Genomic DNA, 63,766 nt, shown 5'->3' with positions numbered 1-63,766 from the left:
GCGCAGCACTATCGGCACTCCCCGCGGACACGCACATAAAATACTCTGCTCGGGTGAGCGGCGCGCCCGAGCGATGATGGCCCGCTTGAGTGACGCAGCGTACTGTTTCATGGGCACACAAATGTGATGCATATATATGTATGTATATATAAATATACACGGCGCACTTTTACGGGAGTTTTTTCCCCTCTTTTTTTTTTTTTTTTTTTCTTCAGCCAAACGCATTGGAAGAATTGACTCCACGCAGACGTTCGCCATTTGCTCTCGCGCGCCATCGTATGCATGCTGATATGCACGTGAGTAACTCCTCATCCCATGCGCCTGCCTGAGCGGAGAAACCAAACGAATGCGCGATCGACTGGACTATTGCCGACCAGCGCGGCAGGGGACCACGAGCGATTTAGCGATTGAGCGACTGAGCGATTGGTTGAGTAGTTGGTTGATTAGTTGACGATTCACCAACGATTGACTGACTGGTTGACGATTGACTGACTGGTTGACGATTGACTGACTGACCACCGATTGACCGCCGACTGATTGCATTGTTCCCCCTTGTGCATCCCCCGCGTGCAGTTTTGCATTTGCATTTTCCTTTTTTTTTTTTTTTGTTTTTTTTTTTTTTTTTACACCTCGCGTGACGTTTACACTTTGCATGAGCAACTTAGCCAAAGGTTAGTGAAGCCCCCTTTGGCAAAGGTAGTAGCTTACCATCATCACTGGAGAGAGAGAGAGAACCGCTCGTGCCGCTGACCAGGTGAGGCTCGAAGCTGTATGGACGTGCCCGCCGATGACTAACCCCCCTTTGAGTTGCATGTGCAAAGGGGGGAAGAGGCATGTCCCATTCGCTTGTATCCCCTCTGTTTAACCTCCCCCCGTGGAGTAATAAACCGTTTGATGGTTACTGCTGACCAGTGGGGGAAGCGTACCCGTTGCATCTCCACTCATTGTGTTCCCCCCCCTTCCCCCTCTCTCCTACCCCTTTGCAGACAAGATGGGGCTGTTCGTTAGCAGACTGTTTAATCGGCTCTTCCAGAAAAAGGACGTTCGCATTTTGATGGTGGGGTTGGACGCAGCGGGCAAGACGACCATCCTCTACAAAGTGAAGCTGGGCGAGGTCGTCACGACCATTCCGACGATAGGTGGGTGAAGATAGCGGCTGGATTGGCGGCTGGATTGGCGGCTGGATTGGCGGCTGGATTGGCGGCTGGATTGGCGGCTGGATTGGCGGCTGAGTTAGCGGCTGAGTTAGCGGCTGAGTTAGCGGCTGAGTTAGCGGCTGAGTTAGCGGCTGAGTTAGCGGCTCATTCGCGGCTAGCTTCACCGCCATCTGCGTGCTTCGCACGTTATGTGACCACCTGCCCCTTCATCCATTCCCCCCATTTGAGCGCCACCCCTGTTCACCCATCTCCTCTTCCGCCTCTTCCACCCCACAGGCTTCAACGTCGAAACGGTGGAGTTCCGCAACATCTCCTTCACCGTGTGGGACGTCGGAGGACAAGACAAGGTAATTCTTTTTTGCTGCAAAAAAATTGGAGTTATATCCTCCCCTTTGTTTAGGGAAGTTCCCACGTTAGGACTGTGTGCGGTGGTGGGTTCACCACGTCAAATCGTTTCCCCTCATCCTTGGCGATTGTCTTTTTTCCCCCCTCTCTGTGCAGATAAGACCCTTGTGGAGGCACTACTACTCCAACACGGATGGGTTAATTTTCGTCGTCGACAGCAACGACCGGGAGAGAATTGACGATGGTAGGTTTTAGGCGGCCAAGTGGAGCGGCCAAGCGGCGAAGCTGCGCGGTGAAGCGGCGCGTGGGAGGGCACAGCCAATCACGTGCAGTCGTGTGTATCTCCCAGGTCGCATCACACCATTCGCCCCTTTTCGTGGAGCCGCCTCACCCCCCTTTTCACTCCCCCCTCACGCAGCGAGAGAAGAACTGCACAGGATGATCAACGAGGAAGAGCTGAAGGACGCCATCATCCTGGTGTTTGCGAACAAGCAGGATCTGCCGAATGCCATGTCTGCGGCGGAGGTGACGGAGAAGCTGCACCTGAACACGATCAGGGAGAGAAACTGGTGCGTGAGCAACGCTTGGCGCGTCGTGCGTGGCGGTTGGCGGGGGTGCCCTTGCAGCCGGCCTGGGCACCACCCAAGCGGACCCCACCGCTGATCTGCGCTTTGCTGAAGTACACTTGACTGATCTGCTCATTTGCTGGTGTACACTTGGCTGATCTCCGCTTTGATGACCGACTCACCGCCAACATGTGTGCCTTCCCCCCCGTGCAGGTTCATTCAATCAACGTGCGCAACCAGGGGAGACGGACTCTACGAGGGATTCGACTGGCTCACCACGCACCTAAACAATTCGAAGTGAAGAACAGTTGGAGTGCCCCAGCTTTGTAGTTTTTTTTTTTTTTTTTTTTTTTTTTTTTAAATGACCAAGGGGGAGAGACTCCTCCGGTTGTGCGTCCTCCGTGCGCATGAGCGAGGTGACTGCGCCGCCTTTGTGAGTGTCCACAGGGAGGACGTCGCGAAGGGACGCTTCGTGGGCGACCCTTCGTCTATTTTGAAGAGAATGCCAAAGAGGAAAAAAAGAAAAGAAAAAAAAAAAAAAAAAACATAAAAAAGCCAAGTGAAGAGGCGAACCGAGCAGAGCTGTGAGGCGACAGAATTGCGCGCACGTATGCACAACACACATTTTTAATTTTTTGAATGTTTAAAGCCAGTCGTTTGAGAAGGCTCCTTGTTGCAGTCGCCCTGCCGTGGTGTAGGCGCGAACGTGTGGGCGTTCGGCTGTCCTATTGTCCGACCGTCCGACCGCTCAACCGTCGGCACGTTACGCAACTACGCACATGTGTGTTGAACCATGAAGCTGCCCCCCGTCACGCCCCTTTTTTTTTTTTTTTTTTTTTCCCCCTGCACATGTTCATTCCTAGTTTCCCCCTTTTGTTGACTTACGCATACAAAACCCTCCCCGCGCAGCTGCGTGTCGAACTACCTGTGCGCGACTCACCCTTCTCCCCTTGCGTGCCTCGAACTTTACATGCCGCCACGTGATTACCAAAGAGATGTATGCAAGTGGGTCTGCATGCGTGCCTACTTACGTACCTGCGAGTGGTACACCTCTGTAGAGATCATCTGCACCTCTGTTTATATTTTCATCTACCTTCATACGTGCGTATATATCTTCTTTTTTTTTTTTTTTTTTTTTTTTTTTTTGTGTGTGTTATGCGTATCACAAAACAGAATTAAAAAAAAAAAAAAAGAAAAAGAAAAAGAGAAAACAAAAAAGGAAAAAAAAAAAAAAAAATTAAAAATGCTTTTATTATTTTCATTGCCGGAATGGAGCAGCAGTTTGCACGTAGTAACCGCCTGTGGAGTGGAGGATGTCATTCGGCAGGTTTGGACTCCCGTTGGGGTGTGGCCTTAACGGTGAGGGGTGTATCCTTTGCTTGGCTAACACCGTTTAGATGACACCCCTTGACGAATGCCCCTTCCACTTTACAAATGTTTCAAAATCAAGGGCGCATCACCCGTGTGGCACGTTGCCAAGTGTTCAAATTGGGGGTTGAAAAAAGGGAAAAACTGAAGGGGGGAAGGATCAGGTTACTCCCCCGAGGGCAAACATCGTGTAAGGGCAAAACTGCGCTTGCAAAGAGGTGTGACTGTGTGTGTGCGCGGCGGACTTGGGGAATCGCCCCTCCACTACAGAAAGACCTGCATGATGTCCCGCTCGACGAAGGCCGCCAAGTCGCTCATGAAGGCAGCCGCGTGCGAGCCGTAAATGTGGCGGTGGTCGCAGGTGAGCGTCATCATCATGCCCCGCTGGATCTTCAGGTCTTCCAAATTCTCGACGCGCGCAATGTTGGTGCCGACGGACAGGATGCACGACACGTTTGGGGGCAGCGTCGCGTCGAACTGGTAGGTGTTGAGCATGCCCAGGTTGGAGATGTAGAAGTTGCTGCCCGACATTTCGCCGGCCGTCAGCAGGCCCTGTTTGCCTTTCTCGACTAGCTTCTGCGGGAAAAAAAAAAAAAAAAAATTTAGCAGCTTTCGCCTGAACGGTAGAGCTATTTTGTGAAAATCGCCTGCACAGTAGCGCTACATTGCGAAAATCGCCTGCACAGTAGCGCTACATTGCGAAAATCGCCTGCACAGTAGCGCTACATTGCGAAAATCGCCTGCACAGTAGCGCTACATTGCGAAAATCGCCTGCACAGTAGCGCTACTTTGTGAATATCGCCTGCACAGTAGCTCTATTCTGTGAAAATCGCCTGACCAAGCAATGCATTTTTGTGAACGTCGCCTGGGCAGTAGCGCTACTTTGTGAAAATCGCCTGACCAGGCAATACACCTTTGCGAAGTTGGCGCGGCCCTGCGCAACTTCTCACGAACCTTCCACTCTCCGGCCAGGGTGTATATGTCCGCCTTGTTAACCCGCTTGAGCACGGGGGTCAGCAGGGAGTTCTTCAATCCCAGGGCATTCCCAATGTGAACGTCTTCATTAAATAATATTTTCCCCTCGCCCTCATCGATGAAGGTAGAGTAAATGATGGGATGCTTCAGCAACACCTTGGCCACGCATTTACACAGGAGGACTGTCATGTTAATTTTGTCCTTAACTTGTTCATACAGTTTTAGGAGAGCATTTGTTTTTATAAAATGAGTGATGCGGAACACGGGAATGGATAACGTGCGCATCATGTTGTTTTTGATTGCCTTTTGCACGTTGGTTAGTTCAATTATTTTTGCCTTCGCGGGGGTCTCTCCTTTGGTGCGCTCCAGGTGGGAAATCACATCTTCGTATGTTATACGTCCAGGTACCTTGGTTCCTCTGCGTGAATGGGGAAGAAACGTACATGTGGGTGACCATGCGGGTGTTCATGTGGGTGTCCATGTGGGTGACCATGTGGGTGACCAAATGTATATGCTTCTCTTATGCCCCTTGCTGAATCGGTGTGCGCTTCGCTCCTACTTAATGTCTGCCGGGGTTAGCTTGTTCTGCTCCATCACCTCGGCTGCGGAGGGCAGCACAATTGGGGCGTCTCTCCCTTCGGGGGGCGGCTGAGGGGGTGAAAGCAGTGGAAGCAATGAAACAGGTGGATGGACAGGATACACTGGGTTGAAGAGAATGGCGGCGAGTCGATGGCATGCCCATTGCTTCCCCACGTAACATCTGCGTTTTTTTTTATTTTCTCTCCCCTTCCTGTCCATACCGTGTCCCGCTTCTGACCCGTTGAGCCTTTCCCAGGTGTGCCATCGTCTCGCGAGCTGCACAGTTAAAAATAAGTTAATGAATAATGAGCACTGTGGGGAGCGCACTTGGGCGTCTACTGCTATTTCGTTCATTCTCACCTGAAGAAGTCCCTCGAAAGGGGGGTGTACTTGTCGTAGTTTAGAAGGAGCCGCTCTTCCATGGTTCGCTTGTCGGAGGCGCTTTGCGGGGGGTAGTCATGAGAGTGATAGCAGAAGTGGCAACCAAAGTGACTATTATCGTGGGAATGATGGTGTCACTTGGGAGGACGCACCGCGAGGGGGTCACCCCCAACTCAAAAGGGAGAGCAAGGCTACCTCATGTTTTGCAGGAGGAGTTCTCCTTCCCGGGTGCCGCTGAGGGCTTCCCTGTAGTGCCTCACGACGTTTTCTTCGTTTACGGGTTGGACGTCCCTGGGGGGAAGCGGTGAAGAGCGGTAAGGAGCGGTGAATGCACAGCGGATGAGCGGACATGTCACACGTCACACCGTTTCGTGTTAGTCTAACTCTGTTTGCTCTCCCTGCGGGGGGTCTTCTGCCTGGGGAAGCGAGGAGGAGGTGAAAATGAGCAGAAGGAAAGTGACGCCACGTGGTGAGAAACGTCACCATGGGGCATGTTCACTCGGGGGGGACCGCTCCACCCGCGCGGGACTGACCTTCCTGGGGGAGATGATGGCGACCGGTTTCTCAAAATCGGCGAACTGCCCTTCCTCGATGAAAATCTTTTTGACGACGCCTGGGGGGTTCCATTTTAGAGGAGAAGTGAAGGGAAGGGAAGAAACTTGAAGAGACGTGACGTGACGTGACGTGAACTGAACTGAACTGAACTGCAACGCGATGGACGAGCAAGAGCCTTTCGCTCGAGGAGACGCGCTGCCCCCTCGCCTGGACAAAAGGTAGTAACCGTTGCAGGGGCTCTCCACCTCGATGGTGCTTTTGTCGTCTTCAACATGAAAAAGGACTTCATCCTTCTCGATGCGGTCATTTTCTTTGCGCGTCCATTTGCTTATCCTCGCCCTGTTCCTCTTGGTGCTCACGAAAGGCAGAAATATTTTGCGCTCACCTGTTTGTTGTTGTGCGGGCTGTGGAGCCTGTGCGTGGGGGGAGTCTCCCTGGGGGGTGGTCTCTCCCTCTGGGGTGATATCTCCATGTGAGGTGATCCCTCCCTGTGGGGTGGTCCCTCCCGCTGGGAAGTCGTCACTAGGCGCTTCTATCTCTTCGTCTTCCTCCGTGGTTAGAATGCCGAGGGTGTCCCCGACCTTCGCTTCACTCCCGTCTCCCATGTGCTTCACGCGGAGGAAGCCTGCGCGGGGGGCATTTGACTACGTGTGTGTTGGGTTGCAAGGGGGGCATTGGACTACGTGTGTGTTGGGGTGCAAGAGGGGCGGGTGATATACACCTAGGTAGCTCCCCCTTGAGCATGCACATAGGGGTTCCTTTTTTTTTGGAGGCTTGGCCGATGTCCCCCTCGGGCGTACCCTCGTCGAAGGCCTCCACGTCCATGTCTGCTTTGTCACTTTCGACCGTCATGATGATGTCGCCGAGCTGAATGGGGGGGGGGGAAAGAAGTCAACCTGGGTGATTCCTCATGCGGGGAGAGTTTATCGGGGTGATTGCTCCCCAGGGGGGAAGACCCCTCCGCTCATCTGCACATACGTTAACATACTCCCCAACGTCTTTGTTCCATTTGACGATTTTGCCAGAAGTCATGGTGCTTGACAGGGCAGGCATTTTTATTTCAATTTGGGAAAAGATAACTCCTCTTCTGTTTTTCATTTTGTTGTGGGGGGACTTTGCCCAGGCATGGTTGAGGGTGGTTATGAAGCCATGCTTGTTGGGCAGAGAAATGCAAGTGGAGGTGCGCAGGAGGAGAAAGAAGGGCAGCCACAGCAGGAGCATTGTTATGTGGCAGCGGGGTGGCAGCGGGGTGGCAGCGGGGTGGCAGCGGGGTAGAAGCGAGGTAGCCGCGTCGCAGCAGCGTTGTAACCGCGTCGCAACCGCTTCACAACCGCGTCGCAACCGCGTCGTCCAAACAGGAGGATACTCCCTGCGCGGAGCGACCGAGGGGGTGGAACGATGGGAACTCCCTTTGATAAGCGCAAACAAATGGAGGAGATCTTTTGTGGAGAGTTGTTTGGTTGACAAATGCGGTCGGCGTGTAGAGGAACACTACACGGGGGTAAGCCGCGAGAAGGAATTAAAATGAAAGTCGTCAGATGGGCAGTGGGAGAATACGTGTACACATGATGGGAAGGGAGCAAGAACAAATCGTTGGAAAATAAAATGTAAAATAAAAAATATAATATAAAAAAAAAAAAAAAAAAAAAATTTTCTTTATGGCAGAGGGAGAAGCGGACGTGCGGCTAGCCCTCGTAACGTCAGCTGGGGACTACATCCTTGGGGGGATCAGCGTCGTCGTTTGTCTTGACCTTGATTTGCTTCCTTTTCACGGTTCCTGCGAGGGGTCGAATTGGGCATGCGGGTGTGAGTAGGTGTGGGTGTGGAAGAGGAGGGTTGCGGCTCACGTTGCGGTGCATGTTGCATCGCGCAGATCGGGCGCATAGAATAGTGCGGGGGCGCGGTGAGGCAGGGGGAGAAAAAAAAAAAAGCGGCAAAAGAAGCGGCAAAAAAGGGGCAACAAAAGGGCAAACAAAGCGGCAAAACGAACTGCTGGCACACTCGAGAGAAGCTTCCACCTCTCCGCGCAACGCGTGTAGGAACAGCGCGTGCGTGCAGAGCCATCCCGTAAAGGATGCAATATGTTTCGCCGCGTTGCTGCTTCACCGCTGGGCCACCTCACCTGATAGGCTAAACTCGCGCAGGAGGGCTCGCTTCTCCTTCTTGCTTTTCTTGGCCACCACTCGGGTGTTCCTGTGCAGCTCGTCGATGTACTCCCCCGAGGGGAGCTCGACCTGGCGCGCGCGCTTCTTCTGCTTGTGGAGCTTCTGGCTGAACTGCGCCTCCACTTTCTGTTCGATGTCCCTTTGCATGAGGTCCTGCGGGAGGGGAAGGCGAGAAAGGGGGGTGAAAAAGGGGGGGTAAAAAAGGGGGGGTGAAAAAGGGAAGTAAAACGAGTGGATGGTGCTTCCTCGAGAGGGGTGCACACGAACATGAGGCGATCACCGCAGATGGTGCAAGTGGCTGCTTATCACCGCTGAACACTGCTCATCGGTGCTCATCGGTGCTCATCGCCGCTCAACGCCGCTCATCCCCTCACCTTCAGAAAGGTGTAGACGCGGTGGAGGATCTTGCGCAGGAGGGCGGTGGTCTGGTTGACGTTAATGCTGATTTCGGCTGAGATTTCTTGGCAGCTTTTCTTCTGCAGGGAGACGGCGTAGAGCACGGTGTATTCCAGGAAGGTGAGTTGGATGGGGACCTTCCGGAAGAGAATTAAGTTGGCAACGGTCTGCATGAGGTACAGGACGTCGGCGAAGGGCTTGGCCTCCATGACGAACCGCTTCAGGCGGCAGAGGTCGTTGGGGTGGAAGAAGTAGAAGAGGTTTTCCTGGCTCAGCAGCTCGTCGTCGTAGAAGCAGGCGCAGTGGTCCGGGTCCTCCTCGTCTAGCGATTCCCCGTCTGCTACCGATTCCCCGTCTGCTACCGATTCCCCGTCTGCTACCGCTTCCCTGTCGGCTACCGCTTCTCCTTTTGCTACCACTTCCTTTTCTCCTTCATTTGCCGCTTTCCCCCTGGGGAGGAGGAGCTGCTCGCGCGTGGGCCGCGCCAGCGCGACTGGGTTGTTGTGCAGAAGGTTAAACACGACGAACGACTCGAGCCGCCTGAAGGCGTAGGGCAGCAGGCTGCAGAAGCTGCGCACGAAGTCTAGGTGGAAATTGGCGAAGACTTTCTTCAAATTTTTGCTTAAGTGCCTCACCATGAGGAGGCTAAACTCCCCGGTGATTTCGTTCCTCTGCTGCTTCAGGTAGACGGGGGTGAAGCCGTTCTTCTGCCAGAAGATCAGCAGCCCCTTGGTCAGGCCGAAGCACGTGCCCACGTAGTCCACGCGGCTCAGCTGCGGGTCGAGGAAGACGCGCCCGTTAGTTGCAGTTGTCCCGTCCGTTGCGGCTGCCTCGTCTGTCTGGCCACCCTCGCCGCGTCCGCCACTTCCGCCGCTGTCACCGCTGCCACCACTGCAGCGGTACAGAATGACGTTCTCCCGGTAGGGAGAGCCACCCCCCCGACCCCGTCCATTATACAAACTGTAGTAATCGATGAGTTTCCGCAGGAACTGCGAGCCGTAATTCAGATTCTGGATGGAGGGGTGGATGGAGATGCGCACCACCCGTATTCCTACGTAGTGGTAGAAGTGATAGTCAAAGTGTTCGGTGATTAGGTAGGGCATCAGGTTGCCCTCGAATTCGTTGGCCATCGGGTGATTAGCGGCGGGGGCTGCGTCTGCAGTGTGTTCTTTTGTGTGGCCCTCCGAGGGCTCCCCCGGTCGGCAGTCACCATGTTGGTTCTGGTCGGCGTGACTCTCCCCATTCGTCTGGCCATTCGTATGGCCATTCCTCTGACTGCTCTTCTGGTCGCTCCTCTGCCCATTTCTTTCTTCACTCCCCCCGTCGCGCTGCTTCCCCCCTTGCAGCAGGTCCTGCAGCTTGACGAGGCGCCGGCCCGGGGGGGGGCGCACGACGCCGTCGATGGCGCAGTGCAGCACGCCGTAGATGTCGAGCTCGTCCACGCCGCCACCATCCAGGCTGCCATCCAGACCGCCGCTCCCGCCGCTCCCACTCAGCAAGAGGAAGAGGTGGTGCTGCTGCGAGTCCAAAATCATAATCAAATCGTTGGGGGTGTTCTTGTAGTGGGAGGTGACGAAGAGGGTCATAATTTTTCTGAGCAAGCTTTCGCTCGTTTTGCTAAATCGCTTGAAGACATGTTTATCAACAAAATAGAGCTGCGTGTTGGCGGGGGCGCAGAGGGAGTTCTTCAGTTTGAAGGGCTCATTACAGTTGAGACAGAGGAAGTCATTCAGCCAGGCCTCCACCTGGTCGTTATAGCTGTACCTGATGGGGGTGTCCAGGGACACCTCGATGAAGGCCCTCTCGAAGTAGAGTCTCTTCATTTCTTTAAACTCGCCATACGTCAATTGGGTGACGAATTTTTTCTTTAGCTGTTTTAGCAATTTGAAGATGAACGTTTTGCCTGTCCCTTCGTACCCATTCAGGGTGGTCGACAGGATGGTGACCTCTCCTTTTATTTTTCCCTTCAAAACGTCGATGGGGATACAAGCCGCTTCATCTATTATCATTAGCTCTGAGTTTACCAAGTCTTCTTCTAAAATGTTAAAGTAGCGAACCCTCTGCTTCAGACGACTTTGATTGTGAGGGTCTTTAAAAATGATTATTTCTTTTAACTTTCCTAGGAGGTAGACCCTCTCATAGTGAATGAACTCCTTGTAGCCGAGGAGGCGAAGTCCCTCATCGATGAACTCGTAGATGGTCTGCATGCCGTCATCGTTCCCCGAGCAGAGAATGACATTGGTGTAATTGAAGTAGATGCTGAGGGCGATTAGCAGCCCCAGCGTGGCGGACTTGCCGCGCCCTCGGTTGGCGAGCAGGCTGATGAGCACCTCCTTCAGCTGCCTCTTCCTCTCCTCGTCGTTGCGCAGCAACTTGCACATGTTCAGCAGGGCCTCCAGCTGGTCGATGCTCAGGCAGATCCGCAGCAGGTTCATGACGGGGCTGCCCAGGAAGGCGTACGGGTCGGCGGTGGAAGCGGCGACAGCGGCGGGGGAAACGGCTTCTTTGCCGCTTTCTTTGCCAACTCGGCCGGCTTCGCCTTCTGCATCTCCACCGCAAACCCTCGCGGAGAGGAGGAAGCGGCGGCGCTCCTCCGCCCGCCTCTCGTTTTCCTCGCAAATGGCCTCCAACTCGGCCAGGCGCTTCCTCAGTTCCTCCTTGTCGGGGCAGAGGTGCCCGCCCAGCGTGGCCGCGCGGGGGCCACTTAAGGCAGCTCCCCCCTGCTTGGCGTCTTCTTCCCCTCCTCCCTTCACCACCACCTTCTTCACATGCAGGTGGTTCTCATTCAGAGGTAAAATGTTCATCTCATCATCGATGAACATGGCGTTTCTACACCGGTTGAGCGAGAGAAAAAACCTCGTGACGTAGTTATTATGCACCTCGGAAATGCCATTCTGCGTGTACTTCTTGTGGCAGTTTAGGGTTAACTTATAAATGTTTTTCACGTCATCTAGCTTATTCAAGAGGAAGAGGATGATGCCCCCGCCGATTACTGTCTCTATGCATCTGCATAAAACGTTTGGGGTTATATAGGAGAAGTCCTGAAGCACGCACATGGAGTAGGTCTTGCCCAACACTTTCTTCGTCTCATTATAAAAGCAAAACCTCACGTTGGCACTTTTTAAAAATGAGTCAAAATTACTATCAATGGTTGCGTCGAAGGTCCCCTTCTTTATCTTCTTCTTCATTTCTTTAAATCTCTTTTTTTTGCTCGTCGAGAAATCCAGCCTCTTCTTGTAGCACCACAGGATGCTGTGCGTCCTGCTGGCCAGCCGGTTCAACAGAAAGTAAAAATTCAGCACGACGTTCTTCCCCTGGTCCCCCACCACCAGGAACATGCTCCGCTGCCCCAGCGCCACGTTGTTCTCCACCAGCGTTTTTATGCGCCCGTCCACTTTCTTCTTCATCGCGGTGAAGCGGTTAAGCGGTGATGCGGCGACGCGGCGAGGTGACGGGGCAGCTATGCCACTGCGTAGCTGGGCGAGCTCGCTAGCAACTCGGCGGCGTCAGCGGTGTCAGCGGGGTCAGCGGCGTCAGCAGCGTCAGCGGCGAATTCCCCGCGGGAGAGAAGCGCCTCCTAGCGTCGGCCACTCAGTGTTGACCACTCGGTCGGGTGGGGCAAAGGCCAGCAGGGAAAACCATCCAAGTCGTCCGAAAAACAAACGACCGACGCGGTGAAGAAGTAATTAACACGTCAAGTGGGAAATCTTGTAGAAAAAAAAAAATCACCCAAAGGGGAAAACAGATGCGAGTCAAAGCGGCGAATGAAATGACATCCCATCGGTAGAGTACCAACTTGAAAAGAAAAAAAAAAAAAAAAAAAAAAAATACAAAATGTTGACAAGTTGGTCAAGCTGGTCATCACGCTGGTCGGTCGCGTTTGTTCCGCCCCAGTCGGCGCCGCGTACCCGCATGTAGGTATGCTTCGCCGTTACTATTGCTACTGCTGCTGCTATTGCTATTGTATTGCTATTTTTTTTTTTTTTTTTTTTTTTTTTTTTTTCCAACGGCTGGCGCCCAACAGGAGCTACCCCCTCCAAGCCGCTCTCATCCGCGGAGCAACTTCTCTTTTCTCATCGCTTGAGGATGGCCATTTTCCTGAAGAACCAACTTTGGCTAGCTCCCGCCGCGCGGAGGGGCGTGCACGGCGAATTGGGCTGGGTGGTGCCCTCCTCCACGGGGGGGAAGTCGGCACCCACATTAAGTAACCCACTTGGGGAGCTGCATCTAATGGTGCCACCCCGCTTCCGTGCCACCCTCACAGCGAGAACGGAGAGAAGAACCCAGTCGGGGGGAAGGTCCGGTCGAACAGGTGCACCAGCACCTTGTGGCTGCGGAAGAGAAATGGGATGTGAATGTCCCTTCGAGGATGGCGGTGGTACAGCGCATACAAATCCTCGTTGAGCAGGATGAGGTTATTCACGTGCACTACTCTGCGTCCATCGGGGTGACTGCATTGGGGGGCCGCTCCATCTGGTTCTTCTCTTCCCTTATGATGGACCTCCTTGTTTGTCTCTTCCCCTGCGTTAAGTAGTTTTTGCCTCTCCCTCTGAGCAGCCACGACGCAGTCGATCAGATGCAAGCTGCTGTGGCAGCCTTGTTCTGGGTCCCTCTCGAAAGCTCCACACAACCACAGTACTTTATCTGCCCCCCGAACTGCCCTAGCGATGCTGTTTAGTGTGCGGCTCCCGACGCTATGCGAGCAGATGTGGACTCGTGGGGGGGGTGAGGCGGCATGTTCTGTTGGTGGGGGTGAAGCGGCTTGTTCTGTTTGGGGGGGATCCACAGGCCTGGCTACCACGTCGTGGTCGTCCTCTACTTCGTCCGCCACTTCGTCCTTTTCGTCTTCTTCTCCTGCTTTTGCTCCCCCCCCGCTGGGCTTCTCTCCCCGGAGCGCTTCACCCGTCCAGCTGCCCAGCCTGGCCAGTCGGTGCCCATAGGTGCGAAGGAACCTCCTCTTACTGGCCTGTATCATCTGCTGGTAGTTTCTGTGGGGGAAACGGCAGTACACGGGGGAGGGGCTGCCCTGGAGGGTAAGTTCACTCGACTGGAGGAACATGTCGTGGGGGAAATGGATCTTCACTTGGTACCTCTCACACAGCTGCAGGATGTTAAGGACGTTCACTTTGAGCAGGAGGAGGAGGGGTTCTGGGAAGTCCCCCACGTTGATGAAGTTTAGTTGGAGGGGGTCGGTAGGATTGGCTCCATCTACGCGGAGGTAGGGCTGGTTAATACGCTTTCCACGCCGCTTTCCATGCCGCTTTCCATGCCGCTCTTCATGCCGCTCTCCATGCCGCTTCCCCCCCGCGTGGCACCACCGCCCAGGCAAAGAACCCGAATCGCAGAAAAAGAGGAGAAACAAAAGAAACAGCTGCCCACAGACGTACACATCTGACACCCTCATGCAAATGGCCAGGTTGAGGAGCTTCAGCCACTCTACCATGTCCGCCGCGTTCGAGGAATCCAGCACGTCGTTTTTTACATTCGGGGAAATGATGCATAGGTACTTGGGGGTTGTGCGATTGTCTCCCTCGATAAGTAGGCCTCCCCCCCGCATGGCAGTTGAGTGCTTCTCCCCCTCCTCGGATGGACCCGCTTCATATCCACACGGGAGAGGGATTTTCCCAAAGAAGTGGTCCTTCTCGGGGGGATCCCCCTGTGCGTCCACGTAGTGCACTATCTTTCGCATTGCCTCTAAGAGGCGATCTCGGTTCCTCAAGACCAAATAGTCGTACCAAAAATAACTGGCGTGTCTTTCCTCTCGGTGCAGTTCATCCAGCTGCTCCACAGATATGACGTTCAAAATGAAGGGAAGGATGTTAACCAGCTTGGTGGCCACCATCCCCACCTGCACATGCACCCCCTCCGGCACGTGCATGCGCTTTTGCCTGTCTGCTTCCGCGTGGTCATCCACAATGTATGTAGAGGTGCCTAAAATTTCGAAGAGCTTCTCCAGGTGGTGCCTCGTGCAGGGGAGTTGATTCCTCTCGGCTGGCTCCTCCGTCTGGTCATCAGCTTGGCCCATCGGTTTTTCCGCGGCGGGTCGTTCGCTAAGCGGTAAAGTTGTTCCTTCGCGTGTTGTGCCGCTAGCAGCGCTTGTACCGCTTTCCCCCTTGGCGTTTCTTCTCTTTTGCCTCTTCACCTTCCCCGTCGCCGTTTTTTTCTTCACCAGTGGGGTGGGTTCGCCATCGGGGGGGGCATCCGTGGTGACAACATCAGTTGGAACCACATCAGTGGAAGGGACCCCCGCGGAGGGATCGCCCGCCTGCCCCGCCTGCGCACTGGCCAAGCCACGCTCCACCCTCCCCACTAACCACCCGTAGTGCCACTCGTACGCTGCCCGGGCAAACGCCTCCCTGTCAAGAACGAAGACGACGTTCCCCTGTTCATCCCCCCCATGAAGCGGTTCCTCCGGTCCACTTTCGCCAAAAAAGCAATTCACGTAATCTTCATCAACTTGAAAGTTCTTGAAGAAGTCCTCCTCTGAGGGGGTCTCTCCATCTGCCTGCCCAACGTTGCAAGTGGCATTCTCACTACCGTCGCGATCGTCACTATCGCCCCCCTGCGCGCGAACCGCTTCGCATACCCGCGAGACGCCCTCCCCCCCGCGCACGAACTGCACAGCGTAGTGAGTCTTTCCCTGGGCAGAGAGAAACGCCCTCACGAAGGGGAAAATGAAGGAGTGGAACACCGCGCTGAGGAAGTCCTCACCCTCCACTCGGTGTGTTTCCCCCCCTGGGGAGGTATCCTCGCTCTTTTCGTGCACTTCCCCCATGCGGCCACCCACAAACAGAATGACATTCCTAACCCCCCGACGAATGCACAGGAAGGCAGAGGAGAGGAAGTAAAAAACGACCTCCTTAAGATGGTTCACTTGGTCATTCCGTTGGTTGGCTCGATACAGGCTATGAATAAACAAAATGATGTAACGCAGGAGGTGATCGTTCGTTTTAATAAACACTGTTTCTTCCTCTGGGGGGAGGTCATCCGGTGCCTTCTCCTCCCTCAGCATAACCATCCGCACAAACTGGATGACGTCCAAATAGCGGCGAAGGTAGAACGAGTGGGACTTAATCAGCATAGCTTGCTCGAGAGCCATCTGTAGGAGAGTAGCGAAATAACTCTGCCTCAACACATTGGGGAAGCTCCTCAACAGGTGGGTAGAAAAGATGCCCTTCGCGAATGCTACGTGGTGGTTATTTACACTTAGAGGGGACTCCACCCCCTTGACTGTTCTTGACGATTCCTTTCCTCTCTTAGACGCACACCTGGAGTAGTGCTCACTCGAATGTGCCAAAGTGGGAACCCGGTTCTGTGCACTTAATGGGATCCCCTGCCCTTCATTTGTGCCACTCCCACCAACGTAGGACTGCACCAAACTGATTACATACTGCTTAACCATTTCGTGAAATGATTCCCTGAGGTTCTTTTTGAACACGTCATCGGTGCTGGGTCCACTACGGGGGGAGGCGCCCCTGCCTGGGGAACTCCCCACGGGGCGGTCGTTTCGTTTCGGTCCTCCCATGGGGTGAGCAGCTTTCACGTGGTTGTCCTCCACATGGCTACCCTCCACATGGTCACCAAAACGACCTGCTGATGAGAGGACTCTCCCCTTGGTGTAAAGAAAAAACGTGCTCAGGCGCTTCTTCAGGGGGGCCTCTTCATGTCTGTCGTTCGTATGGGCAAGCTCCACAAGAAGGGAACGATCCCCCGGTGAGGCATCGCCCCCCCACAAGTGAGTCAAGTGAGTCATGTGAGTCGCGCCCCCACACAGATGGGCCGCGCCCCCCTCGAGAAACGAATCCACCTGCACCGAAACGTCTCTCCGGAAAAGCCGCTCCCCACAAAAGTACCTGATGGTGAGGGCCCCAAAGGCATTCACAAAGTAGTGGAAAAAGAAGGTCAAACTTATGGTTCTTTTCTCCCCCGGTTTTAGGTGGCCTACATCTGGGGAAACCACGAGAGAGTAGTTCCTGTGCTCATCGAAGAAGAGGTAACCCCTCTGTCTTAGCACTTCCTTTTGCAGAGTAATTTTTTTTTTATGAGAAATGGTGAAGAGGACTATGCTGGATGATGTGTTGTGGAGCTCGATCGACTTGGGGATGACTTTCCTCCCTCGGTTGTTAATTCGTATGACGTGTGTGCTCGTTCGCAGGGGTTGCTCGTTCGCGGGGGGGTGGGCCTCATCAGCAGTTCCCACGTTTGCAGCTTCCACGTCTGCGCCCCTCACCGCAGCCGATCCTTCATTAGCAGTTTCCACGTCTGCACCCCCCACCGCTGCTGACCCCACTCCTGCACCCCCCACCGCTGCTGACCCCACTCCTGCACCTCCCACTCCTGCCGATCCGACCCCCCTCCCCCGCACAAGGAAGCCGCTCTCCAGCGGAACGGCGAAGTTCTTCAAAACGAATTCCAAGTTGCTCTTAATTTTGTTAATTATCTGCCCCTGGTAGAGTTCCCTCTTCGCGTCTCTGTTCGTGACGTAGGGGTGGTACTCTTCCCCATCTGTGGGGTTCTCTCGTTGGTTTGTTTTTCCACAGACGGGACGATCCCTCTCCGTGTGGGCTCCATTTTGAATGGTCCCCCCTTCGAACACCCTCTCGAAAAGGTCCCTATTCCCTTTGCAAGTGCCCCCTTCTAGGGTTACCCTTTTGACTGCCTCCTTAAATCGGATGCTTTCACTTTCGGCCCGAAGGTTCTCCGTCCAATTTACTTTTTTTTTCTCCTCCTTATTGAGGTGCTCAATGAGGGTGTTCAACTGGGGGGTGGAAAAAAAGGGAAGTGACAGATGGGTGTGCCGCTTCTTTTTTGGGGGAGGTATCTCCATGGAGGGTCACTTCCACACATCGATCTACTCCCCTCCCCTGCGCGCTACCTCGTTCCTCTCCCGGTACTTCTCCCCCTGGTCGGCCAGGGTCTCCCTCTTCCTTGTCCGCTCCTTTATCAGCTGCCTCTGCCGGTCCCACTTGTTCTTCACCTCCTCGAACTTCCGCATCACCTGGCATTCGGGGGGAAGCAAAGGGATGGGGTGAGCAGCGATCCCAAGGGGGTCCTCTATTTGGTCGTTCCTTTGGCCAAACAGTTGGCCTAATGGTCGGCCCAGTCTCTCCGCCGCTTATCCGCCGCTTATCCGCCGCTTCTCCCCCGCTTCTCCCCCCTTTAGTTACCCGCTCCTCCCGCGTAGCCTTCATCTCCTCCGCGGCCACGATTTTTCTCGTCCGTCTTTTCTTCCCCTCCATGGTAGAGAGAGGTCCACGGGAGGGGGGATGCAAAAAGGTCGGTCCAAAAAAAAAAAAAAAAAAGGGTCTCACGCTGGTCAGTCAGGGTGTCCTCCCCCGCTCGATGCTCCACGGCGTGTTTCATTTCAGCAGCGTTGCTGTGCATCTCCGATGCGACGATTTGCCTTTTCTCCATAGGATCACTCTTAAGGGGGAGCTTTTGCCTGTGCATGAACATCCTCGCATTTTTCTTCTCCCCGTGTGTGCACATCGCGGGGGCTGCTATTTCGCGGACGCGGCATTAGAGCTTCTTCACCCCGGTTAGGCCTCCTCCCCGCGGGTGCACGAGGATGGCAGCAATTGGGGAGACACCTCCGGTTAAGCAGTTGAGAGGGGCGTTCCCCCCCACACCCCCTGTTTTGCCTCTTTTTTGCCTTTTCCCCCGACAAACCCTTTTTTTGGCTTTTTTTCCCCTTTCTTTTTTGCCTTTTTTCCCCCTTCCCACGCTCACGTGTCCGCCAGGAACCTCCGGTAAAGGTCATCATTCGGGTAGGCGTCCAGCGAGGAGTTGCTGCGGACGATGTAGGGGGGCGGGACGCCGGGCGTGTAGTCGAAGAAGGCGGGGAAGTTCCCACTGTCAAAGTGCTCATGGGGAAAGAGGAAGAGATTCTCCAAATCGTAGACATCTCGCAGCTCTTTCGTAACCACATGCACTTTGAGGGGACCACAGTGGGCTATGATCCAGTCGTCAAATTTATTACAGTAGCAGTAGGCTACCCTCGAAATGTAGGGGATCTCCAAATCTATAAAAATTTTGCTTATTAATTTCCCTACCCTTTTATTATGTTTGGGTGTTTCTCCTGTGCAGAGGATTAGGAACATGCCGATGTCTCTCCGTCCGCACTTGTCCAAATCAATTACTTTAATGTTTTTTACCTTTTCATGCTTTAGGATGAAGACGATCTGCTCGATGGTGGGCATGACTCCCTTCTCCAGCTCGACGCTGTCGTCCGTTTGGCTGTAGCCTTCGTCGCAGTCTTCCTCCCCTTCACCGTCTTCGTAGTCGAAGAGGTAGTTCTCCCTCTGCCTGACGATCGGGTCCGTCACCTGGGTGTGGTAATAGTCCTCTTCCGCTTCCTCCCCCTGGAATGTTGCCTTTCCCCCAAGGTGTGAGGGGGTACTCCCCCCATCCAGTTTCATCCTCCGTGCGTTATACTGCTTCATGCTCTCCGCTATCAGCTTCTCCTTGTTCTCTTCGTAAAATCTCTGTGCGGGGGTTAGCCCCTCGTAGTTTTTCTCCCCCGCGCGTTGCCCCCGTTTGGACTGCTCCCGTTTGGGTTTCTCCTCGGGGGGTCTACACGCTCGCTCTGCGTCGTATCGCCCTTCCTCGTCCTTCACTTGGTCGTCGCCCACTCGCTGCACTTCTGCTTCTCCGTCTCCCCCCGCTGCCCACGCATCCCCTCCGAGCTGCTCACGCGTGTAATAGTCAATCGTTTCCTGGAGGAAGCTCCTCACATCGACATTCTTAAAGTACCTCATGTTTTTGTAGAATTCATCTTCTCTCTGCAGATCGTCCAAATTTTCTTCCCCCCCGCAGGGGATGTTACCATCCCGAAGGATCCTCTCGTCAATGTTAATTATTTCCACTCGGTCGTCATCGCTGTCCTGCTTGCACACGCGTTCACTTGTTTCCCCGTTTAGGGGCCCCCCTCTTTCTTTGAGCTTGTCGAAAATTTTGTTATGGTCCCCAATGTACCTCCTCGCGAAGGAGAGCGGTGCACAGATTGGGAACCTCCGCACGAACATGCTCAGTGGGGGGCAGGCACAAAAAAGAGAGAAGCATACCGTTATGTGCGCAAAAGGGAAAGGTGAAGGCGCCGTCTGTTTGTTCTCTCGCCATGGTTTATACAGCCATTTTTTTTTTTTTTTTTTTTTTTTTTTTTTGTTCAGGTGAAAAAAGGGTTGTCGCCCCTTCAGTGGGTATAATTTTGCAAAAATTGCCTGACCTGTTCAGAAAGGAAAGCTTTTTTTTTTTTTTTTTTTTTTTTCACCCCTTTATGGTGGAAGTAGTTCATTCAGCGATTCGTTTAGCCGCCCGCTCAGCCGCCAGTCCTCCCACCTGCTCATTTGCTCGCCTGAGACCCCCGGGCACCCCCAACACAGCGGTGTTTCCCGGTTTCACAAAATGCGAGCGAGCCCACTGCTCCCCTCCAGCCGCGGGGCAGCCAGCCGAAGGGGCCGCAAACATGTCGTTCATCTATAGGAGGGCGGCGCAGATGCTGTCGAGGTGCGCGCAGGGCGGGGGCATCAAGGAGGTTCTGCATGAGAAGGAGGACCCGTCGATAAGGAAGGTGCGCAAACGGGAGGAGCGGTGAAGTGAAGCGGCGAAGCGGCAGAGCTGCAAAGCGGCTGCAAAGCGATGGGCCGCCCTCCGCTCATATAACCGCGCCGCATCGCGCCGCACATAACCACTCCACATCGCGCCGCATATAACCGCATCACCCCGTTTCGCCCCCCGCAGCTCTACTTCATCCTGCACAAGGCGCTGGAAGATCTTGACATCCTGAACCGCGTGTACGCCGAGCACCTGGCCAAGTGTTGCAAGAACAAGTTCCTGGGCATCGTGCTGCTGTGCGTGCTCGTGCAGAGGAGCAAAATCGACGGGGGGGGAAAGTTAAAAAGGGAAATACTGAAGAGGCAGAAGGAGATCCTCCTCCTCTACAACCGCCTGAAGGAGAAGAAGGAGAGTAGCAAACAAACTGTAAAAGGGAAGCAGCTAGCCAAATATTTTATCATTCACAACCAGGACAGGGACAGCGACGTTTTGAAGGAGCTAAAGGAAGTCCTCCCAGTGGAGGAGGACGAGGATGTGGAAGGTCTCTACAGAATTGAGAGCGACAAGTTAAGTACCCTCATTGCTACCCCCACGTATCAGCAGCAAAATGTGAGGATAATAGATAAGACCTCCTGCCTAGTTGTGCAGGCGGGACAAATCAAACAGGGAATGGTCATCGTGGACGTCTGTTCAGCGCCGGGAAGCAAAGCCATCTTCACCCTCACGCTGCTGAAGGAGAAGGGGTACCTTGTGTGCATCGAAAAGGACAAAAAAAGATGCCTCACCCTACTACAGGAGATAATGAAGCAGAATCAGGAGTACGAAGGCATCTACCTGGATGACCAATTCTCGGAGGAAAATAAAATAGCCCTAACGGAAAGGAGCTTCTTTGCAAATGGTAGCGGTACTAATGTTTACTACATAAAGCACCGAGGGGGCGAGATGGTCATCAAAATTTTTAATGAGGATTTTTTCCAGTTGAGTGCCGACCAGTTCGCGTCGCTCGGGAGGGTGGACGTGGTGTTCGTTGACCCCTCCTGTTCGTCCAGCGGCATGCCCGACTTCGCGCACAAGGAGAGCCTGCGCCGTGTGTTCCTCCGGGGGGGGGAGCGCGGCAAAGACCAGCCACACGGTGAAGAGGGAGCGGTAGATGGGCGGCACGGTGAAGAGGGAGCGGTAGATGGGCGGCACGGCGAGGAGGGAGCAGTAGATAGGGGGCACAGTGAAGAGGGAGCAGTAGATAGGGGGCACAGTGAAGAGGGAGCAGTAGATAGGGGGCACAGTGAAGAGGGAGCAGTAGATAGGGGGCACAGTGAGGAGGCCGCGACAGATGGACCGCCCCCCGCGCGCGACTTCCACGATGACGTGGCGGAGGGAAGAATCCCAAAGGTCCCTCCGCCGCTTCGGGACAAAGTGGACAGGCTGGCTGAGTTCCAAAAAAAAATTCTGAACCACGCACTGGCGACCTTGAAGACGGCAGACACGTTTGTGTATTCCACGTGTTCCTTCTTTGGGGAAGAAAATGAGGAAGTTGTAGAATCCGTGTTGCAGTCGAACCCGGGGTTTTGTCTGGAGAAGGCCGGCAAGGAGAAGTTCCTCTTTAACGGTGGGGGTGGGTGTGTCGTCTCGAGTCAGTGCGTGCGCACCTTCCCAGCGCTGCATGCGTGCCGGGGGATTTTCGTCTCCAAGTTGCGTCGGCGCGGTTCGTCGGAAGGGTCCCCGCCTGCCTCCATTGTGAGCGAAGCGCCTTAGTGATTGCCTGCAGTGGTGTCACAGGGAGAAGTGCACCACTGAACCGATGAGCCGCTTCACGCACCGCTGAACCGCTTAACCGCTTAACCGCTCATCGCGCATCTTCTCAACGCGGGCGGCGTACTTGGCGAGGTCCTCGGAGCGCGGCTGGTACACCTCGCTGCAGGCGCTCCAAAGAGTGAGGGCCCCGTCCGAGTCGGCCGCCAGCAACTTCCGCCCGTCACACGACCAGGCGATTTTATTTGTCGATTTCGCCTGAACGGTCATGTCAAAGTAGGAGCAGTCCAACTCGAAACACATGTTCCAAATTTTGATGTTCCCATTGCTACTGCAGGTGGCGAAAATGGCTGGGTGCACGGGGTTCCACTTCACATCCATGAGGTAGTCGTCGAAGCAATCAAAGGTGTAGAGTGGGTTCTGGGGGTCCTTCACACTTAGCAGCTTGCAGGACCAGTCAACAGAGCAGGTCAGCATTAGATCGTTGTGGTCATCCGGGACCCCATCAATGAGGGGGTGAAACTGGGCAGCTGTAAGCGGACCGTGATGGATGTTATAGAACTCTGTGATGCCCACTTTGGTGCCATGTATTTGCGCTTGGAATAGGGTGCCATCATCTGCGCCTCCGTAGAGGGTGTTTATCTCTCCCTCCTGGAAGGAGAAGCAGCAGCAGGACACTTCCTTGTTGGTTCGCTTCAAATCGATCGTGTCCGATGGGTAGGTTAGCATGTTCAATGACCAGTTGCATAGCCTCCCATCCGTGTCCGCCGTCACCAAGTTGTGAGCATTCAGCGTGCCAATCACTTCCGCACAGAATATGGGATGCAAATGACCTTGCCCAGTCAGGTACGTTTTCTGTACTGGTTTTTGGCTAGCTCGAATATCCCACAAGACAACGTTCCCTGTGTAGGTCCCTCCAATGATCAGGTGCGGATTGAATTTGTTAAAGACGGAGGTGCATACAGCTGCCTCGGAGGTTAATACATATTCCGGGCGTCCATTCATTGTGCTGTTCCAGACCAAGACGTAACCATCTGGCTCGGTGTAGTTACTCGTTGAGGACAACCCGTAGGAAGCTAGGAACAGCTCGCTATACAGGTTGGAGGTCCTCACATCTGTTATGGGTCTTCCATTAGTGTACTTTCTACAGAAATAGGTATTCACGAGCTTCATCCTTTCGGCACTCTCCTCATCTGCCGTTATATCCTTTGCTGCAAAATCGAAGGTGGCGTTGAGGACGTCTTGCTCCCCCAGGGACCGCTCCACAATTTTAGAGCTGCGTTCCAGGAAGGAGAGAAACCCTCTGCTGCGTAGGAGGAGGTCAACTTCGTTGGGGTCTTTCCCTTGTAGGGGGGCACCCTCTTCCGCTGCTACTGAGCCATTAGGGGAGGTCCCCCCCAGAGCTACCCCCCTTTTCAAAACGGCGTCCTTCTTGCCCATCTTGGTGGTGGAAAGCTTCCCCGATTTGGGGTCCCCCCCGTGGGGCTGGCCATTCGAGAGGAGCGAAGCGAACTTCTCCCGCCTCTTCCTTCCATTGCCCGAGTGGTGAAGCGGTGAATGGTGAAGCGGTGAATGGTGAAGCGGTGAATGGTGAAGCGGTGAATGGTGAAGCGGTGAATGGCGAAGCGGAGAGTGGCGACGCTGCGAGTGGCGACGCTGCGAGTGGCGACGCGGCGAAGTGACCTCACCCGCGAGGCTGTTCACCTGAATGGACTTGTCAAAGTGGCTGACGACCTTCCTCTCTATGTGTATGGCCTTCTCCTCGGTCGGCGCTTTGCCAATTTTGAAGTTGAAATTTTTTGCCGAGGCCTTTTTTAGGAAGAGGAAGTTGCTCTGCTCGGCGTATTCCTCCAGGGGGTTGGCACTGACATTGGCAGTGGCATTTGCGTTTGCGAAGACGCTCTCCTGCGCGAGGCTGCTGCTGACTAGGTGGTGGCTCTGGCTGTTCTCCGCGGGGGCCGCTCCTTCGTCGCCTCCGCCGCCTCCGTCCACCTGCTGAAATGTGTCCTGCTGAAAGGCGTCCATGCTTCGCTCCTCCCGTTCCTCCCTCTCCAACGACTCGAGGAATCTTCGCAGCATACTGTCAGGGTCGGGGTAGTCATCCCCCTGGCCGCGCCGCCCCTTTGCGGTGGTGAGGAGCCCATTTTCGCTCTCGCTGCGCAACTGCTCCAGGTACTTTTTGTTTTCCTCCAGCTTGAGTCTCTGCTCGTTCAGCTTGTTCTGCAGGTGCTCCCTCTCCTCCTCGTCCATCGGCTTGAGGAGGTCTGCCTCGTCCGTCTCCCGCATGTTGGCAGAGTGTCGTCGTTGATGCGTCAATTGGTTGCCTCTTCACTTGGTCGCCTCTTCAATTGGTCGCCTCGCTCATTAGCCACCCCGTCGAGGTTTCACCGCCACGCGCCTCTCACACTGATGGCCTATGCGGGGTGGCTATTCGGTGTGGGCGCGGCGAGTGGCGCCTTTGGGGGGGCACTCCCCTGTACGTACACACGCGCGCAAAAGGGGAAGAAGCGAGCAGGTACTCAGTGTGCGCAAGCGTATGCAAGCATATGCAAATGTGCGCACAATGACATGTGCACGAACATTCCCGCAGAGGCAGTCCCGCGAGCAACTGCGCAGAGGGGCGTGTCTACGGGGTACCTATTTGATGGAACAGCTTTTTTCTCTGTCCACTTCTCTGCAACAGTTGAAAAGGACGAAGTGGCCAAAAAAAAAAAAAAAAAAAAATTGCTCACATTTTACCTTGCATGGTCAGGCAAATTTTGTATGCAAAAATGGTTAGGAAAAAAAAAAAAAAATGTTCCCATTTGTGCTCAAAACTGCGCAACGATAAGAGTGGATAAACCGCGCAGTTAGAGCAGTTTTATGTGTCGGCATACGTGTAGGGGCAGAGTGGACATCCTTCCTCTTCTTCTACTTCCCCTACGTCTCTTCTTTTGTATTTTTTTTTAACTCGAAAGGGTAATATCGCCGCCATGCACTCTGCGCGAGTGGCCCTTTTTCCCAGCTGGTGAGCAGCCAAGGTAGGCTTTCCCGTGTGCAAAAAAAAATAAAAATAAAAAAGCATATGCTAACAAATTAACGGACGATTGAAAAGGAGGGGGGAAGAGAAGGGACACACCACAGTGGGGGTACCAACTAGTGACACACTGTACAACTGTCGGTGGAGTGAATTAAAAAAAAAAAAAACCTATGCATAGATCAGACCCAGAACAACGTATGTACACATTTGAGCGGTCACAAACTAAGGGTGGCACAAACCCGTTTAAGCATTATGTGCAGTTTAGAAAAAAGAAAGTATATTCCTCTTCCTTCCAATCAGCATGGTGCTCCGTAACGTTGTAAAGAAGCAATTGTGAAGAGAAGCCGCCTCACACCACAAATAGCGTATGTGAAAATGCTTTCCACTCTGATGGGGAAAGAAACGGGGTGCTGATGGGGAAAGAAGTGGGCTGCTGATGGGGAAAGAAGTAGGCTGCTGATGGGGAAAGAAGTGGGCTGCTGATGGGGAAAGAAGTAGGCTGCTGATGGGGAAAGAAGTAGGCTGCTGATGGGGAAAGAAGTAGGCTGCTGATGGTGCCTGGCTACCTCCAACAGAGGAGTGTTCCCGCTGTCTACATCTCCTCGGTTAGACACTCCTGACTAGGAGCAAAGTTCCCACGAATGGTTGCTACTCTGGGACATGTAAAGTCATCGTTTAGAACAATTGTCACGATATGTCTCACATACACACTTAAGTTCACCTCTTCGATGATGACTAGCCAAAAGTAAAAGTTCTTTCTTTTTAGCTGACCTGTTCAGAATTATTCTGCAACGGGGGGGTATCGCGGCAGAAAAAAAAAAAAAAGCTGACCTGTTCAGGCGTATTGCCTATGTGTGCAATTTCTGTCAAAATGGTGGAGGTGTGTGTGGACAAACTCAATGTGTTTTTTCCCTTTGGTGTGCGTCCCTTCCCCACTCACTGAATGGACATACCCTTTGCTGCTTTGCAGTCTACACGAACATTTCGCGGTAAACGCAGTGTGCCGGACGAGGGGTGTAGTAAAACCTCCCCGCACAGTTCAAATGGCATTTTGGCACATCCACGTGAAGGCTGCACACACAACACGTGTGACGCTTGCTGACTTCTTGCGAACATTTTTTCTCCCCGTTTGGTCGCGAAGTCGGTGGATACTCCTCCCGCGGGGGAAGCTCACCTGTACGTACACCTCTCGTCGGCGGGAAGAGCAAAATGGAGTGGAAGCAACATGGCATGGAAGCAACACGGTGGGAATAGCAACGTGGCGGGAAAAATTGGGGACCCCCTCTGATGTACCCATTTTTGCAGCGCTTCCAAACCGTTCGTTAATTTTTGGGTTGTCCTTTCGCCCTTCGGCAATTGTTAATATGTTCACTGAGTGTGAAGTTTGTCCCAATTTTTTTTTTTTTGTCTTCAATTCATCCAGAGTAAAACCTTAAGGTGTTCATTTTTATTTTATTTTTTTTTTTGTCACAATTGCTAACCTGTTTGTGTTCCCCACTTGTGTACCTTCCCTGTTTGCATTTTTTCTCCTAACCTGTGCGCAGTTCTGCAGAAGAAACAGTTCGTGACGATGTTGATCGGGGAGTGCTCACCCAATGTCAGAAGCGGGGAGAGGAGAAACGACGCGGAGGGGTCGGGCGAGTCCAGCCACAGGGGCACCACGGTGAAGAAGGAGTTCAACAGCAGGATGGACGCCCTCATAGAGTTCACGGATAGCTCTCGCAATAGGAGTGAGAATGGCTGTGTGGGGGGGAAAAAAAAAAGTGCATACATACGGGGATATGCATCTTTCCCTAATGTGTAGCGATACCATTACGGAGTGGTACGCCTGCCCCGTTTGGAAGGACAACCCGTTAGCAAACCACCTTTCCTTTTGCCCCCCTCTGCGAGGCAGTCTCCCTGATGGAATCCCAAAACAAGACGAAGAAGAGCGAGCTGGAGGACGAGTACCTCTTTTTAAAAAAAATAGGAGATGTGTGCAAACTCAGTTGCGATTACTACTTGGAGACAAACGTCAATTTCCACGAGGCGTGCGAGAATTTCAAAATATTGTTCAGGGCATTTGAGGAGTCGCTCGTAAACCTGAAGAGTAAGGTAGACGAGGCAGACTCAGTTGGGGAGAAGCTGAGCAAGGTAGAAGAGAAGGTGAATCTACAAATGAGAGAGAGCAAAGAGGCGTATGAAGCGTCGAAGGAGGAACTAAAGCTGCTCCAAACGGATGTCCATTACATGAAGAACGAATCTGGCAAAATTGTTAACAAAATAAAAGAAGTAGACTACCAAATCAATCAGCACACGGAGGCCTTCGAGTCGTTTCACATTTTGACTCACCTGAACACTGAGCGCATTTCGGTGCTACAGAATGACTGCGTGAAGATGGGGGAGGAGCGGGAGGAGGTGTTGAGGGGCATCCAGGAGGCCACGGCAGCCGCGGGCGCCGCGCGGGATGGCCTAGTCGTGCAGAGGGCGCAACTGGTAGGGTTGAGAAGTGGGCTACGAAGCGGTGGCTATACCCAGCGCGCTTCAAACGTTGCGCCGTTGACCGATGAAGCGGTGGCCACTAACGCCGTCAGCCGCACTAACGCCGTCAGCCCCACTAACGCTGCCTACCCCACTAACGCTGCCTACCCCACTAACGCTGCCTACCCCACTAACGCCGCGAACCACGCCAACACCGCTAACCCCCCAACGCAGGAGGAGGAGAGGGAAGCCCTGCTCGAGAACGAACGCGAACTGACCCACAGGAAGGAGAAGCTGGCCATCCGGAGGAGCGAAGCCAAATCTGACGACGACCGCCTCAAGTCTCAGATGCAGTTCATGCAGAACCAGCTGTCATCACAGGAGTATTTCCTGAGCGTCATTAAATGTGGCCTGGATGGTAGCATCCGGACGAGGAAAGAACTAAGTGCCGTTTTGGGAGGAATCAACAGGGAGATAGAGGACGTGAAGGAGCTGATGGAGGCTACGAAGATGGATGAGGTGGAGGAGAGGAAGAAGGGTCACGAGATGGAAGAACAAGTTAAGCAGCTAGCCACCGAGCTGGGAGGACGCGAAGGGCAGTTAGAGGAACTTGCGCAGGAGGAAAAGACGGTGCGAGCGAGGGTCGAAGGGGAAAGAAGCAACGCCAGCCAGAGCCTCCTGAACGAGCTGGTTAAGGGGAAGAAGTTGATAGATGGGGAGATCGGCAGCTACCAGGAGGAGGCGCGCAAGTTGGTTATGCGCGAGGGGGTGCTCGGCGGTTTGGTGAGCGGTCCTCTAGGGGGTCTCCTAAGTGGTCTCCTAAGTGCCCCTCCAGATGGTGCACTTCCTACACTTCCTGCACTCCCTGGAGTGCCCCTTCCAGCGAACGGGGAGGATGCGGCGGAGCGGGAGAACCCCCTTGACGCACACTCCCCCGCGAGCGAAGCACTCCTAAAGGGGTTGCAACATGCCATAGACAGGGTGAAGGAGCGAATCACCGAAGAGCAGAACGAAGTTTGGCGAAGGGAAAGAGAAGTGCAAAGAGTAGCGGCCCTCACTAGTGAGCTTCGAAGTCAAGTGCTGGTTGAAGCGGATAGAGGGACCAAGTTAGACGCTTTGTTGGAGGAACAGAGAGACCATTTCACAAAGCTCAGCGAAAGGGAGAGGGAAGTAGAGAAGGAGCTCTCTCACATGGAAGACCTGACCAAAAAGGAGAAGCTAAATTATGAAGAGAAACAGAAGGAAGCGAAGAGGGTGCAGGAGAGACTCGCAGAGCTAAATCGAATTGAGGAGGAGAAGCTGCGCCTACTTGAAAAGGAGTACCATAGTAAGAAGCAGAACCTGTTGTGCTCCTCTGGGGATGGGCTTGCGATGGTCAACTCTGTGGAGAAGAAACGACTGAGGGAGGATGTGGCTTCGTACGTGGCAAAGACAAAGGGGGAGTTTGCTTTGAAGAAGAGGGAATTTGAAAGGGGGGAGAGGGAGAGGTACGCAGAGGTGGGTAGTCAGTTGGACGGAGAGCTCAAGAGGAAGGGCGACTTGATTGCCTACTATGAGGAGCTGATTAGCCGGAAGGAGAAGCCGGGCGTCGCCGCCGCTATTAGCGGGGTCAGCGGCGGCAGCACCAAGCGGGCGGAGAGGAGGAGGTCCGCCCAGCGGGGCGTTAGCAGGAGCGCCAGCGGGATCAGCGCTGCAAACGGCGCGGCAAACGGCTCGGCAAACGGCTCGGCAAACGGCTCGGCAAACGGCTCGGCAAACGGCTCGGCAAACGGCTCGGCAAACGGCTCGGTTAGTACCGCTAACAACGCCAACGCCGCCAGCACCGCCAGCGCCGCTAACCCGCACAAGTTCGGCTACTTCGACGTGACCTCGCCCGGGGAGATTCGCAAGAGCATGCACATCCCCAGCCGGTCCGTGAAGTCGCCGCACATCGCCAGGCTGCTGGAGAAGATCAAACTGAGGAAGGAGTGCCAGACGCTCGTGGGCACTAAGAAGGTGCCCCTGAACCAGGTGAGCAGCAGCGACGGCAGGAGGAGCAGGACCATCGGGGGCGGCTCTTCCAACAGGCCCAGCGCGGGGAAAGGCGCCAAGGGCGCAGGCCGCTCCAAGCCCTTCCTCAACACGAAGGCCCCCAAGGGTAACGACTCCTTCGATCTGTTCCACCACCTGTGAGGGGGGCCAACTCGTAGAGCGCGTAAGTGTTCGCGGCGGCCTGGTCAGCCTCGCCATCGCAACCGCAGACTTGCCTGAAACATGGCGCGCTGCCCCTGCGTCTGTAAAGAAGCGGCGCCATAGCACAAACGCTGCTTCAGCAGAATCATTTTCGACGGCGATTTTTGTGAACTTCTTCGAGCCCCTCCGGACGGCGTCAATTTTCGCGTTCGCGGAGTTGCGGGGTGGGAAGTTGGTCAGGCGGGCCATGCGGGTGAGCCATGCTCGTCATGCTGGCCATGCGGTGCAAATGAAGTGTGTGCACTTGCGCCTCCTCCCCAAAGGGGCAGCCCGCGCGCCTTTGTTTCTGTGGCGGCTCGCCTTGTAGACGCTCCTCGCGTCTGCGGTAGGCAATCCGGCGCGGCGTTCGCATTAGCCAGGCAGTGTCACTTCGCAGCGTTACTTCACAGTGTCGCTTCGCATTTGCCACGCCCCGTTACTTGGCCGCTTCACCTCGCCGCGTTCCCCCCTCCGTTTTTTATTTTTTTTGTGCACACACGCGGCATCCCCCGCGAGGCGTTAAGAAGGGAAGCGGCCGGTTGGAATTATCTCCCCAAATGGAAAGCTACACTTGAGGGGCAATCTAAGCGTCAAACAGGAAACCGCAAACTGAAAAGCGCAAACCGAAAAACGAAAACATCAAAACGCAAATCTCAAATGTGCATGCTCGCCGCGTGCCCCACGCGTGTGTCCACTTTGAGTTACTTCCCTCATCGTCGAGTGCCCCTCCGTGAGTTAGCAAAGGTGTAGAAGAAGAGGAAGAAAAAAAAAAAAAAAAAAAAAAAATCCTCCTCGTAGCCTACGACATAGCAAAAATGGTAACGCAAAAAAGGAAGAAATAAATGAATAACCTTGCGGTGGGAGGAGACGGAATAGACAGACGGACGGATAATCCGTTCGACTGTGGACCTCCCGGAGCGGGTACCCCCCTCTGCGCCTCCCTGCATGCGAAGTGGCAGTTCGAGAGGAGTTGTTCGGATGGAAGCAACGACTGAGGGGGGGGCCTGCCCGTAGAGACCCACCTCCTTCGCTTATTAAGAGGCAGAGAATGCGCCGGAGCAGTAGGGTGCCCTGTGCTGATGGGCCTTTTGCTTTCACAGGGGGGTATGGCGGCGGGCATCGAGGGGGGCAGTACGTCCTCTTCGCCTGTCTACCTCACCCGTCTACCACTCCCCTCCATCGCTCCCTCCCCCTACTGCAGAGCGAGGCGGAGGAAATCCTAAACAGGATCAAGAACCACAAGGGGGTGGTAGGCATCCTGGTAGTCAACAGCGAAGGGCTAGTGATAAAGAGCACGTTCGACCAGCAGCAGTCGGATCTGCACGCGTCCCTCCTGACGCAGCTTTCGAATAAGGCCCGGGATGTCATTCGGGAGTTGGATCCCCAGGTGGGTGCGAAGCGGAGCGCATTTGGGCGCGCCCTGCGTAATGGCAGCCCCCTCTCAGTTTCCGTCCGTTACTTCCATTCCGTTGCTTCCCTTCCGTCTCTTCCATTCCTTCTGCCCCCCCTCCCTCAGAACGACATAAACTTCCTGCGCCTGCGATCGAAGAAGCACGAAATAATGATCGCCCCAGATAAGGACTACACGCTGGTGGTCGTTCAGGACCCGTACGCCGACCGGGAGAAGTAGGCGCTGCGTCATGGAGGGGGAGCGGCCAATGGGAAGAGCAGCGGGGGGAGGGGGGCTGTCCAAGTGGGTGGCCTCTCCCCACAGGAGTTGCGGTGCTTCTTCCCCCCGCTGCTTTTCTCCTAAATCTCCTGTGCTATGCCCTTCCACTTGCATACATCTGTGAAGTGTTTTTTTTTTTTTTTTTTTTACGTCGCGCTGAGAAGCGGAGAGAGGAACGGCACAGCGTCGCAGTCGAGTGAATTGGCAGCCCCGCAAATGGGCAGCCACATGGTTGCGGAGTTCACTCGGGTTGCCTTTTTTTTTTCCCCAAAAAAGAACATTAATTAATGCCCTCCTGTGGGGGAATAAAATAAAAGGCAAACCGAGTGAACTCCGTAACCAGTTAACTTTAAAAAAGAAAAAAAAATTTAGAAAACCTGTTGGCGGGTAGATTATCGGCTAACGATTCTCCTCGTGCAACATCCCTACTAGCGTGACCCGCATGATGGGAAAGCCACGTGCATTTGATTCGGCCACGTTTATCCTCCCGCTCCTCGCGTAAGCAGTTGAGGCGAGGAGGTTTGGGAAGGACCTTGCCGAGTGGGCGACACGCTTGTAAAAAGAAAAAAAAAAGGAAAGTAAAGCAAATTAAAGGATAGGATGACGAACGGTGGGGAGCAAAGCGGCCAGGTGGCAACCGATGACCACCCGGAAACGAACGCAGCTGACGAGACGGTAAAGGAGGATCACCCAGAAATGAAACCAACGGGTGAGGCGGTAAAGGGGGACCACCCAGAAACGAACGAAGCTGACGAGACGGTAAAGGAGGACCACCCCGAAATGATCCCAACGGGTGAGGCGGTACAGGCGGATCACCCAGAAACGAACGAAGCTGACGAGACGGTAAAGAAGGACCACCCGGAAACGAACCCAACCGTCGATGCAGTAAAGGAGGACCCCCCCCAGACGAACCCAACGGGGGAGGAGAACCATGCCTTGAAGAAACCCAACCAGAGAGACAAAAAGATAAGCAAGAAAAACAAAAAAAACAAAAAAAAAAAAAAGGGGAAAAAAAAGGAAAAGAACATTTTGGAGGAACACGAAGGAAATAACGCCTCGGGGGGCAGCGAAGAAGGGGGTGATTCTGGAAGCCCCTTGGAGATGAGCCAAGACGAGGGACAAACAGAAGGGCAGCAGATCTCTTCGGTCGTTTCATTTTTAAAGAGGAATGAGAGGCCTCCTCGGCCTAATGAGGAAGGTACGTGGGGGATGGAACAGCTCCAAAGTGGTAGAAATGGATGAGCGGACAGGCGCGGGGGGTGTTACGCATTTGTATCTCCTCCACAGTGGCGGAGAAGCGTCGAAGCGTCTTTCCCTTGAGACGTCTTTTGTGTAGCGGTGCTTATCTCCCCTTTTTTTTTTTTTTTTTTTTCCCCTAACGACTTCGCAGGTGCTAAGGCCAATGAGAAGCAGCCCACAACCAGGGAGAAGACCCAAAAGAAACCCCCACGTGGTGAGGAAGCCACGCAGGAAGGTAAGTCCACAAGGGTGGAAGAATGGGTTGGAGGAAGAGGCTCCTTTGCTATGCTAACAGTGTGGGTTCCCCACAGGAGGAGAAATAAAATAAAGCAAAACCGCTTACTTGTGGAGGTTAATTTAATTTTTTTTTTTTTTTTTCTTCTTCCTTCCACCCTACCTGTGCCAGACAAAGCTAAGCGATCCGTTTTCATTGGGAATCTGCCCCTCAAGGACATGCACAAGGCGAAGCTGCTAAAGCTGTTGGATTTGAAGAAGTCCGCCGTTGAATCGGTACATCCCCGGAGCGCACACGAATGGATGCGCCGATCGCGTCGCAGAGGGAACAGCGAAATGTATAGGACAGCTTCACATGGTTGTTCTGCAAATTTATCGCCTCCCCCCCCTGACCGTCAGGTTCGATTCCGGTCTCAACCCATGGAGGAGGCCTACGCCGCGAGGAAAAAGCTGGGCGTCATTTTGAAGAAGTTCACGGTAAGGTGTATGTGGCGGGGGGAGAGAAGCCCTCTGAGCGGCACGCAGCTGTGGGGTGGAACGTCTTCTTGACCGCACGAGAGGGCACACGATGTTAAGCGGTGTTACGTGAGTGCCCACGATCGTGCTTGCGAAATGGCAACCTCTTATCTTCCGCTTATCCGCCCCATGCCAGGACGCCAAGGACAACCAGAACGCCATCATCACGCTGAAGAAGGAGGAGAGCCTGCCCGACTTGCTTAAAAAGAACGTAACAGTTTGTGCTGGCAGGGGGTGGAGATTGGCCCCGTTTGCCAAACTTTCTCACTCCCACCATCGTTTGCTTTCTCCCACTATCATGTGCCCCCCCCCCACTCTTTCTCTCACCATCAGGGGCTGGTCCACGAGGGCTACGTGCTGCGAATCAACATGCTGGGGGAGAAGCCAACATTCAACCGCAAGAAATCCGTCTGCATAAAAAATTTGGACCGAAAGTTAAACGAGTCGGACCTGTACCGCTTGCTGAAGGACGTCGACGAGATAAGAGGTGTGTGGCTACATATTTATGTGTGTATATCCATCCGGTTGTCTCTTCGTTTGTCTTCCCATCTGTTTGTCTCTTCGTCCGTCTGCCCAACCCGCCACTTACGCGTGACCCCCCTTCCCCTGCAGGCATCCGCATCTTGAGGGATGAACGCACGAGCGTCTCCACGGTGAGAGCACACACGAGGTGACGGTGCCTCCCCCAAAGAGAACGCCATGCATATGTGTGTGTGTGTGTTGGGAGAGGCGCGCGGTTGCGTCCGCCATCCGTTCGCTCCCCACATGATCACCACTCACCTGCTCACTATTAAACTGCGTGCTCCCCACCTCATCACTACTAACCTGCTCACTACTCACCTGCTCACTACTCACCTGCGCACTTCCCCCCCGCAGGGAGTCTCCTTCGTCCTCTTCCAAAACAGGAGCTCCGTCAAGAAGGCCATCGAGATGTTCCACGGCCACTCAGTAAACGTAATCCAAGCGGAGGGGTCCTCCTCTCCCCCACTGGGATTAGCATAGCGATTAGCATAGCGGTCACCATAGTGATAGCCCCTTTCCGTTCTGCTGAGCGGGTGGCGTGGCTGGCCAGCTTCGCCCCCCTTGCCGCGTTACCGCGTTACCGCGTTGCCTGACCAACCCCTCGTTTCTGCTCCCCCCTCGCAGGGCCGTGAACTTGTCGTCGAGAAGATCCAACGAGCGGACGACCCACGGGATGCACCCAAAGGTGAGTGCAACACCACAGCACGGGGGCGTTCGAAAAAAAAGGAAAAAGAATCCACATCGACGTGGCGACTGTGCACGTGCTACACGTTTGCAGCTGGCGGTCTACATGTCCGCTGCTTCCCCTCTGTGCAGATGCGACGAAGCAAAGCAAGCAGGTGAAACGAACCATTGGGAAGAAGCCCCGGGAGGAGCAGAAGAAAGGCCACGGGAAGGGGCAGAATATAAGCCATGGGAAGGGGCAGAAGAATGGCCACCAACCGGCCAACAGAGCCAGACGAAAGAAGAAGTACGTGCGGCGGAAACGCAAGGGCGGCGCTGCTGCCGCGAGCGGGTAGTGTCCCCCACCTGCCCTTCTCGTTGCTTCACCGCTTGGTCGGCCAAAAGGATTTACCTACCCCCCTTCTGTCCTCTTCCAGCCCGTAAGTCTTTCTCCACAGGTGTCTATCAGCGGCTGTCAGCGGCTGTCAGCGGCTATCTGTGTCCATCTGTGTCTATCCCTGTGTGTGTGCACCCCCGCGTGCATGAGGAGCTGCACGTGTGCAGGTGGCACTGGGGCGGTAGGAGGATCCACCTCTTTAACCGCTCACGTGCCGCCACGCCGCAAACGCGCACGGGGTGAAGCGGCACGGAGAAAAGGAAAACATAACGGAGTAGCGACGCAGCAGCAGAGCGGCATGGCGACCTAGCGGAGAGACTCCCTCGTCTCGCTTGCATCCTTTGCGCTGTGCTGCCACATTACCCTTCCCACTTTTTTTTTTTTTTTTTTTTTTTTCGCGTGAAATGAAAAAGAGTTGGCCACCGCGATAGTTGCTTCCCCCATGAGAGGCGCTGCAACTGTTTTGCTTTATTTTTTTTTCCCCCCCATCGTTTGGGTTATCTTTCACCCCATCGCTTAGGTTATCTTTCACCGTATCGTTTACGTCATCTTTCACCCTATCGTTTACGTCATCTTTCACCTGATCGTTTACGTCATCTTTCACCTGATCGTTTACTTTCTTCTTTTTCGCCTTATGTTTTACGTCCCTTTTCCCACCTTTAACCATCGCGCGATATGCGTGGAGAGCGCGCACTGGAAAAAATAATTTTGGCGCAGGTTTTGCAACTTGCCGACGTCTGGGCCATGCGGGTGGCGGGCGAGAATCTTTCTGACTGTGCAGCACGTTTGGGGGGGATGCATGCTGCGAAGAGTGATCCCCAAATGGTGTGCGCACAGGTGTAGGTATAAACGTGTGAAAGTGAAATGGCCATGTTCTTCTGGCGTTGTGTTTTTCTCGCGTTATGTCCTCGCGCTATTTTCTGCTGGCGTTGTGTTCCCGTGCGCATGCTGACGTAGCGCGCGGGGGGGGCAGTGTATTTGCGCGGAACTGAGTGGGGACCCCGTCCTTCAGTCATCCGTCACCCCGACATTCCGCCGCGTAACCGCGTAGCCACTTAACCGCTTCGCCGATGCAATATTACTCTTTTTTTTTTTTTTTTTTTTTTTCCCATTTAACCTCGCGTCGAGCGAACGGAAGGAAGAAACAAAACTGCATCCAGCTTGAAAGCGCACGCATGTGCATCCGCGCAGAACAACATACGTCGCCGCGCGCACACGTTGGGGGAGATTTGCCTCCTGAAGAAGAGTCGCCTTCGAAGGCACAGCCAAGTGTATGTCCCGTTTAGAGGCCCTTTCTGGGAACACGCCGCGGTCGAATGGGCGTGCGCGGCTGAGTGGAAGGAACCACGGCAAGAGGCAACCACGGTAAGAGGCAACCACGGCAAGAGGCAACCACGGCGAAGGGCACCCGCACCGGAGCATACGCACGCAAACTGCACAACCGCCAGCATCACGCATGTGTACGTTAAGGACACACACCTGCAGGATTGGCCTCCCCTCCGCGCGGAAGTGGCTGCAGGTCGCTCTGACAAGGTGAAGGGGTAGGTAGCGGTGGAGAAGCGGAGAAGAGGCGAAGCGGGAGAAGCGATAAGCGCGGCAAACGCGGTAAACGCGGGAGAAGCGAATTGCCTAGACGAGTGGCCGCCCGCCGGACGGTTGCAGCGTGTGCGGTGTGTGCGGCGTAGCTTGCTCTCACTGCTGGTACCCCCCTCACCGCCGCTTGACGCTCACCGCCGCTTGACGCTCACCGCCGCTTGACGCTCACCGCCGCTTGACGCTCACCACCGCTTGACGCTCACCGCTCACCGCCATGCCGTCGCTGAAGGAGGAAGTGCCGTTCGAAAGCCGAGTCGCCGAGACGCACAAAATCAGAGCCAAGTACCCCAACAGAATCCCCGTGGTGTGTGAAAAGGCCAACAGATCCAACCTCCCAGAAATAGAAAAGAAAAAATTCCTAGTCCCCATGAACATGCTCGTAGGAGAGTTCAAATTTATTCTCCACCAGCATATAAATCAGAGTGCCTATGGAAACAGTATGAAGCTATTTAGGGAGAAAACGATTTACCTTTTTGTGAACAACGTTATTCCAAAGACGGGGCTACTCATGCAGGAGCTCTATGAAATGTATAAGGACGAGGATGGCTACCTGTATTTGGAGTACAGCTGCGAGAGTTGCTTCGGCTGAGGGGAAGCGGCGGTGCTGACGTACTAGGGGCAAGTTTTGGGGGGAGACACCCACCCCCCGTAGCAGCTCCCTCATCACCGCTGTCAGTTCCTTTCCCCCCCATGCGTCGAGCAGATGGGGACGTAGAGAAACGCCACCTTTCGCTTCCCCCTTTTGTCTCTTATTCGCATACCTTGAGTAGCACGCAGGATGGCGAGGGACCAACCGGTTGGCTGTCTCCCTGCACACCTCTGTAGATCATTTTATTAATCCTTCATAGGGATGGCCAGGAGTTGGCCCGTCTCGACGGTCTCCCCGTTTGGTGATTTTTGCGCCCATTTTGGGATCCATTTTGACCCATTTTGTGGCCCATTTTGGGCTCATTTTTGTGCCAATTTTTGCGCCCATTTTGTGACCCATTTCTGGACCCATTTTGGGGCCCATTTTTGTTTTTTTCCCCCCCTGCGCGCGGCTATCATCCCTCATATGGCCGCCCACTCCTGTCCTTCCCATTCGCTTCGCATTCGCATTCGCGCTCACTCTGCGTGTGCATCACTCTGATTTGCCCTCCCCCCTGAACGAACTTTTTTTTTAAGTTTTCATTTGTTAAGCAGACGGTTATTGGCTTGGTGCGGTTGCCTCTATGCGGTCGGCTCGATGCGGTCCCTTGTGGGAGATGTCACCCAGATGGGGATTCCCCTATGTTGGCTCCTCCAGTGTGTGTTGTGGGCCCCCGCCAACGGTGCAGAAGCGCGTGGACGCTTTGCCACTCATGGGTAATTTCTCTCCTTCATCGCGTGCGAAGGGGATGTGGTGGGGGGAGCCCACATAGTGGCTTATCATCTTAGCGGGGAAGTTGAAGGGAGGGGAAAAATAAAATAAAATAATAAAATGGAGAGCTCCTCAATCGTGAGCCCAAGTTGGGATGCACCAACATGTAGAAACACATCGAACAGGTTAACGCCTCCCCGGGGTGGTGCTGCTCACTACGTTAGGGCAACCACACTGTGTGCCACATTGCTGCGAGCATGTGTTTTGCTTAGGGGGGCCTTCACATACAACTGCTCTGCTTGCTCGTAGAGGCAAAACGGATTAATTGAGCGAACCTGCAAAGGATGTTCCTCCCATTTGAATGAGGAAGTGGGTAGAGGCTCACTTCATAGAGGGGGCACATTCAGTTAGGTCGCCCCGTCGGTGTCAAGGAGGCACTCCCCCGTGGATGAAAACCCCCCACATGAACGTGAAATGAACAAGTGCAGATTGTACAGGCAACACTCAACTGACTTTGCAACGAAAGGGGGTAGAGGTGGTGGTACTGTTGGGAGGAGAGCCCATTCTTTTGTTTTGGGTGGGCATATCAAGAGTTAATGCGGACGTACCGCTCCATCAGTTGTTACACGATTGCAGCTACTCCTCATTAGCAACTCTCCTATAACTTCATCCCTTCGTGTTGATCCTCCTCATAGTGCGAGGAACCACTACGAGCTGACATAATACAGACTACATCAGGGAGGGGAGAAAAAACGAAATGGGCTTCTCAGAAGTCGCGATTACATCACAATGTAAAGAAAATAAGAACCATAAACGTGTGCCACTTCATAGAATACACTTAGCTGTGAAAAAACCATCTGGGAGCAGTACGGAGGCCAGCCACCACCACGTGCCCCAGATGCTGCAAGTCCCTCTCGACCCTGAACACTAAACACTAAATCTGAACCCTAACCCTAAACCTTAAAACTGAACCCTAACCGTGAAACCTAAACCTGAACCCTAACCCTAAAACCTAAACCTGAACCCTAAACCGTAAACATGAACCCTAACCCTAGACCTGAACCCTAAACCGTAAACATGAACCCTAAACCGTAAACATGAACCCTAACCCTAGACCTGAACCCTAAACCCTGAACCCTAAACCCTAAACATGAACCCTAACCCTAAACCTACTTCCCTCCACTCCATACTTCTCTGTTCTCCCCCCTTGATGACCCTTCGGCTGCTCCTACTCTCCATCCTGAGCACACCACTCCTCAGATCGGAACGAGTCGAACGTGGGGTTGGTGGAAGATCTCTCCCTGTTGCAGTTGTACCAAGCATGAATGGAAAAGGCGCCCCCAGAGGGAGGACCCCAAAATGGAGTACCCCCAAATGCTACATTATGAAGGGGGCCCTGCGGAGGAGACTCTCCAGGGGGGAAACTTCCCCCTCGACAAGCAAACTAAACGAACGTGCAGTGACTCCCCTGAGCAGCGAACAGTGCAGGGGCGACGAGACGAAGCGGAACGAACGCTACGAGGCGCGCATTCGAAACGTGTGTGAAGAGTTGAGACGAATGACAGACAGGGAAGACAAGATGAAGCACCTGATGGAGCACCTGGTGAAAGAAAATACAAACGGGTGGGCAGTCAGTTTTGGCGAGCCAGTGGTCAGGAAGAGCTTCACCTTAAGGGGTAAGTCCAAGCGGGGCTCTGCAGGGAGGAACTGCTTCGTTAATGAGGTCCGGGCGGGGGTCTCCTACAGGTACGTGGAGAGGTGCAACTCGAATTTGTTCCTGGGCGTGGATGTAGTGGAGGCGGGAAAGGAAGCGATATGTAATGCGAGTGGTGATGCGAGTTGTCCCCCCACTGAGCAGGCTGCCCCTCCGAGCGGCCACTCACTGGATGGGCCCCACTGGCGAAGCATCCTTGGAGGGAAGAAGTTCTGGATCACCGTCGACGGGTTCAGTGACAACATCGTTTTACGTTGCTTCCTGCGGGTTCTTCTAGAGGGGCTTAAGGACCTAGACTTGGAAAGGTTCCTGAGCATGGGGTTTGAGGGGGTGGTCAGCGAGTTGAGCTCCCTCTACACCATCCACGTGAATGGGGAGCGCATCGTCGGGCATGTGCTCCGTCGGGTGGAGCGATCCCTGGGGCGGCTCCGCGGGGGAGCGGCAAATGGGGGGGTAGCAAATGGAGGAGCGGCAAATGGAGGAGCAGCAAATGGGGGCTTGGCCAACCATGTGATGAGCAACCACCTGATAGGCCGCCGCCCCCCCCGACGCAACATGCGCATACAGCAGTACCCCCGCGTGGCGCACATGCTCAGTGGAGGGGTGGACTCCTTGATGGCGCTGCGACTCTTGGAAAGGAAAAAATTTTACGTCCATAACTTTTACCTTCACTTTGCACACCAAGACTGTAGCAAGAGCGACTTGCAATACGTCAAGCAGATTTGTTCAAAAAGAAAAAACCTTTTCATTGTGAACGTTAATGAGGAATACACCGAGCAGGTGCTGATCCCCATGCTGCGTAGCTACTCGGAGGGGCAAATCCCAAACGCAGATATCCTGTGCAACGAGAAGGTGAAGTATCATTTGCTTATGCGGACGATGAGGAAGCTCTGCAGGGAGAGAGGCGGTGGGTGGAACTACTCCTACGTGTCGACTGGACACTACGCCATGATAAGCACGAATGATGAAGCGAATGCGAATAGGCTGTTCAACGGGAACTTCCCCTACGTGGGTGATGAGCTAGATGGGGAGATTCCAAGAAGGGGCCCGCGCAAGAGGTACAAATTAATTGTGGGGAGGGATGAGAGGAAAGACCAGACGTTCTTTTTGTCCTCCTTTTCGGAAAAGCAGCTGTCTAAGTTTTTATTTCCTCTTTGCCTGCGTAGAAAGAGTGACGTTAAGAGGATCATGGAGCGGCGGGCCGCCGGGCAGTACAACCGGAGGGAGACGCGCGGCCTGTGCCTGTACGGGCGGGTGGACATGCACTCGCTACTGGGGCTGTACTTGGGCGGGGCGGCGGTCGAGCCGGCAGGGGGGCAACCCGAGGGGGGAAGGGACTCAGTCGAGAGGGGAAAGGACTCAGTAGAGAGGGGAAAGGACTCAGTAGAGAGGGAAAGTGATCCAATCGAGGGGGGAAGTGATCCAACCGAGGCAGCTCTCCCCATAAAAGCCGCTACCCCCGCTAACCCCGCTTACCCCGCTTACCCCAACTCGGCTGCCCGCAGGCTGCAGTGGGCCAAGGACCAGCTGCACTCGCCCGAGTTCCGGGCCTTCCGGGAGAAGCACCTGCCCTCATTCAACCTGCGCTTTAAGAATTACATAATCAGCGTGGAAGACGGAACCGTAATGGACACCAATGAAGGGGTGCATCTATATGCCATTGGGCAGAAGAAATACATTACAAACCATTTGCACCAACTTTATAACTCGAAAGGGAAAGGGAGAGGGAGAGGGAGAGGGGGGGCGTGTGAGAAGAACGTGACATCCTCATGCCAGTGGACGGTCGTCTACAAGAAGATGTTGAGGCGTGCCAGTGGGAATGTGAAGGAGAATTTCATTTACGTCAGCCGGGATTACGAGAGCGGGTTGTTTCGGCAGCTCCGCGGGCGCTGCAGGTTGGGGGCCTTTCGCTGGGTGGCCTCCGCCCCCCCGTCCCACCTGGGGGAGGCGGAAGCGGAAAAGCGGCAGACCGTGCCGCTGGCTGTGCAGCCTGCCATGCCGCTAACCATGCCGCTGACCGTGCCGCCGATCGGACGACCCATCTGCGTCAAAGTGCGCAACAGCGAAGAGATAAAGGAAGCGCAGATTGCCCTGGATGACGCCGGGCAGACGGCGTACCTCACGCTGAGGCAGAAGGATATAGGACTCTCCCCCGGGCAGATCGTCACCTTTTACCTCCCCTTCATTGTTAAACGGAGTGGAAGAGCCAAGTATTTGTATTCCCTGCGGAGGAGGAAGGGGGAGGAGGCGCCCCCCTTTTTCCACTGCCTGGGGTCGGCGCGAATTACAAACCAGTACTTGAACCGGGGGCTTTATCGGCGACTGATGGAGATTCACAGGAGGAACAGCTTGCCGCTTTGGGGGCGAGACGCACGTGTTGATTAGCCATTTGGGGGCGAGACGCACAGGGTTGACTAGCCATTGGGGGGGCGGCGTTACAGCCATGAACATCCCTGAACATCCCTGAAGAGGGCGTCAAACGACAAACTGGAGCCCCCGCACCGTTGTATGAAGTGGTAACCCTGGGGATGCACACGTACCAGTGGTGCATTCACATGTGCGTGTGCGCCTTTGCAACGTGTCTTTACTGGAGCTGGGTTGGCGAAGCAGAACGTTGCGTGGGGAGAGGACACCCCACATGGGAAACATAACATGCAGGAGGGGCGCCGAAAAGTTTTTACGTTAAGTCTATCCCTAACTGGTGATGGTTTCAATCGAGTTGTGCAGCAGCGGGGAGCGTGTATCCCCATCTCCCCCTCAGTTAATATTTTTTTTTTTTTTTTTTTTTAAGTAAATATTTTTTCTCATGTGCAGATGATAACTGTCTGTTGGGTCATCCGCGTCAAATGTGGTGACCCCCCTGGGAGTGCGGCCTTTTGGGTCCTCCTTTATTGGCCGTATTACTCCACTTTGTTGCCACACTGCTGCCGCTTGGCCCCCCAACGGTTGCTTACGCACACGCGATGTACATACGTTTTGCATACATTTTGCGTACATTTTGTGTACATTTTGCGTACATTTTGGGTGCACTTTACCTACGTTTCGCATACGTTTGTGGGACGGGCCACATGTTCGCGACAGCCTTTCTTCGAAGGTTTCCCAGTTCGCTTAAAAAATTCGCATCGAGGTGGAAACACCTGCACAAGTCAGGCGGAAAATGACTTTCTTAGCCACTTGGAAGGACCCCAAAAAAAAAAAAAAAAAAAAAAACTGCAAACGGAATGGTCGCATTGTGGGGTACGCCAAAAAAAAATTAAAAAAAAGAAAAAGGGGTACCACCCTGCAGCAATTGCACCCGTGAAAAAGGCGTACACAACCGGGTGAGGTCCATATGCATGAAGGCATTACGAACGAAGTGAAACGAAGCGAACGAAGCGAACGAAGCGAAATAAAGCAAAAGAAAGCAAAACAAAGCGAAATAAACCAAAATAAATCAAAACAAACTTCATTGTCGGTACTTCATCACCATTTTGGAAAGTGGAAGGGAAAAAAAAAAAAAAAAATGATGAACTGACCGTTCGCCACGTTTGTAACCCTTTACGCTCCATCTTAATCGTGCATGTGGACACGGTACACGCGCACATGCCGGGGGACACTGCCTAGAGGGACGGCACCTTCAAGGGGCGCTTACGAGTTGGACGTCCGTGGGCACCTTCTTTGTTCTTCTCCTCCCTGTGTAGCTTCCCTTTCTGCGCGTAGCTGAGGGGGAGGGGTGAAATGAATCTCCTTTTAAATGAGCGGCACTGAGGAAGCCCCCCGGGGCGGTGCAGCGGTCGACCGTGGGGGGGGCGATAGCATACGTGGTGTGCATGGCGGTGTGCTTGGCGGTGTGGATGGCATACGAGGTGTGCTTGGCGGCGTGAATGGCGGTGTGCTTGGCGGCGTACATGGCGATGCACGAAGCGATCTGCATGACGATGTGCACGTGACATCCCTGGGAGGAGAGGGCAGCCAAAGCCAAGGTGCACACACAGAGGTGAAGCTTGACGGGGTGGAGGGCCAGGACAGAGAGGGGGGCGGCCTTCCCGATGGAATCAGCCCTGTAACGCAGCCGCAGGTGCAGGTGCAGCCATGTTGGCCCCCGGAAGTTCCCAATGGGGACACTCCCAACGAAGCCACTCTCAACGAAGCGACTCCCAATGGGGCCACTCCCAACGAAGCCACTCTCAACGAAGCGACTCCCAATGGGGCCACTCCCAACGAGGGGTGCGAAGGCACAGCCGAGCCAAGAGCGGACTACGCCACGGAGACGATAGCAAACGCGAAGGAGATCCTGCGAAACAGCAACCAGTACGTGATGAGGGAGCCCAAGTTGGAGGCGGATGAGCTGAATGGCCTCGAGGAGATTTTGCACAGCAAGGATGGCGAGGTGGCCTCCGTCGTGGGAGGTACCATCGGGGGAGGAACACTCGGGGGAGTGGAAACGGATGGTCACGCCCCCGCGAGCGAGCCGAACGACGCAAACATGACGGCGCTGTTGGGAAAGGGCAACTCGTCCCTGCCATTCATCCTCAAGGGAATCTCGGAGACCCTAAACCACATCCTCACAGAGGACAAAATGAAAAACAGAAATAAAAATAAGCTCATACAAGTGGTGCAAAACGCACACATGCTCCTCAGATCAAAATACAATTTGGTCCTGAAATGTGACTCCAATTTGGCCACCATTGTAAAAAAAATTAAGAGGCTTTATAGGCTCTACAGAAAGTTGGATGTCCCTGCAGGCATGTCTAGGAGGGTGCCCACGTCTGTTGGGGTGGTTGGTACAGATGTACTGCCCGTTGGACGTATCGCTCGGGGTGAGCGGCAGCCAGTTGGGGGTGCTCCTACACAAGGTAATGCCAACACGAGTGCCTCTAACAATGGGGGGGAAAAGGAGGTGCGCAGAAACGACCCTTCAAGTGATGCTTCGTCAGTTGGGTGCAGACGCAGTTGGAACGTTGGGGGGGGAGAGGGAAATGAAGAGGCGCTGCAGTCGACGCTGCAGGAGAAGCTGCTCAATGGGGGGCCGCTACAGGAGGCCCCTCTCCATGAGGTAGCCCCCCCTGCAATGGTAACTCCCAACGAGGCACTCCCACACGCCCGTCATGACACAACCACGGTGGAGGGCTTCCCCCAAGGAGACACAAAAGAAGATGGCAACTGCGATGGGAAGGAGGACCACCCCCTGGGTGCAAAACAATTAAGCTATTCATTCGTTAAGGGTGATGAGGGGCGAAGTTATAAAAACCTCACGAGCATTGATTCCAAGTCGACGGCCATGTCCACCCACAAGGAGGACACGGGGTCGTCAGTCACGACGGAGGGGAGGGGAAAAAAAATAAAACCGCAGCGGGGGCGAACAGGGGGGGGTGCGGCGAAAGCGGCAAATGCGGCGAGCGCGGTGAGCGCGGCGGACGAGGCAGAAATGCACCCCGCTCGCAATCAACACTGCGGACACCCCACTTCCACTGCACACTACGGACACCCCGCGCGGAGCCCAACGAAGGAACGAAACAAGAACAAAAAAAAAAAGGAACGGGAAAAAAAGAGAATCCTCCACGAGCTGAGCAAGCTGAACGCCCTGTTCTTCTTCACGTTCAACCACAAGGGGGACATTATAAATTACCTGCACCGGGAGATAAGCTCGAGCATTTCGGAGTTCGACGCGGCGTACCAGCTGTACGTCTCCAAGTAGGTGCCCCTCGGTGGGGGCACCACTGCGGCTCTATGGCCGCTCTATTGCCGCGCTATTACCGCTCTATGGCCGCTCAACTACCCCCATGGGGGCGGTACCCCGCCAGTTTTTTCGTCTCGCTGAGATGCGCTGCGCACAGTGGACACCCCGCGTGACAGACGCATCTCCCTTTTTTTTTTTTTTTTTTTTTTTTTTTTTTGACCCAAACAGTTGTTACGGAGGAGGTCTCTCCCGATGTTGGAGTCTCCCCGACATGATTGTTAATTCCATGATGGGTATGGTTGCCAGACGGGTCTTCCCCCCTCTAGGGTGCTTCCACCTCACATGTTCATGTAGCGCAGGATGGTGCTGGAGATCTGCTGCGAGATGTTCTTCACGAAGGCGGGGGCGTCTACGTTGGCCATGAAGTTCTTTTTCCGCTTGGAGCAGGACACATAGGTGGCATAGATGTCCTCGATGTTCCCGAATTCCATTTCGCAGAGCCACATGTCGAAGAGGATGTCGTGGATGAGTTGGCTGGACTGCTTTCTGCATGCCTTCGGAGCAAGTGGGTCGGGCCGCTCTTCCCGCTGGCGCAGTTCGGATCTTGGCAGTTGGGGGGGTGGCTCGTTGGAGTGAGGGTAGCGACCATCCCCAGAGTAGCGGCCATCCCCAGCGTAGCGGTCATCCCCAGAGTAGCGGCCACCCCCGACGTAGTGGCTATCCCCACCGTGGCGGTTATCCCCCGCCTTGTAAATCTTCCCCTCCAACGTTCTGTACGCATCCGTGGTGTACTTCCAGAGGTGCTCCAGGGAGAACCCCGCGATGCCTCCCTGCGGGCTCGACTGCTTCTCCGTTGGCTGCTCCGCTGGCTGCTCCGACTCCTCCCTCTTCAGCACCTGCACCACGTGCATGATGTCCTTCTGAACCTGCTTCAGTTTCACATCAATGCGGTTATATATTTTTACAATTAGCTGGAGCTTGAACTGGTCCGTGTCTTCCTCTGCTTCGTCCTCGTGGTTCCCCCCCACTGGGTCGCCACGTCCTCCTAGTGCAGCCGCTTCTCCTGCTGCTGCTAAACTGGGTGTTGTTCCCCTGGATACCTCCCCACCGTCGCGAATGCTCAAATTCGTTTCCCTGTTTAGTGTGTATACCTCCGGTAGCGCCACGTGGGGGGAGGAGCTGCTGGACCAGGTCCCCTTGCGCTTCCCCTTGGAGAGGGTCCCCCCCCTCGCGGGGTCCTCCTTCCCCGCCTCGTTTCCGCTAAAATTGCCGCTAAAATTGCCGCTAAAATTGAAGTGGAAGCGGGGAGGGGAATTTCTTCGGGGAGGTGGGGCACGCTCCGTGTTGGCGTCCCCCTCCAGGTTGGTACCCCCCTCCGGGTGGAGGCCGCCCTCCATGTGGTACTCGTCAATCTCCTTTTCAATTAAAATTCGGTACTTATAGGCCTTCTCCTTGAGCAGGTAAAATTTCGTCTTGACCTGACAGAGGTTACAATCCGGGAACACAATCAGCTTATAGAGGTGAAATGACTCAAGGGAGGTCTTGCCCTCTTCTGTGTGAAGTTCCTTCTTCGTCGAGCCGCTTTGTCCTTTCAGTTCGCACCCCTTGTTGGGCTGCGCTTCCCCGTGTTGCGGGCTCCATTTCGAGGGGTCCCCCCCCCCACGGGGGTTAGAGGAAGTAGAAGACTCACACAGTTTTGAAGACGCACACACTTTAGACGGTCTTGAATTACCGCTCAGGCTGACCTCCCGCCGGTCGGGCCGTCCCGCGTCCCCCTCGGCTCCCCTCCAACGTGCAATGCTGTTGGACCACTCCTGCGAGAGAGTGTCCCCCCCTGCCCCTTCATCTCCGTCCCCTCCACTAACATGGGATAGCAAAACGCTGCGAGTCGTCTTCATCCTCTTCGCGCGGAACATGAGTGCCCTGATGGTAGTGACCCAGTAGTTAAACTCTTGCAAGCTTTTACATGTGAGGGTTACCTTCTTCTTCTCATTCATATAAACGATGGAAAAGGAGAGTCTCTTCAAAATATTAACCTTTAGATTCTCCAGCAGATGCTCATGAACGATTTTTATTTCTAGGCTGTTGATCTTATCGAAATAAATTTTACATTGCTCGTCTGTTTTTCTTGAAGAGAACCATTTTATAAAATTTAAATCTTTGCTTATGAAGAAGAAACGTAAGTGAGGGATGCTGTAGACGGTATGCTTTAGTAGGTTGCCTCCTTCCTTTGTGTATTCTATGGCTCTCAACACCTCTGGGAAGTTTAGCGGGTTCATGAGTTTCTCCTGCACTTGGTTCTTCCTCTTAATTAGGTACTCTTCATTTGGTTGCAAATCCCCCAATGAGTGGTGCTCATATCGCTCACATAGTTTGTAATACGCGTAGGTGTTGCCTCTGAGCAGTATCCTCTGTATGTTTTTTTGCTTCTCCTTTAGGAGGTTGTCCTCTGGGAGTCTCTCCAGACGAACGAGGTAGAATTCCTCGTTTGCGATGTTGATGCAGAAGTTGTGCACGCACCGTTGCACCTCCTGCCGGTTCATGCCGCGCTCCCAGCGGTACGCGAAGGGTTTGTCTCCCCACCAGAGCCGGCACATCTGGGGGGGAGCGGCAGGGGAAGCGGCATAAACCGCATAAACCGCAGAAACCGCGGAAACCGCGGAAGCGGCGGGGGAACGGATTGACGAAGCGGAAGGCGACGCGACAAGTGCAGCATCCGCGGGGGGAGAGCCCCTCACCGGGTGAATGGCCTGCACTGCGTCCACCGCATCCGCGAGACGTGGGGCAACGTTCGAACTGCACCCACCGGAGTTGCCACCTCCCCCCCCGTTTATCCCCAAAATGGTGTCCTCCTGAATGCTCCTTAAAATATGCTCAATGGAGTTAGTCGAGGCGAAGTTCCCCTGGCTGCTCATCCCCGTGGGTCCCCTCCGCTCAAACTGGGGGGGCAGCATACCTCCATAGTGATCGGCACGTTGTTTTTGTTCCCCTCTTGGGAGGGCCCTTCCGACCGAACCTTCGGTGTGCATTCCAGCGCGCTGTGTGTGCAGCGTCTCCTCACTCGACTGGTTCGGCATCACGTGGGCACTCCCCCGGGCCTTCCCACAGAAGTAATCGTCTTCGTGTGTCTCGTCTGCTTCATTCGCTTCGTTTGTCTCATTCACCTCGCTCTGCTCGCTCGGCTCACTCGGCTGACTCTGCTGACTCTGCTGACTCACCGATGGCGGTCGCTCCTGCGAGGGGTACCTGTAAATCCTCCGGAACTCCCTCTCGAGGCTGGCAAAGTTGACGGTGGCGATATTTGAAATGTTCGCGACACTCCCATCGTTGCTGTTTTCCCCGTTGCCACAGGGGCCGTCGAACTGGGGGTCCTCTTCGGGGGGGCGCTGGTCTGGGCGCTGATCTGGGCACTTCTTCGCTTCGTTCATTTTGTGCGTGCGCTCAAGCGAGTGGGTAGCGGAAGTGAAGACAGCAGTGGGTGTGGCACCACGTGGGGGGACGGCCTCTACGATAACTGCGGCGCAGCCTCCCTCCGAAGGTGCCTTTAATGACAGTGCCCCCTTTAATCACAATGGCCCTTTTTTTTTTTTTTCGCCTGAACGGGTCAGGTAAAACTTCAAACTCAAACTTCAATCGTCAATCTTCAAACTTCAAACTTCTTACTTCAAAAACGCGCGCATTCGCAGCCACGCGGAGGAGTCGGGCCCATCGGCGAGTCGCGTCTTGGCAACTCTTCTCCGGGTCATTCACGCGCGGGTGGGGAGCAAACGGACGGGCGAACAAGCAAACAAACGAACGATCATGTGTGCACACATAACCACGCAAATGGGCGAACCGCACGGAGAGCAACTGCGCAGGAGCGCGAAACAACGCGAGGGGGGGGACTGACTTCCCCGGAGAGATACACCTCGCGATGAAGACAACGGCAGCGCTTATGCCGAGGGTAAATCATGGGTGGAAATGCGAGCTGTGTCATCGGGAGGGAAATCCTACATTTACTCATTCGCTTAATCATTTATTTGTTTGTTTATTTGTTTATTTGTTTTTTTTTTTTTTTTTTTTTTTTTGACGCGCTAAAGTTGGTCACGCGATGTGCGCGCAGCGGAGAGGGGAATACCCACTGGGGGGAACGTGTTGGCCACTCGCTTCCCCGCCTGGGGGGGAGGGAGAAGCGCGCACATGGGTGGGCGCGCCCCTCCCGTTGCGTACGAGGGCATACGCACAGCAGGGGAAGAAAGAAAAAGGACGAATAGCAAACTGGCTGGCGTGATCTGGCTGCGGTGAACTGGCTGGGGTGATCTGGCCGAGGTGATGTAACCCTGGGGCAGGGCACGCGAAGTGTTCCCCGCGGGTGAAGTGCAACCGTGGGGGAGTCACCTCCAGTGGTGTAAGCGCCGCGTTCGTTTTCGCCAAATGGGTGAGCGCGCAGGGAGTCCATCCTCATGAACGCTCGGCCACGCTCTCAGGAGGTCGCGCGAGAATGGCCACAGCATGTGTACAGTTGGGCTCTCTCTGCAGCTTTGAACGTAGGGGCGTACATAAGGATGCACTTACGTGAAGCTCACTCGGCATTGCTAGTTCCTCCTGAGTGTCGCTCGCCGCTCCGTTCCGCTGACACGGGTGACGAAAAGGCAAACTCCCCCAGTGGTCCCACCACGCGTGCACACCAATAGGAGGAAGAAGGCGCACTTGAAATGTGCGCAAGGGTAGGTCGAAAGGATCGGTCACGTTCGCATGGGGTACTCCCCGTTCTAGCAATAATTAAAAGGGATTATGTATTTATTTTTTTATTTTTTATTTTTTTTTGTTTTATTTTTTTCTCATCATTTTTGCGGACCAAAATGCCTAACAGGGAAGTGAAGCGGCGCCCGGGAGAAATAGATGACGTTTATTTCTGTGACACCATGAGGAGGGAGCTCCAGGTAGGGGGCGCGGCGGGAGACACGGGAGGGGCACTTGAGGCGGCACCGTAGAACCGCTCCTGCGTGTAAGGCTGGTGTGCATATAGGGATGAAAAAAAAAGGAGGTGCAAATGAGGGAGGCTCTTCCCACCAGCCACGACTGCGTTGTTCTGTTCTCCGTCTGGGGAAGTAGCACCTCAGAGGGGGGGAGCACCTCTCTCTCGCTGCTATCCCCCCTGAGCGCACACACATCCATGGGTGCGGATTTCCCTCACCCCTCAGCTGCTAGCAGATGAGTACAAAAAGAAGTCGCGACGGAAGTTCTTTTTAAAGTGCATCCTGAAGACGGAGCTCCTCGTCGTGACCATTTTTTTGGCGCCCCTCTTGGCGTGCCTGGTGTTTCTCAAGGGTGAGGCGGTGATGTAGCGGCAGTTTGGCGGCAGTTTGGCGGCCGCTTTAGCGGTTGCACTGTGAAAGTGGAGTAGTGGGGGGGTGAGACGAGGTCACCTGCCTCTTCACCGCTGGGCAGGCCGCTTTGATCACCTCTGTAAATGCCTCCTCCCCTCCCGCCCTCTACAGACAACGACATAATCAGTTCGCACTACCTGACTGCCCTGTTCGTGCTCATAACGCTGCTGCTGCTTCTGTTCGTCTTTCTGTACAACGAAATTGAGGATGCCCAAGTAGGTCCAGAGGGAGGGTAGCACAGTTGCTCGAGTGTATGCAATAGGGGCATGGCCGCTAAGTGCTGCTAGAAGAGGGGGGCTCAAGGGAGGGTCTCCCCAAAGCCCCACTTAAATGCGAGTAGCCCCTCCGCATGTTTACCATATGTGCTCGTGACACTCGTCACTCTCGGCACTCTCATCGCACAGCGGGTCTCCCTCCCCTCCCCCGCAGAAAAACGAATTCTTGCGAAAAATAAACGAAGCCGCGAAGTTGCTGTCGCCAAGGAACATCCCCAAAAAGAAGAAGGAAGACGACTGCCATTTGAGTTACTTGTCTAACTCTCATTTTATTTTTATTAAGAGGAACGGGAGATGGGAGCTGCTGCCGACGAACCTGGTAGGGCAGTGCGGAGGCAACCCCACCATTGGCTCTCCACACCATCGCCGCTACCCCTCATCCGACTTCTCACCACCGCTACCCCTCACCACCGCTACCCCCCACCGTGCAGCTCATCCAGCAGGACCTCTTCCTGCTGCGCGCCGGGGACCTCATCCCCTGCAGCTGCGTGGAGTACAACCTGGAGGAGAGCGGTACGTCGTCGAGCCAGTCACACTCTGCATGGTTGCTTCGTCGGGGCTGGGATGGGCGCCACTTAGCTGACCGCCACTTCGCTCACCACCACTCCGCTCACCACCACTCCGCTTCCTCCCCCCCGCAGCGTACGGGCGGCGCTACGAAAAGTACGAGGTGTTCATGCCCATGGACAAGGACCACATCAGCATGAACCTGCTGACGAGGCACGGGAGAGAGGACAAGAGGGACTACCTGCCCTCCTTCCACCTGTACTCATTTGTGGCTCAAGAAGATGTCTCCATAAGCACCATCAAGAGATATATGCAAAACTCCACGGACGAGAGCAAAATTTCGAAGCATAAGGGCAACTTGAGGAACGTCATATTGACCGAGAAGATACACACGTTTTACCTGTGCACCTGGGTGGTTCTGTTTTTGCTGTGCGGCGCGGCGGCGGCGGTGTAGTAAGATTGCGAGGGGGCACTCCAAAAGGGGGCACTCCAAAAGGGGGCACTCCAACATCGATGCCCCCAACGTGGGATACCCCTACGTGGATTCTCCCAACAGGGGATACCCCCCACCCGCTTCTCCCCCCCTCAGCTTCGCCGACATGAAGAGCCACGGGGAGGAGGTCCCCCACTTCGTCATCATGTACTTCCTGCTCTACAGCGTGCTGATGTCGCTCACGATGCTGCCCTTTTTCCACAGGTGGGGTGGTCGCCGCGCGGGAGCCAAGCGACGCTGGCTGGAAAGGCAGCCAGATCGGCGGCCATGTAAGAAGCTAGCTAGACTGCCTCTTACACCGCTACACCGCTACACTGCTACACCGCTACACCGATACACACCACCGCGTGGCCCCTCCTCTGAAGAATCTTCTCGGAGCTGATACACGGATACTGCTCCTCCCTGAACCTGGTCTACGAGAGCTACTTCAAAGACGAGATGAACTGCGAGCGGAACTTCTCCTCCTCGTTTGACTTCTCCACGACAACGGAAGACACCTCCTACGCGGACAAGAAGCGCTTCGGCTTGTTCTACACCCTGAAGAGCATATTCTTTCTAATCATCAGGGTGAGGCTCCACCTGAGGGGGGTTTCCGTTTGTGGGGAGACACACATCCTGGTGGTAGTGCTCCTAGGGAAAGAGAACTTACCTCCAGTAGGTGTTAACCTACCTGCTCATATGTTCAGCTAGCTAATCCTTTTTTCTTTTTTTTTTTTTCTTTTTTTTTTTTTCTTTTTTTTTCCCTCTTTTTGCCGCCCCCCCCCAGGGCATCAAGATCGACAAGTGCTACCTGAACATCCTGAGCGACTGCTCCGTGCTGTGCTTCCTGGACAGCAGCGGACTGCTAATCGACAGCAACCACAGCATCAAGGAGATCTGCCTGTACAACCACCTGAACACGAAGAAGGAGGCCCCGCTCAGCTCCACCGTGACGAAGGGGGCGCCCACTCACCACAACTACATCCTCACCGTCATCGACATCCTCATGGACAACAAGAGCATGTACGCCTACCAGAGGATTAAGAACCGAAAAATCCTCCACGCCCTCTTCTTGCTCTCCTACTACACCCAGCTGCCCAAGTACATCAGGTGGGTCGGCGGAAGCGAGCGGCAGAGAGCGGCTGCCAAGCGGTTGCCAAGCGGTTACGAAGCGGCTACCAAGCGGTTACGAAGCGGCTACCAAGCGGCTACCAAGCGGCTACCAAGCGGCTACCAAGCGGCTTCTCCCGAGCTGCTTCACCGGGGGACACATCTGTTGAGCGGTTGGTCCTCCTGCTCCGCATTGCTACCACACCTTGCTACTTCTTATTGTCCCTCCTCCTGCAGGCTGCTGGACGAGTTCCAAAACAACATCGTGAGCTACATGAACCAGGTGGACTACAGCCACCTCTTCATTTGCCTCTGCGACATCGGCAACCTCTCCTACCCGTACAACAAGTTTGTCTTCCACAAGTGAGTAGGCGCTGATAAGCGGTTGCACTGCCACGCAAACGAACTGCCACGCGGCTGCTCTGCAATCGGCTGCTCTCCCACGCGGATGCTCTCCCCCCCCGCAGGCTCTTCCTCTGCGTGGAAAACAAAAGCAACTACGAGCTGTACAAGAAGAAGAGCAGCGAGTTGAAGAAGCACAAGAAGGGCGTAGCGGACGGCGGCGAGCTGAAGAAGCGCGAGAAGGTCGAGGCGAACGGAGGCGAGCTACCATACCACGTGCACGAGCACGGCGAGAAGGGCCACGCCCTGGGCATCAACATCTACGACGCGGTCACGTCCAGAGACAACTTCGTGTTCGCCTTCATCCTCTGCGAGAAGAAGAAGGACAAGTACCACCTCTTCCTGAAGGTGGGTTCTAGCGGTTGCGGCGGTTTGCGTCGTTGCCCCCGTGGTGCGCCGTGGTGCGGCGGTTGCCACATGTTGCTCCGTTCTGCTTAGTACCACTTCGTGCCACCCCCGCAGGGACAACTGGACGCCCTCGTGAACAAGTGCATGTTTTACTACGACGGGAAGGCCATGAAGCGGCTGAAGCGGCGGAAGAAGAAGGTGCTCCGCATCCTGAACATGCAGTGGATTTCCTCGGGTGCGGCTCACAGCGCGCAGCGGAGTCGCTGCCTATGTGTGTTGGTCCATATGTGTCGCTGCCTATGTGTGTGTTGGTCCATATGTGTCGCTGCCTATGTGTGTTGGTCCATATGTGTCGCTGCCTATGTGTGTGTTGGTCCATATGTGTCGCTGCCTATGTGTGTGTGTTTGCCTCTCCCGCTTTCTTCGTTTATTCCTTTCTTCCTCCCCCTTTGCCGCCCCCTGCCACGCCATCTTAGGAATCGAAAGCATATGCTTTGCGTACCGACCCCTGAGCACAGAGGAGAGGAACTACATGAAGGACCACTTCCAAAAAAATATTTACATCCTGACGATCGACAAGCGGAAGGTCTACCACCTGCGGAACTTTAACAATGAGAGCCCCTTCCCCGCGAAGGCGAATGAGAAGTTCCTGTCCCACCTGCTGTCCACCAGCATCTTCATCGGTGAGCGGTCGCTACAGCGCTGCCCATGCACCGCGTCCATACACCGCTTCTCATTCACTGCCCGTTTGCCGCTTCTCATTCGCCGCTCCCCCCTGCGCAGGCAACTCCGCAGTGAAGCTCATGACGAACAGCGAAATTCAGACGAGGATAAACGACTTTTACAATGTGGGTCTCTTTGAAGGGGCGCGCACAGAGAGGGACTGCGCCGCACAGAGAGGGACTGCGCCGCACAGAGAGGGACTGCGCCGCACAGAGAGGGACTGCGCCGCACAGAGAGGGGCTATACCGCACAGAGAGGGGCTATACCGCACACGATGAGAGACTGCACCGCGCGTACGACCCGCTCTCACTGCCCATCGCCGCTCATCCCCCATCACCCATCACCCCAGGCAGGAATCCGCTTCGTACATTTCAGCAAAACGGACCAAGCCAACACGCGGAACGTGTCGAACCTGTTGGGCATGGAGACCAACTGGAACACGTCCATCTCGCTGAGTCTCAACGATAAGTGGGTGTGCCCTTGGCGCCGCCAGCGCATGGGAATTGTGAGCGATGCGTCTGCTTCGTCTCCTTTCTGCAACGTTTCTACCCCCCCGATTGAATTGACTTACGTGTGTTTTATTGTTTGCCCCCTCTGCCCCCCAGGTCCAGCTTCAAAAACAGGGACGGGAAGGTCGTCATCCCGAGCGGCATCAACAACATCAAGACGCACATTCAGGAGGTGGGAGAGAGGGGGGCGCGCTTCGCAGGCACTGACATTCACGTGTGCGTCTGCTTAACCACGCACTGACATTCACTTGTGCGTCTTCCCCACCTTCCCCAAAAAACAACAGGTGGACGACATCCCGCTGAGGGTCTCCTCCTACTCAGGCTGCAACCAGTTCAACACGGCCGAGATGATCAAAATTTTGCTGGTAAGTGGTCTTCAGCCGGTAAAGAGCGGATAAGAGAGACGAAGCGGAGAAGAGGTAGCGGATAGGCCCACCCAAATGAAATGAGGGGACCCCTCCCCACACCTATTTCCCCCCCCCTAACGCACACTCCACCGCGCCGCTTCCCCCCACAGGATAACAACGAAATCATCACCTGCGTCGGGAACAGCCTCAACTGCTGCAATTTCGAGATGTACAGTCTGTGCAATTACGCCGTGTCCATTCTGCTACCGTATAATAATGCGTGTAAAGATTGCCAGGGGAAAAGGGAGAGGAACACCCCATTTGATGAGTTGTCTACGAAGCAGAACCCCATCATTGCGTATGCCTCCTTTGTTAATACGCTACCGTGCAATTTGATAGTGGAGAAGCGTCGCCTGGGTAGGTTTCACCTAACAAAGTGGCAGGCGGGGTGCTGGACGTGGGGGCAGCCAATCAGAATGGGTGGCCATCCTGGAGTCCCCCCCAGATGACTCGCCGCAGATGACTCTCCCCCCACTGCGTTTACCTCCAGCGCGTTCACCCCCACTGCAACATCTCTCCTGTGAGTCGTTTCCCTCCCCCCCCCCCCCCTAGACCTGTCCGAAAACATAATGGAGCTCGTGTACAAGCTGCTGAAGAGCTCACGGATCCACAAGAAGAACGTCTCGCTGACGATTTTTTTTTTTTATTTCTACTACTCCCAGTTGTCCTTTCTGCTCTTCATCATTTCGGTGTTCTTTTTGCCCCCCCTGATCTCGGTACGGGTGGCCTCACTCGCACGATGCGCTTCCCATCCCATCACGGGGAATTCCCCCCCCCCCCAAGCAAAAGGGCTGCATGGTCTGCGTGAGCTGCGTCTTCTTCTCCTTTTCCACTCCCCCATTTGGCCTCCCCCCCCCTGCAGGTGATGGACTACCTCCTGTTCATCCTGCTGATCATCCCCCTGCTGTCAATCGCCCTCCTGGGCAACGACAACAACGGCACCATCATGAATGAAATCCCCGACAGGGTCATCACGCGCGAGTTCCTGCTGAAGAGGCTGGTACGGTGGAGAAGCGGTGGTGAATCGATGGCGAATCGATGGCGAATCGATGGCGAAGCGCTTGAGTTATGTGAGCCCCGCTCTGTGGGGAGAAGACAACCCCTTCGTTGAGGCAGAAATGAGGGGGCCTTCACGCCATCCTTTTTGCCATCCTTTACGCTTAACTCTCCATTTTTTTTTTTTTTTTTTTTTCCTCCCCCCGCGGCAGCTCTTCTACCTCATCCGGTGGATCCCCTTCCTACTCTTCTGCATCACGTTGCCCGTCTACTATGTAAAGCTCATTAACAAGGAGTTTGCCAGCAGGTACCTTCTGCAGTCCACTCCAAGCGAAGACGTGTTGAGTTCATTTCCGAAGGGTTTCTTGGCGGATGTGACGCACCACTGCACGCAGAGTGCTCACCTAAGTAGGCACCGGCCGTTGCTCCTCGAGGGGAAGAATGAGGGGTTGCGCCAGAGAAGCTGGTTCCACCGCTGCAGTAGAAGCGGTATCGTCAGTCGACACTCCTTCCGGTATGCCGCTCCCCCCCTGCAGGCTCCCTCTACAAATGCCAGCTGCTGCTGTATTCATTCCCCGAAACGGAAGCTACTTCTCTCCGGCGAAACATGGCGGGCGTGATGATCAAGCAGTCGCAGATTTTTTTCTTTTTCGTCTTCTCCCTCTTGTTCTTCGTGTCTTCGCTGTCTCACAGCGACAGGTGAGGGAGGCTCGCTTCGCAGTGGCGCGGTCGTCCCGCCTTACCCTATATCGCTTGCCCCCTTACCGCTTTCCCCCTTACCGCCTTCCCCCCACCGCGTAGGTTCGAACCCCTCTACAAGCTCAGCTGCGTGCAGAACTCCAAGACGTATTTCTCCTGCCTGTTTATCTTCCTCATTTTGAGCCTCCTGTACGTGGCCCTCCGCGTCTACATGCTCCCCCCCTACTACGCAGTTCAGGTGAGGCAGCCTTCGCCACGCATGGCGGTGTGATTAGATCGCTCATTGGAAGTTACGCGACTGTACGGTGTAGGCTTGCACCGACTACGCATGGGTCATCACCATATGTTCACTTCCCCCACCCACCCACGTGGCAGCTTCCCGATGCGACTCTCGGCATACTTACAGTCATCTTCAGCCTCATCATATTGGCGACGAACGAGACGTTGAAGCGCGTCGAGGCAAGGATCAAAACGAACAGGCAGAAATATTTGAAGGTTTTGTTTGGGACTCGCCTGGGCATGTGGAGCCCCAAGTGAGCTCCCGCTGGGGTGGCGACACGAGGTGGTATTCTGCGCGGCGGAGGGGTAGCCCCTTTGGAGGGTTTCCCCAGGCGAGTTTCCCCTGGCGAGTTACCCCTGGCGAGTTACCCCTGGCGGGTTTTCCTTTTTTTTGAACCACCCCTTTAAGCAGGACAAGCCGGGAGTTCCCCCGATCACCCTTTTTTTTTTCTTTTTTTTGACACCTTATAAGCGCACCCTGGTTGTTTGTTTCGCTTGGCGAAGCGGCAGAGCGGCCACCGTCATGTCTGCCCGGACTAAGCGGGTGACTCCTTTAAGGGGACCATTTGCCGCATGCGCTGTGCATCCCTGCTGGGATGGCAACACCCCAACGCACAGGCTATTGGCCACCACTTTTTAAAATTACCTTTATGGGTTCTTTAAAAATTAAAACTTCCTCATCAGAACACGCAGGGCAAGTTTCCGTGGCGAAGAGTGGCGCCCCATTCGAAGCAGCGTGCACACACGTAAGGGCAATTATGCAGGTGTAGCTTTTCGGCAAAAAAAAAAAAAAAAAAAAAGAAGAAGAAGGAAGGAAGGAAGGATGGAAGAGGTGGAAAAGGAGGAAACGGGGGAGAGAAAAACGCAGCGAAGGATGGGGAGCCACCGACTCAGCTCATGCACACAGGCGTTGGTCTGGACTACCCCAGGAGGTTATTTCCTCACGAGGTCTCCACGCAGGCTTCCAAACGGTCGGCTCTGAACCTGTTTTCAATCGTTCAACCGTTCAACCGTTCAATCGTTCAATCGTTCAACCGTTCAACCGTTCAATCGTTCAATCGTTCAACCGGTCAATCTGTCACTCTTCTGCTCACCCGGGCAAGGCTACTCTTCTTCCCCTGCGGGGACTCCTCTTCCCATTCTACTCATTCGTCTTTATAATGTCCGAGTCACCCACGTCCGTGATGACCAGGCAGCTGATGCGAAACAACTTTCCGCAGGCGGTACCCAAGTCGTTGTTATCTCCGTGGTAATCGTGGACCCCACACTTCGATAGCATGGCGTAGTACTCGATGACGCTCCTCTGGATGGGTGGGCAGTTGCTGCTGACGATGACGAGCTTGCCTGCGGGGAAGAAGTGGTGGTGAAGAGGAAGTGGTCGTGAGGGAGAAGTGGGAAAGGAGTACAAACCGTTGGGGACATACATACACTCACACGTGCAGAACGCAATGCATATGCGCGCAAACGGCGGGCTACCTTTCCCGGTTCGCAGGGCCTTCAGGCAGGACTTCCTCCCGAACTGATACTTGCCGGACTTCATCACCAGCTGTAGCTTCGCGTTGATGTTATCTCCCGCGCTCTTCTTTGACTTCTTCGCCATCGTGAGTTGCAAAAGGGGGTGGTGATCGAGCAGTAAAGCGGCTTGGCCAATTGGCGGCTTGACGTGAACTGAAGCGACTTGGCCAATTGGCGGCTTGGCGACTTGGCGTGGGTGTTAAAAAAGCTGAGGAGCGGAGCAGAGCAGAACAGGGGGGGAATCAATCCGTGTGGGGGAGGGGATGCATTCATTCGCGTAGTTGAAGTAGCGCGACAGAAGAGGAAGCTCTGCTCTACCTACCTACTGAAGCGAACGCGCTATAAAATGGCTATCTTCTCTTCGCGGAAAGGAAAAAAAAAAAAAAAAAAAAAAAGATTATCTTCACGCGCAGAGATGGTGCGAGGTCAATCTTTTTTACAATCCCAAATGGGGAGTAGAAGAAAATTAAAAAAAAAAATTTTTTTGGTTATTTCTCACAGGAGGCAGTTCGGATGTTCAGTCAGTCACATCGCAACTGTGAATACGTGTACATCGGGTGATGCGCATTTGGCGAGGAAGAAAAGAAAAAAAAAAAAAAAAAAGGAAAGATAAAAAAAGAAAGATGAAAGAGGAAATAAAAACCTTTTTCCGCATTGCATACGCCGTTGCTTTGTTGCCACGTGCCTCGGCTTATAACCGGTCGAGGTGTTCCAGTCGGGGGAAAGAGAAGCGCCGGCTGGGGGTGGGGCGGCGCCAAGGTAACGCTCCGCTCATACATTGGTGCGTGTTTCCTTGCGCAGCGAAGAAGTTAGCAAAAAAAGGCAATCTCAGGGTGCAATCCCGCTCGAGTGGCAAATCGTGCCAAAAATGGAGCGATCCCCCCCCCACCCCTGAGGGAGCCGCCTCTTGAGGTTGGGGCTCTCCCGCGCGAATACACCACCAGGCGAACATACGGATCAACGGCAAAAAAAAAAAAAAAAAACCGCGCACTTTTGCATACGCGGGAAGGGAAAAGAATTTGAATAAATTTGTTCTTTTTTTTTTTTTTTCTTGTTGTATCGGCAGAGGGCATTTATAAATAAAGTGCCAATTTGATGGTGCGTTTGTTTTTCATTTCCACTCATTCGGCAGCAAGATTCGCGAAGGGGGCAAAATCGTCTCCCCTGTTTTTTTCTTAAAAAAAAAAAAAGATTGCGAAGTTAACCCCTTTGTTAAGCTAAAATGAAGGGTTTAAGAGGAACAAACTGAAATCTCCAAGTGGGGGAAAAACAATGAAGAACAGGTTAAATGGCAGAAAACAAACACGTTGACTACATCACATCGTATGCAAAAGTGCACGTTTTTTTTATTTTTTTTTTTTATTTTCACCCCTTGGAAAACTCCTTACCCACAGGGGGACAACCGAGCGGGCGTACCCCATAGTGTAAAAATTTTTGGGAAAGAAAACTGACCGACCGACCTACCTACCTTCACTGTAGTGCTGCTAAGGGAAGAATAACCAACGGCGGAGGGTTATACAAAAAGCGCCTTTTCACATCACTGCGAGGAGGCAAAAATGTATGCAGCACGCACGTATGGCAGCTTTGGGGATGCTTTTACCTGCATACCCATTTGTTTAACCATTGGACGGTGAGTTACCCTTCTGTGGTGGGATTTGCTCGGGAAATTCCTTTCCCTTTTTATCGTTCAGTCACACGCCCCCACCGGATGGGTACCTACACACCAGCAGGCGAAACGCGCGATGGGATAGGTCCCCCTCCCTTTGCACTACGTCCACGTGGCAGGGTCCTTAAAGGAAAAATTGTTCCCCCCCAGTAGTGGAAAATAGCAGCGTCAGTTCTTCCCAGTAGGGGAATACCATTCTTTTCAAATTACCCCCCCCTCGCAAAAAAAAAAAAAAAAAAAAAAACACCACTATTTCGTGTGTGCAAAAAGGTTTCGCTGGTAAATTTTGCGAAATGTAACACCTGTGTGGTAATTACTGTAGGAAAATGTAGGGATGTTTTTTTTTTTTAATTTTCCACCATTGTTGTTCTTTCCACTTTGCCGTTCAGCTAAGAAAGGCGACTTTTCTGTGTTCAATTGTGTGTGCGGTGTGGCTGAGCGCCCCGCGGGAGGATCCCATTTTGCCCTTCGTTTGGCCTTCTTTGTTTGTTTTTTTTTTTTACATGTTTTACTTTTCCACATGGCTACGAATGTAGGGGAGTTCCTCGGGGAGGAAGTTTTATCTGCGCGTTCGCTTCTCATGGAAAGGCATCAGGTGTGCTTGTCTGTCGACGGCACAAAGGGAGAAGTGAAGTTTGCCCCAGTTGGGGACCCCTTCACTTATTCACGCAATTGTGTCACTGTGCATAGGTACCGCTGCTCTAAGTCTACCCCACTTGTGCTGTTCATTTTTACTTTCCCTTTTCCGGTGTACGTACGCGCTAACAAATATGGTGAAGATTTTTAGTAAGTCCAATTTGTTGCCATTTTGTATCATTTTCGCTGTCACTTCTTTACCATGTGGGCCTTTACCCACGTGCAGTGCCGATCAGAAGAGGAGGGGGATTTTCCAAAGGGATATTGTCGCTCCCCCTTTTGGTGATGAAACGAAGCGACTAAAAAGAGGGAAACACAGAAATGTAAAAATTCCGTTTGACCAAAATGGTTGATTAAAAGTGGGTAATCATTTGGGATATACGCCTGACATGTGCATGCAAGCATGTATGTATGTATGCATGTATGTGTGTTTTTTTTTTTTTTTTTTTTTTTTCCCAAGTGTATCCCACTTAAAGTGGAACAAAAGGGGAGGGAGTGGAAAATACAATCAACACCCCCTCTTCATTGTTTCTTCCCCTCACCGAATGAAACACATTTTGCAAAGTATGTGTCCCTTTTTTTGATAGCCATGTTCTGTTTTGTTACCAAAGAGGAAGAATGTTGTGATGGGGGCTTCCACATAAAGGCGTGACCAATGCACCGACTTCTCCCCTTTCATTGAGCTGCCACTTTTTTTTACCCCTTGCAAATACATGCACACATGTTCCACTTTGCAAAGTTGAAGAAAAAAATATTAAACAAAAAAATGGAACCAAGAAGGGAAAAAAAAAAAAAAAAAGTACTCACGTAGGTATGTACACTCATGTGGGTTTTATCCCGAGTTGGGCTTCTTAGTAGAATGTGAAGGAGTAGGCCTCCCTCCCCCCCTTTGGAAACCCCGTTGAGCATTGGAAAATGTAGGAAGCCAATACGACGGCATGCATGGGCAGACGGCTACGAATGCTCGTGGGGAGAAGGAGATACTCTTATGCGTTAACGTTACGACATATTCATGGCTTGTGTAATCACACATCGTCACGCTGACGAAGAATCAGCTTGAGTTAATCTTTTTGGGCAAACACCTTCCACCTGGTGGGCCAGTGGACTGACGAGGAGGGGAAAAAAAGGGGGAGGTCACCCAAACGGGAAAATCACCCCAACGCAATTTCACATCATTGTTCATTTAGCGCTTTACCGTGTGCATATCTCTACTAACTGCCTTTTTTACCAAAATAAAATACCCCTCCCTTCTTTGCATGCACCAATTTCGGGATCCTTCGAATTGAGGGGAGTCCTCCTTAAAGGAGAACTCACACTAGGGATCATTTTTTTTTGTGCATGCGAAAAAGGACTTTTTCTTGTGTGCAAGTTGTGGCTTCGTAGGGGATGCAGCCTTAATTTGTGTGCCATACGTTTTCCCCATTTTCGCGTGTATCAACCTGAGTTGTTCCACTCGTTCCCTACTTGTCCCCTATCTCCCCCACTTGTTGTGTTCCCCCTGTTTTCCCCTTTTCAGTGTGCCAGGGGGGATAACCCCAGTGGCATTTCTGCGCAGCGCGCACACAAGTGGGTGTTAGTACTCACGAAAGGAAGAAGTTCACAAAAAAGAGTTTTTCAGTGTATTTTATTTTTCCATTCACCTTAACTCCTTTTTAAGCAACTCATTTTGTAAATTCCTACGGCATGGGAGAACATGAGCAGGGAGAGGGGAGGGAAAAAAGAATAGTCGAACAGGTTTACATTCCAAATTGTTCATTTTTTTTTTTTTTTTTGCGTTTTCTTTTTTTTCCCCTTTGGAGCGCCACATTTACATTTTTAATGAAATTTTTTAAGCATGGTTTCATTTTTAACATTATGCATGCGATGGGGATGTTCCCGTGTGTGGATCTTTCCCTTCATGCTTGACCAATGTTTTCCGCGTCGATTTGGTTAATCAGTTATCGGCATAACCATTCCGCTATTTGGCTAATTGGCTATTTTGCTGTTTGGCTATTTCGTTATTTCGTTATTTCGTTATTTCGTTATTTCGTTATTTGGCTATTTTTTTTTTTTTTAAGTTAATTTTCCCCATTTTACCTTGCCTGTTCAGGCGAAAAGTGCACTTGCGTCGCTTTTCGAATGGACGATCGATCAGTGGCGTGTTGCACATGGTTGGTTGAAAGAGGTCACATGCATGCGTGAAAGGTGAGTACCCCCTGGGAGGGAACATTGCGCGCACATACATGCGTATGCATGTGATGACTTGTGTATGCATTCCTTCCCCGTGCGACGAGCAGCGACCCCAAGGCATGATGAGTCGTGCTTATACGCGTGGTGCGTGCAACGTAGTTACCGAATTAAGGCCTACACTTTGAGGAGTACCACCCAAGTGCGCTTCCTTGGTGAAGACTGACTGGGGTCCTCATTCACAGAAGGGGTGCATTTGCTGCTTACTGCATAGTGTTTACTGTTTATTGGTTGTATTTTTTTTATTTTTTTTATTTTTTTTTTTTTTCCTGCGATGATGGCAAAAATGCTCACTCGTGCAGTTTGTTGGGACATACACGTGCACGCACCACCAGTCATGCGTGGGGTTGTGCTTACAATGTAACTTTTTTTTTTTTTTTTTTTTTTTTAAATTTTGTTTGAGAGAAACATTTTCACGTTAAAAAAATGTACCTTTCTTTTTTAATCCTCTTTGCGATCATGTAAAAAAAGAGAAAAAAAAAAAAAACAATAACGCGAGAAGGAACCTCTGATTGTTCTCCACTTACCACTTTATTTTCACCAGGGCGGGCCCTTTCGCCCGCACGTTGTTATGCTTGAAATTTATTCTGTTGCTTCGAA

At 53.7% G+C, this 63,766-nt stretch overlaps 15 protein-coding genes across 15 annotated transcripts, besides 41 other annotated features; 8 read left to right on the top strand and 7 right to left on the bottom strand.

The window, feature by feature from the left end:
- Positions 1-395: 395 nt before the first annotated feature.
- Positions 396-530: a microsatellite.
- A 46-nt stretch (positions 531-576) lies between these two features.
- Positions 577-615: a microsatellite.
- Positions 616-991: 376 nt separating this feature from the next.
- PVX_001905 (ADP-ribosylation factor, putative) lies at positions 992-2,369 on the top strand (the record flags this gene model as incomplete). The annotated part of the gene is made up of 5 exons (XM_001612692.1): positions 992-1,139; positions 1,434-1,504; positions 1,659-1,746; positions 1,921-2,071; positions 2,282-2,369. The coding sequence occupies 5 exons, from the start codon at positions 992-994 to the stop codon at positions 2,367-2,369; spliced, it is 546 nt and encodes a 181-aa protein (XP_001612742.1).
- Positions 1,125-1,284: a microsatellite.
- A 19-nt stretch (positions 2,370-2,388) lies between the features above and the next one.
- Positions 2,389-2,417: a microsatellite.
- Positions 2,418-2,572: 155 nt separating this feature from the next.
- Positions 2,573-2,612: a microsatellite.
- Positions 2,613-2,876: 264 nt separating this feature from the next.
- Positions 2,877-2,897: a microsatellite.
- Positions 2,898-3,172: 275 nt separating this feature from the next.
- Positions 3,173-3,204: a microsatellite.
- Positions 3,205-3,235: 31 nt separating this feature from the next.
- Positions 3,236-3,295: a microsatellite.
- Positions 3,296-3,700: 405 nt separating this feature from the next.
- Positions 3,701-7,147, bottom strand: PVX_001900 (dihydrolipoamide acetyltransferase, putative; the record flags this gene model as incomplete). Its single annotated transcript, XM_001612691.1, has 11 exons — positions 3,701-4,012; positions 4,391-4,829; positions 4,971-5,008; positions 5,212-5,266; positions 5,351-5,431; positions 5,567-5,662; positions 5,756-5,787; positions 5,905-5,984; positions 6,153-6,551; positions 6,727-6,793; positions 6,905-7,147. The coding sequence occupies 11 exons, from the start codon at positions 7,145-7,147 to the stop codon at positions 3,701-3,703; spliced, it is 1,842 nt and encodes a 613-aa protein (XP_001612741.1).
- Positions 6,047-6,068: a microsatellite.
- A 378-nt stretch (positions 7,148-7,525) lies between the features above and the next one.
- Positions 7,526-7,566: a microsatellite.
- A 60-nt stretch (positions 7,567-7,626) lies between these two features.
- Positions 7,627-11,894, bottom strand: PVX_001895 (hypothetical protein, conserved; the record flags this gene model as incomplete). Its single annotated transcript, XM_001612690.1, has 3 exons — positions 7,627-7,703; positions 8,049-8,244; positions 8,466-11,894. The coding sequence occupies 3 exons, from the start codon at positions 11,892-11,894 to the stop codon at positions 7,627-7,629; spliced, it is 3,702 nt and encodes a 1,233-aa protein (XP_001612740.1).
- Positions 11,895-11,975: 81 nt separating this feature from the next.
- Positions 11,976-12,028: a microsatellite.
- A 248-nt stretch (positions 12,029-12,276) lies between these two features.
- Positions 12,277-12,305: a microsatellite.
- A 144-nt stretch (positions 12,306-12,449) lies between these two features.
- Positions 12,450-12,480: a microsatellite.
- A 10-nt stretch (positions 12,481-12,490) lies between these two features.
- PVX_001890 (hypothetical protein, conserved) lies at positions 12,491-17,726 on the bottom strand (the record flags this gene model as incomplete). Its single annotated transcript, XM_001612689.1, has 3 exons — positions 12,491-17,245; positions 17,363-17,485; positions 17,655-17,726. The coding sequence occupies 3 exons, from the start codon at positions 17,724-17,726 to the stop codon at positions 12,746-12,748; spliced, it is 4,695 nt and encodes a 1,564-aa protein (XP_001612739.1). The 3' UTR covers positions 12,491-12,745.
- Positions 17,727-18,212: 486 nt separating this feature from the next.
- On the bottom strand, positions 18,213-19,511 carry PVX_001885 (hypothetical protein, conserved; the record flags this gene model as incomplete). Its single annotated transcript, XM_001612688.1, has 1 exon — positions 18,213-19,511. One exon carries the CDS (start codon positions 19,509-19,511, stop codon positions 18,213-18,215), a length of 1,299 nt encoding a protein of 432 aa, XP_001612738.1.
- Positions 19,512-19,609: 98 nt separating this feature from the next.
- Positions 19,610-19,639: a microsatellite.
- An 80-nt stretch (positions 19,640-19,719) lies between these two features.
- Positions 19,720-19,743: a microsatellite.
- A 208-nt stretch (positions 19,744-19,951) lies between these two features.
- On the top strand, positions 19,952-21,792 carry PVX_001880 (hypothetical protein, conserved; the record flags this gene model as incomplete). The annotated part of the gene is made up of 2 exons (XM_001612687.1): positions 19,952-20,056; positions 20,227-21,792. The coding sequence occupies 2 exons, from the start codon at positions 19,952-19,954 to the stop codon at positions 21,790-21,792; spliced, it is 1,671 nt and encodes a 556-aa protein (XP_001612737.1).
- Positions 21,793-21,867: 75 nt separating this feature from the next.
- Positions 21,868-24,075, bottom strand: PVX_001875 (cytoplasmic dynein intermediate chain, putative; the record flags this gene model as incomplete). The annotated part of the gene is made up of 2 exons (XM_001612686.1): positions 21,868-23,274; positions 23,494-24,075. 2 exons carry the CDS (start codon positions 24,073-24,075, stop codon positions 21,868-21,870), a joined length of 1,989 nt encoding a protein of 662 aa, XP_001612736.1.
- A 407-nt stretch (positions 24,076-24,482) lies between these two features.
- Positions 24,483-24,503: a microsatellite.
- Positions 24,504-26,033: 1,530 nt separating this feature from the next.
- On the top strand, positions 26,034-31,109 carry PVX_001870 (hypothetical protein, conserved; the record flags this gene model as incomplete). The annotated part of the gene is made up of 5 exons (XM_001612685.1): positions 26,034-26,052; positions 26,353-26,538; positions 26,703-29,405; positions 30,580-30,866; positions 30,996-31,109. The coding sequence occupies 5 exons, from the start codon at positions 26,034-26,036 to the stop codon at positions 31,107-31,109; spliced, it is 3,309 nt and encodes a 1,102-aa protein (XP_001612735.1).
- Positions 30,229-30,255: a microsatellite.
- Positions 31,110-31,266: 157 nt separating the features above from the next.
- Positions 31,267-31,286: a microsatellite.
- Positions 31,287-31,455: 169 nt separating this feature from the next.
- Positions 31,456-34,678, top strand: PVX_001865 (RNA binding protein, putative; the record flags this gene model as incomplete). The annotated part of the gene is made up of 10 exons (XM_001612684.1): positions 31,456-32,346; positions 32,539-32,622; positions 32,794-32,897; positions 33,021-33,098; positions 33,274-33,348; positions 33,471-33,624; positions 33,750-33,790; positions 34,014-34,091; positions 34,284-34,344; positions 34,476-34,678. The coding sequence occupies exons 1-10, from the start codon at positions 31,749-31,751 to the stop codon at positions 34,676-34,678; spliced, it is 1,476 nt and encodes a 491-aa protein (XP_001612734.1). The 5' UTR covers positions 31,456-31,748.
- Positions 32,491-32,510: a microsatellite.
- Positions 34,679-35,081: 403 nt separating the features above from the next.
- Positions 35,082-35,105: a microsatellite.
- A 688-nt stretch (positions 35,106-35,793) lies between these two features.
- Positions 35,794-35,816: a microsatellite.
- A 713-nt stretch (positions 35,817-36,529) lies between these two features.
- Positions 36,530-36,904, top strand: PVX_001860 (microtubule-associated protein 1 light chain 3, putative; the record flags this gene model as incomplete). Its single annotated transcript, XM_001612683.1, has 1 exon — positions 36,530-36,904. The coding sequence occupies one exon, from the start codon at positions 36,530-36,532 to the stop codon at positions 36,902-36,904; it is 375 nt and encodes a 124-aa protein (XP_001612733.1).
- Positions 36,905-38,615: 1,711 nt separating this feature from the next.
- Positions 38,616-38,811: a microsatellite.
- A 227-nt stretch (positions 38,812-39,038) lies between these two features.
- Positions 39,039-41,753, top strand: PVX_001855 (tRNA methyl transferase, putative; the record flags this gene model as incomplete). Its single annotated transcript, XM_001612682.1, has 2 exons — positions 39,039-39,734; positions 39,936-41,753. 2 exons carry the CDS (start codon positions 39,039-39,041, stop codon positions 41,751-41,753), a joined length of 2,514 nt encoding a protein of 837 aa, XP_001612732.1.
- Positions 41,068-41,098: a microsatellite.
- A 372-nt stretch (positions 41,754-42,125) lies between the features above and the next one.
- Positions 42,126-42,146: a microsatellite.
- Positions 42,147-42,545: 399 nt separating this feature from the next.
- Positions 42,546-42,568: a microsatellite.
- A 533-nt stretch (positions 42,569-43,101) lies between these two features.
- PVX_001850 (hypothetical protein) lies at positions 43,102-45,045 on the top strand (the record flags this gene model as incomplete). Its single annotated transcript, XM_001612681.1, has 1 exon — positions 43,102-45,045. The coding sequence occupies one exon, from the start codon at positions 43,102-43,104 to the stop codon at positions 45,043-45,045; it is 1,944 nt and encodes a 647-aa protein (XP_001612731.1).
- Positions 45,046-45,204: 159 nt separating this feature from the next.
- Positions 45,205-45,234: a microsatellite.
- A 131-nt stretch (positions 45,235-45,365) lies between these two features.
- On the bottom strand, positions 45,366-48,455 carry PVX_001845 (hypothetical protein, conserved; the record flags this gene model as incomplete). Its single annotated transcript, XM_001612680.1, has 2 exons — positions 45,366-47,624; positions 47,766-48,455. 2 exons carry the CDS (start codon positions 48,453-48,455, stop codon positions 45,366-45,368), a joined length of 2,949 nt encoding a protein of 982 aa, XP_001612730.1.
- Positions 48,456-48,778: 323 nt separating this feature from the next.
- Positions 48,779-48,816: a microsatellite.
- A 215-nt stretch (positions 48,817-49,031) lies between these two features.
- Positions 49,032-49,084: a microsatellite.
- A 711-nt stretch (positions 49,085-49,795) lies between these two features.
- Positions 49,796-49,836: a microsatellite.
- A 32-nt stretch (positions 49,837-49,868) lies between these two features.
- Positions 49,869-57,381, top strand: PVX_001840 (hypothetical protein, conserved; the record flags this gene model as incomplete). Its single annotated transcript, XM_001612679.1, has 23 exons — positions 49,869-49,949; positions 50,211-50,337; positions 50,508-50,611; positions 50,826-50,990; positions 51,103-51,184; positions 51,313-51,631; positions 51,768-51,875; positions 52,037-52,238; positions 52,438-52,760; positions 52,998-53,108; positions 53,228-53,510; positions 53,625-53,745; positions 53,987-54,193; positions 54,294-54,358; positions 54,583-54,701; positions 54,839-54,914; positions 55,027-55,107; positions 55,260-55,506; positions 55,702-55,865; positions 56,012-56,149; positions 56,358-56,452; positions 56,947-57,082; positions 57,220-57,381. The coding sequence occupies 23 exons, from the start codon at positions 49,869-49,871 to the stop codon at positions 57,379-57,381; spliced, it is 3,516 nt and encodes a 1,171-aa protein (XP_001612729.1).
- Positions 52,359-52,412: a microsatellite.
- Positions 53,769-53,908: a microsatellite.
- Positions 56,311-56,331: a microsatellite.
- Positions 57,382-57,775: 394 nt separating the features above from the next.
- Positions 57,776-59,179, bottom strand: PVX_001835 (60S ribosomal protein L30, putative). The gene is made up of 4 exons (XM_001612678.1): positions 58,961-59,179; positions 58,815-58,846; positions 58,600-58,780; positions 57,776-58,467 (listed from the first exon to the last, which is right to left on the bottom strand). Exons 3-4 carry the CDS (start codon positions 58,721-58,723, stop codon positions 58,265-58,267), a joined length of 327 nt encoding a protein of 108 aa, XP_001612728.1. The 5' UTR covers positions 58,724-58,780; positions 58,815-58,846; positions 58,961-59,179; the 3' UTR covers positions 57,776-58,264.
- Positions 57,893-57,922: a microsatellite.
- Positions 57,920-57,943: a microsatellite.
- Positions 58,996-59,023: a microsatellite.
- A 1,336-nt stretch (positions 59,180-60,515) lies between the features above and the next one.
- Positions 60,516-60,538: a microsatellite.
- A 768-nt stretch (positions 60,539-61,306) lies between these two features.
- Positions 61,307-61,361: a microsatellite.
- Positions 61,362-61,384: a microsatellite.
- A 1,301-nt stretch (positions 61,385-62,685) lies between these two features.
- Positions 62,686-62,718: a microsatellite.
- Positions 62,719-63,392: 674 nt separating this feature from the next.
- Positions 63,393-63,424: a microsatellite.
- Positions 63,425-63,521: 97 nt separating this feature from the next.
- Positions 63,522-63,545: a microsatellite.
- Between the last annotated feature and the right edge of the window lie 221 nt (positions 63,546-63,766).

This window comes from Plasmodium vivax, chromosome 6 (assembly GCF_000002415.2).
Source record: "Plasmodium vivax chromosome 6, whole genome shotgun sequence".
Lineage (NCBI taxonomy): Eukaryota > Apicomplexa > Aconoidasida > Haemosporida > Plasmodiidae > Plasmodium > Plasmodium vivax.
The sequence above is the reverse complement of the archived record's forward strand: the minus strand, read 5'-3'. Positions and strand labels throughout refer to the sequence as shown.

What these genes read in the sequence shown, in the direction of transcription:
- PVX_001835 (XM_001612678.1), bottom strand. Translation starts at nt 58,723, where the DNA reads ATGGCGAAGAAGTCAAAGAAGAGCGCGGGAGATAACATCAACGCGAAG. An exon ending in GGCCCTGCGAACCGGGAAAG is followed by an intron (nt 58,468 to 58,599) that starts GTAGCCCGCCGT and finishes TCTTCCCCGCAG; the next exon opens with GCAAGCTCGTCATCGTCAGC.